The sequence below is a fragment of the Mercurialis annua genome, linkage group LG5, assembly GCF_937616625.2.
Source record: "Mercurialis annua linkage group LG5, ddMerAnnu1.2, whole genome shotgun sequence".
Classification (NCBI taxonomy): domain Eukaryota; kingdom Viridiplantae; phylum Streptophyta; class Magnoliopsida; order Malpighiales; family Euphorbiaceae; genus Mercurialis; species Mercurialis annua.
This window is the reverse complement of record NC_065574.1, coordinates 4,824,839-4,896,927: the sequence shown is the minus strand read 5'-3', so window position 1 is coordinate 4,896,927 and position 72,089 is coordinate 4,824,839. Positions and strand designations below refer to the sequence as shown.

Sequence of the window (72,089 nt, the reverse complement as noted above, 5' to 3'; positions counted from 1 at the left end):
CTTCTTACAACGGCTGAGGGACCTTATGAAATCAAGCTCAGATGGGCAACATCTACTCCTCAATGCTTCAAACCTCTTCGAATAGTAACAAGTCACAGAATATTTTACCTTACCAAGTGGACTTTCATCTCCAAAAGAAACTCTGGCATGCATAGTTTTTGTGTAAGAGAGTGGATCCAGACTTAGAGAGCTAAAAGATCCCGACATAGGTAAGATACTCTCATCTGTGTATCCAAAGCTTCTATGAGAATCACTGATAACTTCATCAGCTGAGTGGAACGACTGAGAGGTCAGAGCATCAGAAAAACTCGAGGAATAATTAAAATCCCCGCCTTCTTTCATTCTTTCCCCATCATTAATCAGTTGGTCTTCATATTCTGGAGATTGGAGTGCATAAGCTATAATGCTTGTAGGTTCATCGTCATATACAGGAATGACAACATCACGAGATCCCACAGGCAGGAGAAGCCTAGCTCCGCTCTGGAGCTCCAACTCCCTGAAGGATGAAACATAGACCGGACTGTACTCACCCATTGTCTCAAGCTTGTCGGGGCTTGCAGAAGAAGTCCTGTTCAAAGACCGATAAAAGCTTAAGAGAGGCATTTTTAAGTGGCCCCCAGAATCTTCCATATTATCTGAACCCTTAGTGGACATTGCGGGTGAAAGTCCACTGCTGACCTTGGACCCATTGAAGTCTTGTGCTCCACTGTTTGAAACTAATCTCTCCATTTCTGCAGACATGGTCGACAAATCTGCCACAGCTGAATCAGAAAGTACGCTGGAGTCATCCTTAAACGGTCCAACTCCCGACTGACTCTCACCGGTCCATGCAGCATCAAGGGTATCGGTCAAGTTTGACATAACAGGAACCTGTCCATCAGATTGTGTCCTACGAACCGTTCCACTGAATTTCAGACTTCGCGGTTGATCACTGATGGGAAAGGTATTAGAAAGGTCAGCATTTTTTCCATGAGTAGGCTCCTGACCCATGTCTAACTGGTCAGGACTGCTGCCTAATCCTCCATGCTGGTCAATGATTTTAAGCAGTTTTTCCTCGGTAAGAAAAGAATCAGAACTAGTAAAACCTTTTCCTGGCTTCTCATTTAAATTCATATCAGCAAGCTGTTCAGTATTGGCTAGACGCTTTTCCTCATTTCCTGTATTTGAGCAATTCAAACCATCCTGAGAACTATTATTGTTTACACTGGCTGCATAAATTAGGCAGTGGTCCCACATGTAAGATTGGAAAAGTAACTGCCTTCGCAGTCTATTTATCTCAAGGATGTCAATAACAGGCTGACCCTTCTTCACTTCCTTGTTCAAAGCTCTTTGGAGTGATACCTAAAACATTATTAAAATTTGTAAGTAAAAAAAAACGAAAAATAGTTAAGTGCAAGCCGACTTCTTGAATGATTGTATTAACACAAACTCAAAAAAAAAAAAGATTCATTCAAAGTATGATTCTGCGAGGGGGTCGATTGTTGAGATACTAACGGATCAACTTGAAAAATCGTGAAGAATTTCATGATTAATGGGAGGATACCACTGTTACTTAAAGACATCAGTGTACTTGCTGCTGTTAACAAATTATGGACCAGCGAATTAAAAGATAATACTTTGGCTAGGAATTCCAAATTTATCAACAGAAATATCTGCAATTTGAGTGGTCAATTTAAATGCAGTGGCCGTGATTGCCTTCAGGATTTGATATTATCAAGGGTTGAAAGATTCTAGTTTATAGAAGAAACCTACCTCAAATTCTGCCTTCTCAATTTGTAACATTGATTCAAGTTCTCCAATCAGACGTCTGGCTTCAGGTAGTTTCGTGCCACTCTTCGGTGGTCCTGAACTACATTTTTTCTCTGCAATTTGACTCAGAGCATTGAGCACATCAGAAAATAGAAGCTCTGCCCGGTTAACAACCTGTTATAATCAGATAATCAAATCATCTGCATGTGTATCAATTATAAACAAAAAAATCAATTTGTTTTTAACTATTGCACCTCATTTGTTTCTTTCTGTAACCATTCCTGGTTCTCACAATTGAAATCAAGTTTTAGAGGTGGAAGGTACACGGAGAGAACAGCAATTGATGCATACCGAAAGCAAGCAACCATATTCCCAAATCTGCACATGTAAAATCTATGAGAAACATCTACACAAACACACACTGAGGAATGAGCATTCATTAAAATAAATGGAAAGACTAAGAAGGTTTTATTTACTCTTGCTTGTTTAATTTAGCAATTCATGTTAAATGGACTCAACTACACAAATAAGTTTAATAATCACTTTAATGGATCTTATAAGATTTGCTGGAAGTACATGAGTGTCCAAAAAGGTACTTTAGATGATGCCGTCCAAGTTCCAACAAAGTTTCAATCAAAATCTCAGTCTACAATGTGCCACAAATCAATTTCAAGCTATAGGTACCATAGTTGTAATGATTGTGATGTTTTCAGCATCAGGAAGCACACCGTAGGGGACTTAAAAAAGCACTTCATTTGTGCAGCGTACAAAATGATTGAGAAAAATACCCATAAAAACGAAGACAATCCCTGTGCAGAGAATGACCGCAGCTAGCCACTCTGCTTGCTGCTGCATGATTTGAAAAACTGAGCTCCAAAAATTTCCCAAAAGACAATCCCCAAGCAGCATCAGACATCACTACTCTTCGAGTAGCTGGAGGAAAACCGTTAGTCCGGGGACACCTTAAACATCTGTGCCACATCCAGATCTTCCCATCCTTTTCACCTGGTAGGAGTATTTCTGACAGCTTCTTAACAGATATAGTGAGGGTGCCTTGTCGATGAGTATAACAATGAACATGCGCTTCTGACGGCATCTCACAGGATCGACACGAGTAACTCTAAGAAACAATTGAGATTTTCAGTTTTAAAATGCAGTCCCATCTTCTATAAATTGAGATACAAACACAGATAAGATAAAAGGACTTACTTGATCGAATAAATGGTCTCTCAAAAATCGACCCAGAGGTTTATCAAAACTACCATAGTATTTGATTCGGAAAAGATGAGATCTTTCACAAACTGTCCCTTTCCACACGCATCGGGAAGATAAGGAAACCAAAATACTCTGATGATCTGAAGGTGATGGGGGAAATTCTTCTTTTAATGGTCCTGGCTCCTCCAAATTATTTTTACGATCTTCCTTTGCAGATGGTAACTCTGGAAGTTGCGACTGATTAGGTACCATTTCACTAATTTTATTTTGAGAATGGTGTTCCATAACACTTTCTTGACACCCAAAGCCATTAGCTTTAAAATGATCATTCATGCTAGCGATATCGTTGTTAACCACAGTTCTTTCTGGTATCAGTCCAGATTCCATTTTAGTTTTCTGCTCAAAAGTACGGTAAGAATCTGAAACAGCTTTTACAGTGGAAGGAACAGTAGAAAGAATTGCAGTTGAACTGATGCGAGATGATATAGGTACACTAGAATCAGAGATGGAACCATCAGTCAGTCGTTGCCTTTCAACATGACCAATAGCAGAACTAATTGTTGAGTCAAGATATGTAACAGGGACACTGTTAGATCTTTGTGGTTCACTGTTAGTTTGCGATCCCTGAGCAGGGACGGTGAAACCAGGTACAGTTGATATAGATCTCCCAATGCTTGAGTGTTTATCTGGGAATGCCACCGTTATTGGAGATTTAAGTGGGAGTTCTGGTAGAGAAGCTCCTTCGTCAGCAAGAAAAGAAGTCTCTAGAGCCAAGTGATATGCTGCAAATATTCCATACTGGACCACATGTTTCACTTTTTTCAACTCATCCCCATTAGCACCTCTAAGTAAAATCTGAAACAGATGGAATTACAAGACATAAGTAGTCAGCAAGACAAATAAGATGATATAAGAAAGGAACAGCGAAAAAGTTTGTAGACAAATATGTTTTTAAGTTGATATATAGCGGCAGTTGTTGTGATCTCAAAAAAGAGTGAAGGGATAATTGACATTTAACCAAACAATTGACAAAGTTGATCAAATCTCTGCCAATAGCAACCTTGTCTATTTGTTACAATATGAAACTGAAAATCTTATCATCCTCAATAATCACCATTATTATTTCTAACTTTGGAAGTTTCAGTGGACTTACAGTAAAACCCAATGGCTTTGGACAGCCTTCAAAATACATCAATGTCTTCACCAGTTTTTTTCCATCCTGCCCAGCAGTACCGAGATCTTCTAAACACCTTTCCACATGAAACATATCACAGTACCCCAACTGGGGAGAAGAAAGATGATCGATGGAAGAAACTATCGGAGCACCTGTGCAACGTGCTATGCGCTCTAAAAGTGGCCTCTTGACATTTAGAACCAGTGATATATCTTTAGCAAGAAGGTACTCCTGGGCAAATCGAGAAACCGATTTCTCTACTAAAAGAACATCAGGTTGGTGGGCATCTATCTTTGCTACTGCCATCTTTAGGTGATCCATTTCCTGCAGAAGAAAGGAAACAAATGAAAAAGAAGAAGAGAAAGGTGAAAAGTTCAATGAAATGAAAATAATTGCTCTTGATCATAGAGAAATAATCAATGGCTAACAGGCTAGAGGAAGAAGGCTGATTCCTAAAAGATCACAACCTGCTGCAATAAAGTATCAAAACTTGACAGGTGGTTAGAAACTCGTTGGTACTCGAGAGCCCCTCCAAGGATCAGCAGTCGAGGTTTCTCTATTTTGGATGTCATTCGACGATGAGCCACATTTTTCTTACAAACAACTCCTTTAACAACCATGCTGGACAAGAAGCAATCAAATCCAAGTAAGCAAAAAGAAATCAGAGACTGCAACAAGAACAGCAGTTGAAAACAAAAATCTCTATGATAAGTAAACACATCCCACGTGTCAAGTTTAATAAATGCAGCCTCAACCAGAGAGATCAACCTGCGCTTTTTTTTCTAACTTTCATTTTTGATTTTTTTTTTGAATTTACTTTAATAATTTTAATAATTTAATAAAAAGTTATTCTCTATGATATGCATTCGCTTCATATACATAACTTATTTTACATTATGACAATATTTATCTTAGCTCTTTCTATACTATTTACTGTAAGAGAAAAAAGGAAGATGGTTCGACATGAGCTATAGCTAATTAAAGTTTCCAGTAGAGGAATGGTTGCAGTTTATTTCTTAGTTTCAACTTGTAAAGCAGTTTTTTTTTTAGAAAATGTGGCACATGGGACGAACCAATTAGCTGCAACTACTGCTATCATATATAGCCTCTATGTATAAGTGTTTACTTGTATGAGAAGCATATCAATTCTAGCACAAAATTCTGAGATTACTCAACTGCCTATGAACCAATTTATTACTTCATGAACGCCTGCTTTCCAGATGAAAATCAAAATTCATACACCAAAACAAATTCCGTAGGCAACCTCATAGTCTTCTTAATTATTATTGATATATAAAAAAATCTACACTGAAGAGTTTCTCTAAGCATGTGGAATGAGACAGCGTACGAATAATATGCACGGATGGAAATGATTGCAGAAACTACCTCTCATAACGTCGTCCAGAAGCAATGCATTTTACTTTCACATATCCACCTGGGTCCATTCCTCCACCCTTGCTCATATCTGGCTTTAGTAATGTTGCAGCCTCCCATGATAGAGATGTGATGATTTCCAACCAGCTCTCTTTATCATCTTCGTCACCAACAGGAATATTCTCAACCTGTAATAGCTGAGATACTAAAGCCCTGAAATGCCCATCGACAACATTCTTTATGACTTTTTTGTGCTCCTCAGTTGATCTATCTCTATTACGAAATTCCCCACTTCCAAAACTGCTTGAGGAACGTAAACGCCCCCATTCTCCAGCTGCATGCCCTTCATCGTCGTCGTCATCATCAAACAAACCAGCTTCCCTCTCATCTTCTTCATCTTCTGGCTCTGGGGGGAGCCAGAGCACTCCATTATTCTCAAAATCTACAGGTTCTGAATCCCTATTTTCCTCAGGATACATAGAGGAAGTTGCCTCGGATTCATCATACATTTCATGCTCTATTTTTTTCCCAAGATGCTGCATTCCTTCCAAACCATGTGAATTAAAACTATGGTTTAATGGAGAGCTGCTTAAACTTTTTGAATCAGTATTTTCTCCATCAATATGAGCTTTATGCGATCCTTCGTCATTGCTCATGTCATCAAACTCAGCTTGATGATGATGGAAGTACTCATTAACTTGAGGAAAATGCCTTGCTTCAGAATCAGACTGAAAACCCCCATACTCATCATCATCATCATCACTCCTAATGCCAAATGAAAACCAAAAATCATAAATGTAACAGTTTTATATCCACAATAATATTTTACATTCCTATCAATTGATGTTGTCTTGTATTCTATGATACCAACTACATATAATAATCTATGTAAAAGAATTTGCTTGATAATAAAGAAAACCAGTTATCCTATAATAAATGCATAATCAGTTATCATTTAGCAGCTGATATATGCTTGTCAGATTTTGGAACCTACGTGCATAAACAAAAGTGCATTTCATTGTTATATTGCTGAATGTTTCTGAAGCCTACATAAGATATAATGACAAAGGAATATTGAACATGAGATGATTTTCGAACCTGTTCATAGAAAATGCATACTGGTTCGGATATTGATCACTCATTTCTGCAACATGGCCATTGTTCCTATCCAATGTGACATCTCTCTGTTTTTCTAAATTCGTATCCATTTCAGATGTTTGATGTGGAAAGGGACCCTCACTTTGTTGACCTCGTTGATAGGGCCCAGCTGTGTAAGGCATCGAGCCAAGAGTGCAGCTACTACTGTTGGCAGTGCAAGTGGACTTAGAGCTGGCCAAACTAGCAGCTGACGGTGAAGTACTAAGATCCAGACTAGGAATCGGATTTCCATTATCAAAATTAGTAATCCCCAACTGCCATTGTTTGAAACAAAAATTGCATACACGAATCTTCTCCCATTCTTCCTGTGAAGTACTCGGATCAGTAGACGCGGCAGGAACTGAGTTGGCTGTACACTTGGCACAGAAAACACGGCCACAAAGTCGACAATGATGCCTACGATTAATCAAAGTGAACTGAGAATCACATTCATAGCATACCCTACAACTCTGATCGGGCATCCAAAAATCCCTCGACACACTAGGTGGCTCAGACCGCCAAGGGATCCACGATTTGAATAAGCCCGCTAGCTCGGAGAACGTCTTGTCAGGTGAATCCATCTACAAGCAATCCTCACAGATCCCTTCATCATACTAAGTTCATTTATACCTCTCAATAACAATCTTATCCGAAAAGTCTATACACAGCTCCTAAAATTTCCAATCTCAATCTAAATTCCAATCCTTATTCTACAGTTTCAACTTCAGATTGTAAACACTTGACTGTATAAAACCTTATCAAATCCCTAAAATTACAAGAACCCTAATCAATAACCCTAATTAAATCTTGTAATATAAATTTCCAATACAAATATTCAATACTGAAAAAATTAAAAAGTACGAGATTACAATCCTGGTAAAATAAACGTTACCTTATAAAGAAAATCAAGAACCACAATAACAATTAAAAATCACAATCCAAGATCTTGTTCTTGTCCAAAAAGACTGGCGCCACGTGGTCAATGAATCCGTGACAAAAAGGTAGGTGGTGTGTGGGAGAGATTTTGCTATTAAAAAATCGCGGTTACCCAGATACAGATTCTTTTTAAAATCGAAATTTGAAGATCGAATTGAATTCTTGATCACAGTTTATAGCAGCAATTTCATAATCTATGAAAATAGAAAAATAAGCCCAATTTTTTCAAGAAATGGAGAAGATAATGTTTATATATAAAAAAATGAATTAGAATCCATCATACAAATGATGCCTGATAATTGATAATTAAATTAATTATCAGATATTTCTCTGCTAGATTAATCTATAAAATTATTAATATAACTGGATATTAAAAAGTCCTTTTTTTCTTTCTTTATGGTGTCCACCATTTTTTTCTACTATTATCATTTAAGAAAAGGGTCATTTTGGTCCTCGAATTTATATCTTAAGATTAAATAAATTACTTTTAACATTTTTAATGACTTATGTTTTAAAATTTATGTGTTGTAGTCAGATAAGTCACTTATTAAATAAATTAATTTTAACCAATTGGATCTTGAAATTTGTGTGTCGTAATCAGATAAATCATTTTTTATATTTTTAATTAATTAGATCCTAAAACTGATGTCTCGGGTCAAATAAGTCACACGAATAAGTATACAGATTCGAGATTATTGACTATAAAATATAAATTTTGAAATCTAAAAATTAAAAATGACTTAGTTGATCGAAATATAAGTTTTAGGATATAATTAATTTTAAAAAATAAAATTTTGTTAAATTTTTAAATATAAATTTGAATGCCGAAATGACATTTTACTCATTATTATTAATACAATTTCAATTGATTAAATTAAAGGCCTAATGTCTTAAAAAAATCCCGACCTTTTAGCCCCTTTTCAATTATACCCTGACGTTGAAAATTTGTCAATTTTACTCTATTTTGCATTTTTGTGTTTCAATTGTACCCTGAAAAATTAAATTAACGTCTTTTGCGTTTGGAAATTTGTTTAAAACATTCTCCATGTCTCGCATATATTAATTGTATATTTTTAAAATTTATTTAAACTTAGATAAATTAATTACGAATTTAAATTAGTGTTAATTTGATTATGGTTTTTAGTTAGTTTTTAAAAATAAAGGACTTATTTGTACTTTTTTGAATAAAAAAGAATTTAATTTCATGTTTAGACTTAATTAATTGAATGATTTCATCATTTAAGTAAAAAAATTAACAAAAATTAAAATATTGGGGTACAATTGAAAACGGAAAATTCAAAAGTGGGTAAAATTGACAAATTTTCAACGTCGGGGTGGAATTGAAAAAAAAATTAAAGGTGAGGGATTTTTGAGTGATTAGACCTAAATTAAACTATATTGTTAATTTTTGGGTTCTTCTGTTCTTACATAGATAGAGACACATTTTGATAACGTGGGTACATGTTCACGGTAACGATAAAATAGTATGAATAAAAACCATGAGTAGAAAAATAAAAAACAGAAAACAAAACGACGTCACTTAATAGCCAAGCACCGCAAGATACACACCGGCAGTTTTCTTTACTCCCTAAAATACCCTCTAATTTAATGAAAAAAAATATAGGATAATAGATGTATAATATTTTTCCTATTAGTTTGAATGTTTGACCATTGATGTTAATGACAACTGTATGTCCAATCATTTTTAGTTTTAATATTTAATAATTTGTAAAATAAAATAAAAACGCGTATGTTACTAATATTTTAGCAATTCAATTTCTGTATAAATAATGTTGATGGCTATGCTAGTTTTAAGGGCAAGCAAGGAAGGAAATAAAAAATAAATTAATTAAAATCTGTTTTATGTGAAAGAAACATAAATATACTATGATTTGGTTTTACTAGTATTATAGTATATCCAAAAGTCTAACGACAAACCTTGCTTGTGTTTGGAGGAAAAGTAATTTTTTTAATTAGTATTCGTCAAATGTAATTAGAAGTTTAATTAATAAATGCATATACAAATTTGGTTAAGATTTTTTTTAAAAAAAAGTGATTGGATGATTACTTATTTAAATGATGATGACGATTATATGAATGATAATTGTGGCTTAGTGTTTGCCTAAATAGTATGAAAACATAAAACAGAAATGATATGCAACGAACACGCGAAAACGGTATTTAAAAAAATTAAAGGACATGAAACGTAGCAAAAAAATATGAATAACAAAAATATAAAGACACATTTATAATATTCAAAATTATAAAATACTATATATGTTAAATTTTACTAATACATTTAATACAACAAATCAATCAATAATTGAATCCAATAAAAATATAAATTGTAAATAATGTGAAAAATAATAATTATGGGTGATTGGTTAAAAAAATATTTGTTGAGAATTTTTTAGATCTTCTTACTACTGTCTAATTCTTTTTATTTACGCTTAAATGCACCAAAAATCATAAACTTTCGCGTGTTTTTGGTATTTAACATAATTTTTTAATTTTGGCATATTAAACATGAACTTTCCAATTTTTTGCAATTAAGACCGCGTGTGTGTTTCCTTTGAAAAATAGTGTCATTTTACATCCAAAACGGCGTCGTTCCAATCTAAAACGACATCGTTTTACATCCAAAACGGTGATGGTGTCTTTAATTGTAAAATTTTGAAAGTTCATGTACTTTTTTGCCAAAATTAAAAGATTATGTTAAATACCAAAAACACGCGAAAGTTGGTGATTTTTGATGTATTTAAGCCTTGTATTTACCAAAACGGTTTGAGACGTTTCGTATAAGTTATCCAAGAGTTTCTGACTTTTAGAACGTGTTCAAAATGGGACATCAAACTTTATCGAAGTTTTCGTGCTTTTTAGGTGTTTGCCAATTTACAATAATGACAAATATAGAGTGTGTATTCTATTTTTATAAGTATATAATTCGGCTCAATTCGATTTAATTTAATAAACTTTAGAAATATATTATCTTTTAAAGCATAAAACAAGAATCAAATTAAACCAAATATTTAAATAAACTTTCATTTTCAATAACTATATTTGTTATTAGGGTAAATTACTTAAACCCCCCTATATTTTAATGAAATACACTAACTCACCCCTTAATTTTTGTAATTCAACTATGACACCCCTCATATTTAAATATATTATATGATTACACCAAATTGTTAATTATTTTCATTAGTCAACTTGGTTAAATGATGACACTTTATTTCAGTAATTGTTTTCGACCAAAACGACGCCGACTTGGCAAAAAAAGAATTAAATATCAAAGGGCTAAAACGACGCCGTTTTGACCCTTTGTTTTCTTAAAAAAAATAGGAATGCAACCCTTTGAAGCAACAGACGGAGTCTGCTGCTTTAATTAAAAACGTCGGCCTGGAACCGGTTCCCATCGGGCGGCCGCTCGACTCCGCCCTCCCCTGATTCCACCCTTGTCTATGGTTTCAAAACCGCATATAACGATAGCATGTTCTAAAGCAAAACGAACCTGTAGCTTCCTAATATATATCCTGAAAATAGAATAATTAGCTATCACATAAAAATCAACTTATGAAATGAAAACAAGAAACATCACAAATAACATGTACATCTTTTTTTTAGTGAATCAAGCGCTATAGAGGTGCGAATTATCTCCCATAATTGGACCTTTGTCTACCGACATTAAAACTTCTTCTTTCGAGATGGGTTCCCCTTTAACAACTAGATCAAGGATTACAGTCTTGACTTTAGACTGTTTAAAGCACACAAAAATATCAGCAGCTATCACATAATATTATTAAATTATAGTCACTTAAAATAATAAAACTAATTATATCTCCTTCTTCCATGGATCTTTAAATTGGCAAAATTCTTCAGTGCATATTCCATTTTTTGCCAGCTATGCAATCATTTTTTTTAGAGAAAGAAGCACTCCATTCGGTCCACTGAAATTGTTGATTAAAAGTTAGGCAGATAGATGGATGACATGTTCTCCCTTTGAAGCTCTCTTCATGTTAAACCAAGCTTCAATAACTGCAAAACCTTCAAATGTCATTCGATAATACAAATTCTTATTATATCTTGCTCTATTGAACCAGCTATTTTCATCCCTGGGGTTGTGTCTCGATCTCCTACGTGCGAAAGATCTAACCATACGATGGCGACTCCCGCTTTTTCTAAAACCTATAACTTGCAAGTCGTAACTCGAAAGTTTGATTCAGAACTATTATATGTCCCAAGGTTCAATCGTGAAATAATTTCAGAGGTTTTTCTTAACTTTATTCGTGTCATCAAACAATTCAAAAGTAACAGATAATGTGAAAGCCCAACAGACAACTACAATAAATTTGATTTTAAAAACTAGTATTACTTTAATATGATAGAACAAATATATATTTTTCTTAATAAAAAATCCATCAACCCATAAAGTTTATATATCTTGTAACCTAACTCATATTGGAATTTTATACACATTTAAGACTTTAAACAAATACATACGGGTGACTTGTGCTCGAATCAGAGATTCAAAGAAACTGCTCCAGCAGGGGTGGAACCAGGATTATAGATGAGGAGGAGGAGGGGGAGGGGCGACATTTCAAAATTTAATTATGTGTCATTTGATTTTAGGATTTTAATTTGTCTTTTAAAAAAAATTAGAGAAAAAAATTAAAAGAAATGAGGTTTGGAGAAGAGAAAAGCTACGGTAAATGATAGCACTTTGTAGCAAAAAAGACTTATATCTCTAAAAAAATTCTCTCCTTTCTCTCTAAAAAAAACTCTCAACTTCTTCATTTGTTTAAGGGTGGGAGAAGATGATCTTTCCGGCTAGCCGGAAAATCATCTTCTCTCCGCCCATAATACTTATTATTATAGATCTACTATTGCTTTCAATAAATTCTTGTTAAAATTTTAGTTTTGGTTTGGGTCTTTATTTTGTTCATCTTTGAAGAAATAATAAGGTTTTTTTATATCCTCATTTGTTTATATTTTTTAGATGTACAAGAACATTTAGTGTTTGTTTGAACTTTAGATCCAAATTCTTGTAGATCTAAAAAAAATGATGAGGTTGTGGATCTATCTCTTTAGGATCTAAATGAAGATGGAGATCGGAAATAATAGGCTTCAACGGATCAAGCGGATCGACGGGCAAATCGGAAAGAGGAATCATCTAACACCCGCTCAACGAATTGTTGTGTTTAAGTTTCGGGACTCAAGTTTAGATTTTTCTCTATTTTTTGATTTTTTTATAGCTTGTATTTGAATTGTTGTTTATTATTTATTATCTCAAAATTAGAAAGATCATATATATGACTTTTGTTATATGACTTTCATTTGTTGTAATTTAATTTTCATCAGTGATTCTAACTTTGGAAAGAAAAAAAAAATGATAGCACTTTGTTCCAGTAATTTTTTTGGCCAAAACGATGTTGTTTGGCCAAAACTAAAAAAATTAAAAAAATTGGCCCTTTAATTTTCATAAAAAAATATTAGAGTTACAATGTTTTCTGCAACCCTTTGAAGCAGCAGACTGAGTTTGTGGCTTCAATTATAAATGTCGGCTAGGGGGGAGACGGGAGCCGGTCCCCAGGGTTCCAAACGACGAGCCGGACGGACGCTCGGCTCCGTCCTCCCCCATTGCAGATTCCAATATTCTGCAACCATAAAATCAGTTTCTTAGAAATGTTCAGCAACCCATTTTTTCCACCCAAATTGATCATTAGTATTTGGGATGAAAGAGTGACAAGCGACTCTCCACTTGAAGCACGATCCCTATTCACCCAAGCTTCCACCATGGCAGAGAGGGCAACCGTCCAACATATTCTCATTACTGTAAAAAAAATTGATTTTAAATCATTCTAGGCTTATTGAACAAAAATTAACATACTCTGTAAACTACCATTTTCATTTTTGTTTTATCAGAGCTCTAAGTTAAAAACTTTATAGACATATTAGAAAGCTGAATAACACTGTACCAAAAAAAGAAAGCTTAATTCGAAGCTTATTGAACAAACATTAATATACTCTGTAAACTGCTATTTTTCCTTTTTATTTTATCAAATCTCAAGTTAGAAACTTTGAAGACATATTAAAAAGTTTAATAGCATTATACCAAAAAAAAAAGCTTAATTTGAGGCTTATTAAACAAACATTAACATACATTGTAAACTACTATTTTCATTTTTGTTTTATCAGACTCGAGTAAGAAACTTTATAGACATATTAAAAAGCTTAATAGCACTGTACCAAACGATAAAAAAACTTAATTCTAGGCTTATTGAACATACATTAATAGACTTTATAAACTACCATTTTTCTTTTTGTTTCATCAGAGCTCAAGTGAAAAACTTTAGACATATTAGAAAACTTAATAACATTGTACCAAAAAAAGAAAAGCTAGGCTTATTGAACAAACATTAATATACTGTAAACTACCATATTTTTCCTTTGTGTTTCATCAAAGCTCAAGTTAAAAACTTTATACTTACTAGCATTGTACCACAAAAAGAAAGCTTGATAGCACTTACACTTATGCTGAAAGTGAATAGGAGCTATGAACAAATGGCTCCAATCTCTGGAACTGGAATGCCTTCGGGGAGATCAACGGGTCTGGGTTTGGCTGACATTTGTAACGAGCTCTAAAAATAAAATAAGGGTTTCAGAGAGACCAAGAAAGAAAGTTATACTGAGTTGTTTTCGGCCCAAGTATCCTAGGGTATTTTAGGTAGCAGCGGACATGAACCGGTTGTCATTAGGGTAATTTATAAACCGATTTATAGTATTGTTTTTATTAAAAACCTAAAATTAAATGTTAAATGGTTAACCATTAAACTTCGACCTTAAATGTTTAAGGTCGACCTCGAATGTGTTGTATTTGTTCGAGCTCGACCTCGAACGAGATTAAATTTTAAAATTCGAACTCCACTGAGTTCTATTTTTCAAATTTGAATCCGAGTCCGAAAATGTATTAACTTCAAGCTCAAGCTAACTCGAGTTTCGTAAATAGAATTTAAAGATAAAAAATATAGATAGTAAGAAAATAAATCATTATGAATTAAACTAATCATTATGAATTAAACTGTCTTTGTTTTCCAGGTTTTGTATTTCAGTAGCGAAGTATACGTGGCCAATACATAGAATATATTAAAAAAACGTATTAAATGAGTGATTGGTTTAACTATGGATAATTAAAAAAAATTATTGCAAAATGGAAAGATAATTTTTTTTTTCATTCATAGATTTATTTTCTGGATTACTAAACATCGCCCCTTTTTACTAGGTATCGCCCCTAATTTTATTATTTTACCCTTTCTCTATTAAAAAAAAATAAATCCTCTAAATTCATCCAAACCTATTAAACTGAAACCTTATTCTACGGTTAAAATGTCGAATTTCGGACGAGACGTAGGTCAGAAACCGTCGGTAAATATTTGATTTTAAGTTTTTTTAGTCATTTTAATGTTTTATATTTTTTTAAAAAAATTCGGGTTGACGTCCCCGGATCGCGTCAGCCGAGACGTCTCCGCTCTGCGTCTGTCCTCCGGGCTGACGCCAACCACGGACGTTAGCCCGGAAAGGGGACGTCAAACTGGGGAAACGTCCCAGAATGACGTCTCTTTTCTAATGACGTCTCTCCAAAAAAAAGACGTCCCAAAAGGATGTCTCTATTCTGGGAGAGACGTCCTGCTAGGACATCTCCCCAGTGGGCGGACGCCTACAGGTGGCGTCCGCCCAGATGACAAACACTTAGCTTCTATGCATAATTCAATATTCCGCAACCATGGAATTACTTTCTTAATATTAGAAAGAGACCCATCTTTTGCACCAAAAACGTTAATTAGTATTTGAGAAGACAAACTCACAAATGATACCCCCTTGAAGAATTATGAATATTCACCCACGCTTCCACCATGGCTGACAATGCGATGGCCCAACATATAACTGTAAAAGAAATCGACTTTATTCTAAGTTTATTGAACACAGACTAATATAATCTTTCTGTAAAACAACATTTTTTTTGTTTTATCAGAACTCACTTTGTACACATATTAAATAGCTTATAAACACATACATTTTTGTTGAAATCGAATTGGAGATGCGAAGTAAGTGCTCCGGTCTTTGAAATAGGAGCGCCTTCAGGTAGATCAGAAGGTCTTGCAGTTGCAGACATTTTCAACGAGCTGTAAAAATAAAGTTAGGGTTTTAGGGAGACGAAGAAAGAAAGTAAGAAAGTGAGTGGTTTTCGGGACAGGTGTACTAAGGGATTTTAGGGTACAAAAAATGGATGATATAACAGGCCGTTTACTTTAACGTGTAAATAAACAAAGTCATTGCAATAATTATGGGTTGGGTGTAAACGAGTCGAACCGAGTCCGTGTTAAACTAAATTCAAACTCGAATGTGTTGTAGAAAATCGACCTCGATTTTGAATGCGCTTAAATTTTTAAGGTTGATCTCGAGTGTGTTGTATTTGATCGAGTTCGACCGAGATTAAATTTTGAAATTTGAACTTCACTGAGTTATAAAAACTTCGAGCTGAAGCTCAACTTGAGTTCCGTAAAGAGAATATGATTATTATAATTTAGAGATTGAAATTCAAGATAGTAAGAAATCAAATCATTATCAATTGAAATGACTTTTGTTTTCCAAGCTCTTTATTTTAGTAAAGAAAAAGGTAGGCAACAAATTAATACTAGTACACGTGGCCAATTCATAGAATATATTGAAAAATGTATTAAATGAGTAATTGGTTAAACTATGGATAATTTAAAAAATTTACTATAAAAAGGGAAGATAAAGATTATTCCTTTCACCAATGGCGGTTGGTCCAAGTGGTAAGCGGCTTGGTATCGCTTAAGTAAGGTCTCGGTTTTGAATCTTGTGAATGCAGAAAATCCCCACTGGAAGACTCACCCATCATGCCAGGTGCGCGACGCGGGTCGGATCCGGATTAGTCAGGGTGAAGCCATGAAAACCGGATGAGCTTACCAGAAAAAAAAAGGTTATTCCTTTTAATCACAGATTTATTTTCATTTTTGCCCCCAAAATAATAGGTCACTCTCATTCATTTTGTAGGTTTCTACTTCTTCACCCTTATTTCTTTTAGCTTGGTATCAACCAAATATTACATATTAATCGTGGAGGGTGGTTTAATCTTAATACCTTTAAGATCTCTTATGTAATTGTAATTAGCTTTTGAATTGAATATCCTTTTAACTCTTACCTGCAGCTCTTTCCCCATTACAATAGCAAATGGAAAAAATTAAGTTCTTTTTCTAATGTAGCATTACCAACAAAACGCAAGTTATTGATGATCTCTTAAGTAAATCATCATTTACAAAAACATACATAAAATAAATTATAAATTTCATTTGCATTATACATACTCAACCATCCAAAGTAACCAATAAAATTGAGCCAAAACTACAGATGAAATAATACTTTTTACAAGTTTCACACAGTTTAACACGAAGATAATCTAAATGCTCGCACCTCACCCTGCAAGGAACGATCTCTAAGAATATATAAACTGAATTCATAAATAAGACATCCATGACTAACTCATCATTTGTTTTTGAATGAGTTTAGTTGAGATTTATCAGCAATCAAGTGGCGGTGGAAAACGCTTTTCTGGCTTGCTGAAGATTAAAGAGCACTCACTAATGCAGTATGAATGGTAGCATCTGGACGCATACATTCACCCGAAGGCAGGCAGAGAGCATAGCCGTAGCATGCAGCTCAAGAAATAAAGGTGCTGCTGATTCATACATGTGATCTACAACAGAAGTCATGGTCTTTCCCTGTAATGTTAAGCAAAGATGTCAGAACGACATAGATAATCATTAACTACTAAAAAATGGTCAAGATAGCCATATTCACTTACTTAATAACAATGATAAAGATGATCTCAATGTCTCCTTGGGTGCTGTCATGGATCGGAACCTCTGTGTTCTCCGAATCAACCCTAAGCCAGTTGTGGTATGCTGCATCACAGGAATAGTATTCGCTATAATCAACACAAGAGTATTACAATGGAGATGTAAATGTCGATACAAAAGAGAGAGAGAGAGAGTCGATAGAACTGTTGGGTTTTATTGGTTCATAACGCAGCGGAATTTCAAAAATTTATCTAAAAACCCAAACCAAGATCCATGTAATTCGAATTAAACAGAACAATTACTTACTTGTATGTCGAATTCAACAGCAATGTAGGAAGGAAGGAGGTGGTTCACTTTGGTGATACCTGGCCTCGGATCAGAAACACCTCCAAAAGAACGCGTCCTCTACGAGTATCCACACGAACAGACCTTAGCCAAAACTAGTGCTTGTGTGCTAGCACTATTGCTTCACAAGCAATTTCGAATTTTAGTGATTTAGTGAATAATGAATTTCGTGATTCTCAAACCAACTGCTTAATGAGTATTTATAGTGATAAATAACACTAGGGTTTGAGACAAATTCGAATTTCAATCTCATTGCAATTCTACAAGTTTATGTTTATCAAAAACTCCTTTTTGATAATTATCCATATATATTAATTACTATATTTATTATCTTCCAAAAATAATAAATTAAGGAAAACACTTATCCTTAAATTTCGAATTAATATATATATTAATATATATATATTACGAATTATATATATATATATAATTAATCACTTAATCACATTGGGCTTGTACAACCCATAACTGTTTTGGGCCTGTTCTTAGTGTGCGACCCTGTAGGTTCATATAACGTTGGCAGTAGGCTCGAAATCCCTATTTCAGCCCACAAGTCATAAGTGGCCTCTAGCAAGACATTATGACTACCCAAGTTATATGAATATCGATAATCCGATTTAACCATTTACAATAATATTTTAATCCCTTTGTCTCTCGATATCCAGATTGAATATAAGGCATAGTTATGTCATCCTTATAACATTCAATCATTAGTTCTTGACTCTAAGTAGACTGAAAATGATAACTTCTTATCAATTAGCATGGCCATGCATTTACTTCAGTCTATCTTCTTCAAGGGGCCCATAGATATCTTACTCAAATAAATGAGGGACAAATTCCTTCTCAGTCACTCACATTTCTCACATAGTTACTTTCATATCCAATGACAATCTATTCCATTATCCTGTTAAAGATAATGTAAGACTGTATCAAAATATGAAATAGCTATGTAGAAATCCATGATGATTTCAAGGTCAAAGGATTATACTAATAGAACTGTAATGAGAATTACTTATGACAGTGATCTATGTAGTATTCTCACAGTGGGTCATCCAGTGCCTTATTTCTCAAATAGCACCTATGATTTGACTTAATATCTCATATACATGATTAGTAAAACATAATCATCAGTCAACATCATACTAGTCTCAATGTTCTATTAAGACTAGGGATAGATGGTATATAATTCTTTTATTAAACCTAAGGGTTCTACTATCAAGTCACATACTCGATGACCTTAGAAAGAATTAACCATTCAAGTATTTTAATCATTAATATAAAATGATAAAAACTGCCAATCAATAAATAATAAAATGATAAAGTCAAAACATGGTCAAACATGATTGACCTAGTGCATATCACTAACAATCACAACATGGAGAAATTAACAAGCTACATACCCTGTCTTGAATTCTCCAAGATTCCCAGAAACATAATCTTGAAGAGTATAAGGTGTATCTGAAAGCTGCATTTTCCATATAGGCAATGCTGGCACTCTCCACATAGATATCAGAGCAAATTCTCTGAAAAGTAAGTTGCAATTGAAAGAAAAAACATTTCATTTCAGAACAAAAAATAGAAATAGTACAAAAGGGCCACAAAAGGCAAAGAGGGATCAATAATATTAGCTACACAAGAAATATGCATAGGCGCAAATAGAAAGAGCGTGTATGAAGAACCAAAAGCCTCCAATTTCATCTCAAGCACAAGCCTCAGCCAACAGTATGTTGCCCCTATTTGACTAAGAGGCCACGGGTTTGAGTCACTGAAAAATCGACAGCATAAAAACAGCAAGAAGGCTGTGCAAAACATTGCTCTCACTCAAGCTTCATAAAACGAGGAGTCTTGGGCACCCACAGCTGAATAATTTTACAACGCTTATTTATCATATTACCCAAAACAACATAGTAAAAGAAATCACAAGTCCACATCAAAAAGTTCAAAGCCATGATCACAGTCAGTTAATGTAGCATAGATATGAAAATAGACACGGGAAACAACAGTTTTAAAAAATATAGGAAACTGAAATATGAGAAAAATGCACAAATGACAAAAAAAGAGCTATTTATAAATATAATGAATATAAAGATAATATTGCTAAGCTTTTATTTTTTATTCGAGATTTAGGTATGTATAATTAAGTTCAGTTTTTTCTTTTGAACTAAACATGTTTCTTTCTATTATTATTAATTATAGACACAGCCTAAAACATCAAGCTTCATTTCCCATGAATTCAGTTTCTGAAACATTTCGGAAACTTACAAGTGCTTCATAGATCCTCATTAATAGCAAATAAAAATAAATATACGGTTTGAGGTAACATTAATTGTTTGTAAATAACTCTTATTTTCTCCTCCAAAATCAATTACCTGTGCATCAATGCCCCCCAAAGAATCTTGAAACTAACATCCTTAACATTGTTAACTGTGAAAGTTGGTGTAAAGAAGAGCCATCGGATCACCGTTGCTTTTGAATGCACTGTAAACGGTGCTGATTAGCCTCTGATGATGACTTATCATATTTTCCACTTTGATTTCCAAAGACCTTGACAGAACCCTGGTACAACATACATAATCATTAGAACACCAATAATACAATGAAATCATAATCATTCGCCTGAAGGGTTCTATTCTTCCTATTTTTCATCAGGGCTTACACATAATGAGCTAGGTCCCATCCTCCTTAAGGACACAAAGTTGCAGCTTTCCATGGCAACAACAAAAAGAGCATATCATGAAAGGGTAAGATGAAACACAAAAGAAAATATTTCACATCCAGACATACCACAGAAGAGACTCATCTTGTTTCTGCATAATTATGAGAGTTTTGATTAGGTATTAGGAGGGCCCAATCACATAATGGAGCAGCATTACACATCAGTATTGCTGTTTTTCTTTAATTCCTCCACATTCCGTTCTACATTCATGTTTCAAATGTATATTTTCCAGTGTGCCCAAAAAATGATTTAAAATGTACATCATTTTTAACCAACGTTAACCTCCATATACAGAAACTCAGGTAACAGATTGTGTAAGCAGATAAACATAAGAGATCAAAACAAGGGTGCTAAACATCCATAAGAAGTTAGACACCAATACTTTATCGTTCGGAAGCTCCATGTTGACCAGTTCCAACATGCCAATGTTTCAATGCCCAAGTTGCTTCTTTGTTACATGCTCCAATTTCCTTTCAGATATGCAAATCAGTCCGTAAATTCAAGTTCTAGTTTCACATACTTAAAGGCGTATGAAGCTAGAAATCGTTACAGATAACGGCGGAACTGTTATCTTGATGTGGCATAGCTAGGGGGAAAAGTTTCATTTCGATGTCCGTTATTGTTTTGTAGAGTCTCCTAAAATTGAACAAAAATGGCTTTTGATGGTTTTGAGCGCGCTTTTTGAACCATTTGCAGCAAGCTAGAAGAAATCAACTGGTAAAAACGCTGCGTTTTACTGCTTTCTTTTTGGTGTGTCCAACAAACTGAAATCAAATTCCCAGTTCAAATCCAACGGTCATTTACTTCACTTGCGTAATTACATGGGCCTTGTATAAAACCCGGTCAACCTGCTACCAAGGATTTTATCTTATGATTTTTAAAAAAATACCAGAAAAATGAATATATTTGAAAAAAAATCTATTATAAATCTACCATATTTTATTAAAAATAATTACAAAACTATCAGAAACCGTGCATGTGTATTAGCTAAAAATACGGAAGTCGTTCGGTACTTTTGCTGCTTAAAATGGTGAGATGATAATGATATAGCTGTAATTCCCGTTTTCTTTTTAATATTTATTTTTTATTTATATAATTTTTATTTTTCATTTTTTAACATATGTTTTTATTTGTTTTTATTCACTTTGTATACATAATGTTAGTTCCATTAATTTGAATGAGATGATTTTTCCTATTCGATAATTTTTAATATTTATATAATATTATTATCTTTATATATATATATATATATATATATATATTATTTATTTATTTTCTTCTATGATATATTTATTTATATAATATTTACTTCATGTTTATTATCATTTTTATGTTTATTTTTCATTCATATAGAATATCTTTATTAATATAATAAAATATTGTGTTGTCTAACAATTGACGATTATGTACACTGTAAACGAATGGAATTTTTTTAAATTATTTTTGTTTATTTTTAATTATTTGAATAATATATAAAAATATATTTACACTGCACACATTGTTTATTTTTATTATATTTTCTAGTTTATTTCATGCTCGTTTTATGTACATTATTATATATATACCTCAAAACTATTTTATATTACGACGGTGTTTACCTTTTCTTTTCAATTTTATTTTCATTTATTTTTTACTTACAAAACAAAACTGAAATTTTAAATTTATTTAATATTAAAGCATTTGTATTTGACTTATTGTTTTTTTGATATATGTTTTTTACATTATAAAATATAAATTTTAGAACTATTTTGATTATAATATTATATATCTTTGATTAATTTTTGCTTATTTTATGGCGAGACAGTAAAAATACAGCTTTGATCTCCATTTTAATTTAATATTTATTATATATTGTTTTTTTTTCAATTTATAATTATTTATTTATAGTACTAGTTTGTTCTATTATTTATAGGGTGCATCTCTATGAGATTGCTAATTCATTGTAGGTAGGGTGAACGATATTTATATAACTCGTTGTATGTATTATATATTAATTCAATTATTATTAGTTTTTATTAATTATATATATATGACCCGTTACTAATTTAATAATAATTCAATTTTTGGTTTGCAATATTTTAATTTTATTTATTATGTACTAATAATTTATATCATATACATTAAATATTAATTAATTGTGAAATCGTTTATGTGACAATAATAATGTAACTTTTTTTATTGAATTAAATTTTTATTTGTATATTTTTATTAGAATCTAACTTTATGTACTTGATTATTCCTATTAAGATTAAACAGTTAGCTCATTAATGTTAGAAACAAATGGAGTTGTAGAATGGGACAAAGATGTTTTAAGGGATCTGGAGAAATTCTTAGGTAGACTCAGTCCACCACGTCATCCGTAGACTAAACCTATCATATTATGACACGTCATTAAAATAATGGCACTATCGTAATATTGTTTATTACTTATTTACAATATTACGATAGTGCCATTATTTTAATGACGTGTCATAATATGATAGGTTAGTCTACGAATGACGTGGTACACTGAGTCTACCTAAGAATCTCTCAAGGGATCTGTTCAATGCGAGAGACCAGGAACTCATTTACTGTGTTCGTTTGGATCAGATAAATAGAGATAATAAGTTGATTTGGGATCCAGAATTAAAAGTTAAGAGTGCTTATCGTTGTCAATTACCAGATTATAATGATAACATTCAAGCAAATAATAATTGCTCTGGAATCTTAAAGTTCCTTCAAAATGCAAATTGTTCATGTGGAGAGTTTTTAAAAACTGGTTAGATAATTTAATCGTGCGTCATGTGGATGTAGTGAACCAGTGTCATATTTGCTTAGAGAGTCATGAGTCAATTATATATGCATGTTTTATTTGAGTGCTCTTTGGCAAGAAAATGTTGGGATTATCACACTTATTTGCAGACTGCAACTATATTATGCAGGTCCTGGAAGTTTTGGAGAGACGACGAGATAAGTCTTTATGGGAAAAGTGGCTTATGGTCTGTTGGTGCCTTTGGAAAGCAAGGAATGATGCTTTATGGAACCAGAGGATCACTAATGCCAAGTGTGTTCTAAATAAGGCTGGACAGGTTTTGCATCAATGGCAGCTGATGCAAAAAAATTTCTGCATTATCTAATTGGAATACAACTATTAAAGGAGGAGACATGGTGTGGAAAAAACCAGAGTATGGTGGCTTAAAACTCAAGTTGACGCGAGCTTTATCAAACGGGAGTATTTTTCTGGTATGGCAGCAGTATTGCAAGATTATAAAGGTTATTGGATTAATGGTTTCTTATCAGCAGATTATTTCTCTGCACACAGACAGCTCAGCAACAGCTCAGCATTGACAGCTCAGCAACAGCTCAGCATTGATGCCTGGTGATGCAACACAGTTCGTGTGTGTGTGTTTCTCTCTTTAGCTTCTGCAGCAAGTCAAGCATGCTCATTGTGTTTTCTCTAGTTAGTGTTAATCCATGTAATTGTAGCTGATTAGTTAGTTAGTTAGACCAATTAGAGATTGCCAAGTGTGCAAAGTTAGTTATTAGTTTGTTGTAATCAGCTCACTATAAAAGGTAGCTGAAGGTTTCTTTTTCAATCTAATGAGAAAATTATTCTGCTTTAGATTACAAAGCTGAAATGGTATCAAAGCTTTAATCAAAACGGTTATCGTTCTATTTTTCTCATTCTCTGTTTGTTTCTCGAGAAACAAACAAGTTTTTTCTTCTTTCTTTCTGATTCACATACAGATTAGATCATCTTGTTCTTCTTGATAAGATGAATTCTGCTGCTGCTACAACAAATCCATGGAGGCAAGAAGAGAATCCTGCTTCTCCATTTTACATTCATCCAAATGAAATCCAGCTTTAGTTCTGGTTTCTCCTGTTCTTAATGGCCTGAATTTTCATTCATGGTCAAAATCGATGAAAAGAGCTTTGTTAGCTAAGAATAAAATGAAGATCATTGATGGAACAATTACAGTTCCCTCTAAAGATAATCCGTTGTATCCAATGTGGGAAAGAAGTAACAATTTGGTGATGTCATGGATTCAAAATTCTGTTTCACCACTGATAAGCAAGAGTATTGAATGGATAGATGCTGCAATTGATGCTTGGAAAGATTTGGAATCCAGATTCTCTCAAGGAGATGTCTATAGAGTATCTGATATTCAAGAAGAATTGAATAATTACAGACAGAACAATCTCAGTGTGGTTGAGTATTTTACTCATCTCAAGGAAATGTGGGATGAACTACTGAATTTGAGACCTTTTCCAAGTTGTTGTTGTGATCCACGGTGTAAATGCGGAGCTTTTGATAAGATGAAAGCATACAAGGATAATGATTCTGTCATCAAATTTCTAAAAGGGTTAAATGATAATTTCTCTACCTTCAGATCACAGATACTGATCATGGAGCCTCTACCTAACATCAATAAAGTTTTCTCTTTAGCCAGTCAACATGAGAGGCAAGTTACTGGTTCCTCTTCAAAACTCATTGAATCTACTGTCTTTTATACTAAAGCAGCAACACAAGGAGATGATGATGTGGTAGCTGGGAATGTGCAATCCCAGTTTAAAAACTATTCTTTTTGCCGGAAAATGTTTAAAAAATTAGGGAAGAATATGATGATATAGAAAAATAAGAGTGATATCGACAATGACATGGCAAAAAGGAAGGTGTGAGTAAGCTTCCGGCAAGCCACGTAGGACAAAAGTCACCGGATTTCATTTGGTGATCGCCGGAAGTTACTAATCACAAAGTACAGTGACCATTTTGGAACAAAAAATTGTTCGGTGACCATTTTGCAATTTTGAGAAAGTACAGTGACTCTATCAATAAACAGTCATAGCTCATTTTTTTCAGTCTCTCAATGAACAATGGCAACCAAAGATGAACAGTCCAATGGCTTGTGAAAAGCATCAACTAATAACAGATATATTTTTTTTGAAAATAATCTTGTGGTCGATGCAGTATTTCAACCATGAAAGAACTTCTTTTCGACTTATAACTTTGGCAAGGAGCGGATCCAAGACTGCACAACATCCACTACAAGAAAAACGCTCATCTTTCTGCAAAGAAAAATAATTTGGTTGCAATAAGACACTAACAGCGACCAAAATTATATCCGGTTGTTTAATTTTATATGTGAATTAAACTTTAAGGACCACATTTATTTTCTTTTCCCAAAACAATTTATTCTGATTCAGTGGCGGAACCATGACTCTAATATAGGAGAATCGAAATTTTTACGTTCGGCTATTTAAAAAATCAAACGGCTATAAATATGGTATAAATCTGTTGATTTGTAAATAAAGAAAAAACCGCCCCTAACACATGTAGGGGCGGTTATAACCGCCCCTACTGGAAAAAAACTTAGAATTTTTTTTTTTAATTTTTTCTAGTGAGGAGGGTTGGCCAACCCTTTTCGACCCTTTCTAGTTCCGCCCCTGTTCTGATTGCAAATATAAATTGTTTAGAGATATCCCGAAGCAAGTATACATGTTATGCTGTTGTTATGGTTTCACACCACAAAATCCAAACTAATCTTATCCTACACCGGCAGAACATTGTTCTATATTTTCTTCCAACAGTCTAGACAATGATATCATTGCATGGTGCAGTGATTCTACGACTGCATGACATGATAAACACTACGAAGTCCAGAGAGTGGAAACTTTTTTTCAATTGTACCCTAAAATATTAAATTAACGTTTTTTTCATTTAAAAATAAAAATAAAAACGTTTTTCATATCTAACATATATTAATTGTTTATGTTTAAAATTTATTTAAATTTAGTTAAATTAATTAAGAATTTAAATTTGTTTATAATTTTTAGTTAGTTTTTAAAAATAAAGAACTTATTTGTATCCTTTTGAATAAAAATGTATCTAATTTTATCTTTAGACTTACTTAATTGAATGATTTATCCTTTAAGTAAAATAATTGTCATAAATTGAAAAATTGGGATACAATTGAAATGAGAAATACAAAATAGAGTAAAACTGACTTATTTTCAACGTCAGTGTATGATTAAAAATGGACTAAAAGGTTGATTTTTTTAACACATTAGGCCTATTAAATCAAGTCATGTTTAAGATAAAGTAAACTCTCTAATTCCAAAACTAATAAACTTTTTGATTCTATTTTAATATTCAAAAATCATTTTAAATTTTAACTAATTTATAGTCCATTTTAGTAAATTTATTAACCAAACCGAATCGAACTGAACCGACGAACTTCTTATGGTTTCTACTTTAATTTTTATCCATTGATTTGAAATGGTAACTGTAATTAATGGGAATTGAGTTCTAAAACACTATGCTCAATATTATAAAAATTTCATTACTAATGCAGCCAATTTATTTTAGGCTATTACGCCGACAGAATCACTATAATACATTTAATCAGGCTGACCAATGGACATGGAATCATTTTTTATAAACTGTAGCTATTAAACAAGTATGCAAAGTATTAAATTTTAGGGCTCTACGTTGTTCGAAGAGGCAGATAAATTTCCAAAATCGATTGAGAAATCAGAATTTATAAAATGAGGTCTTTAAAACCGTCCTATAAAGTGATAAAATCTTCAAACCAAATCGGATTTTAGTACAATTTTGATATGCGATATCGAGATTCGATTAGAACGGATTGAGATTTGAAACAGAGCAATTAAATATACTTCTAATATCTACGGCGGATCCAAACATTGGGAAAAAGGAGCAAATATACTCCTAACATCTGCCTTAGAAAACAAATAAATCCTTTTAATTTTTTTTTATTCCAAAACTGCTCTAAAAGTTCAAAAACCACTAATTTATCGAGATATGAAACAGAGGCAGCAAAACCATCAACACATAAATATATATAATTGAATCGTTCTTAATACTGTAATAATGTATTCAAAATACATTTATTTATTTTTATGATAAACATTAGGATCTCATATATGAATTTATTTTCTATCTAGTTATTTATTAGTTTTTGAAGTGTCTAAGTGCGTAATATGAAGAACATTGGAGAAGAGTTTAGAATATAAGTGTAACCTGACGAGATCTCCAGTTTGGAATAGTATAAGTGACATAGTACAAAGTGATAAGGTTCCAATTTATTCATATAATTAAGTAATTAACATAGTTTTGTATACAAAAAAAGTTGCTCATTGATGATGATAATCTCTGATCTATTCAAGAACCGCCCATTATATACAACAATAGTATTTGCCAAGTTGATATTTTTTGTTCTTTTCCATATAATACAAGAATATTTAGCCCCGTACGGACAATTAATATCCAACCAATGAAATATCGTTAATTAAAAACATCCAATCAATGAAATATCATTAAATTAAAATATCTAATTAGAAGAAAGCGAAATTGAAATATATGCTTAGGTGAGATCAATTAGTATAAATGGATAATAATTGAACTTTTCATGGGACCTAAACTTAAACATTATGTACTTTATCCTATAAATAAAATTTAACTAAAAGTATCACGTAATTAACAATTTTGGTAAAAATTGGCATTAGGCCTAATTTAAATGAAGTAAGCATTTGCCTAATTCCAACTTGTGCTATAATTTATCGTTAATTCGTCTCTATAAATATGTTTACGCATTGAATTAGTCTTAAAAGCAATTAATTTGCTATTAATTAACTGTGCAATGGCAAAAATACATCCTCAAGCACTTCTCTCTTCTTCTACTCCACCTTCATACTTCACATCTAAACAAGAAACTTTTACAATTTGGATGAAATCTCTGCTTTTAAGCGGCACGGGTTGTACTGTTTATGATTCAAACGGCGCTGTCGTTTATCGCGTCGATAACTATAATTGCAAGTGTGGCAATGAAGTATTTCTCATGGATTTAGAGGGCAATGTCTTGTTCACCATCCTAAGAAAGGTAAAAACTAAACAAATTTTGTATTTCTAAAAAAAAAAACTAAACCATTTTCAACGATACATATCGGTGAAATCCAAATATTCCCGATTTGTTTTGGGATAAGAAATATAGAATCGCGAATAATGAGAATCATTTTTTTAGACTAAACGAGACTGAATTTTTTAGGGGACAGCCTGGATATGTAGGCTAAACCCTAATGCTCGCCAAGTGATGATTAATCCAAGCGGCTTTTGTCTACGATTGACTTGCCGCTTGTTCAACCAAAATTCACATATTCGTGCCTTGTTGGTTGAGCAAGAACCATTTAGAGGGTTTCTTGCTCGAGCACTTGGTCTCGGCCGAGAATTCTTGAGTTCTTCCTCGAGTAGTATTCGAGCAAGGTTGTTCTAGGTCTATTTTTCTGTTCTTTTCGCTATTGTTCTCATCTATGCAATTTCTCGCATGAATTACCTATAAATCAAACGCTTTCATATAACCATATAGCTCAAATAACATCAAATAACACTCAGTTCCTAATCAATTTAATCCATACCTTTTCAGCACATCTCCTATATATGAAGCTTCTGGCTGGCGAAACGGGGGAGCGCCTGCCCACCCTGTCCGCCCCTACATAATATGCATACCATCATCACGTATTCATCACCTAACCCTTTTTTTTTTATCATTTTTGTTGAATAGAAATTGAAGATGTTTAGTTGCTGGGAAGGATACCGGTCCGGTGGCGATGCTGAGAAGGTCAAGCAATCTAAGCCAGGTTTTCAAGTAAGAAAAAACTTGAGCCTTGTAAAAGCAGGACTAGCATGCAGAGTAAGTGTAGGATTAGACAAAAACCAACCGTCGGCCGAGTACACGATCGAAACCTGCATCCGGAACGGCAAACCAACGTGCAGGATCGTGGATAAATCTGGACTACACATTGCAGAGGTGACGAGAAAGCAATCAACGGGAGGGATTATATTTGGAGAAGATGTTTTGACAATGGTGGTTGAGCCATCTATGGACCATTCTCTTATCATGGGGATGCTTATTGTCTATAATCTAATTAACTATAAACTTTAACCAAAACTTACATTTACAATCAAACTCTCTCTGTTTATTTTATGAAAAGTGCTTAATAGTTAATTTAATAATTACTTAGTGCAATTAGTTAGTTAGAAATTCAATTGCACTACCATTCTTTTTGAAAAATTGGATGAACCAAAAATAATTATATTTATGTAGAATACTTGAAGATAGTATTGTAATTAGTTGAATATTCTTTGTCAATTCCAAAGTGCATACAGCTGATGGATTATATTCTATATCAAAGATATTATAAAATTTATTTATATAATCCAATCATATAAAAATAATATATTTCTAAATATATTATACATATCTATTTATATAAAAATTTATGTTATTGATGTCTTAAGTTATTTAAAATATTCTACTTTAGTGTGTCTGAACTTATTTTTTTTCTTCATATAAGTGTTTTAACTTTTTACAAGTATACCAAATATGTGTTAGCCGTTTTAAGATCTCTGATATGTTTTAACACAAATATAACTCCCGTTTTTTATTTAAATTTTTATGTTAAATTAGTTAAAACAAAAAGTAACAATTGTGTATGTTACAAATTATATATATCAAATTTAAATTACAATCTTATCGGCAACTTTAAAAGTACGTAGTTTCGTGATAAAAAATTGATAAAAACACTCATTTGACCCATTACATAAGGTCTATAAAAATTGTCCCGCATTTGCAGTTTCTATATGTATTCATTTATTTATTATATATCAGTTTCATAATTTTGCCAAAATCTCTTTGTTAGTTGAGTGAATAATTCGCACGAACATTTTGGAATGGCACACACATCATGCAATTTGGTTCAAGTAAAAACTCTGAAGCAAGTATGTAGCAAAAGATGCAGACCGAAAGTGTATTGCGAAGGGGATAGACATCCAATTGCTTCGATTAATCGAAAGATATTTAAAAAAAATATTATTATTATAATTCATATTATTAAACATTATTATTAGTACTATGTTGTTGTGAGTGTATTCCATCCAACCAATAAAAGTGGAATAAAAAAACCAATATGTTATGAGTGGGACTTATTAAGCCAATTTGGTTGCTATACAACAAAGAAGAAAGACCTTTCTTTAATAATAAAGGATCATAAATCTAAAAAAAAAAATATACTACTTTCCCATTTGTTTATTTCTCTAGTTTTGCTCTGTAGTAGATGAGGAATGATCAAGAAAATGACCCGATTAAAGTTGCAAAAGAAAAAAATATTCTAAATAATACAATTGTAATCTTATAAGAAAAATGGTAAAATTTTAAATTTTAGAAAAATCATATTTCACAAATGCCTCTAAAATAAAACATCCATGTATGTAGATAGATATATAACTAGTGTTTATGGACCCAACTCGATATTTAGAGCAAACTTGACTTGATAAGCCCAAAACAACCATGATCCGAACATCAAATCCGGCCCAACTAGAGGAATTCAGGTTGCCAGGCAGGCGCTCACCGAACGACACCGTTTTACACGCTAACCAAAACAAAACTAATCTTGTAATCCTGGATCAAATTAAGAATAACAACAGAAATAAACCCGATTACTCCTTAAACATTTTCCCGAGAAAGTGACGGAGCCTCCCGTCAAAAACACAACTAATTTTCTTTCCTTCCTTACTCGACACATCAGATGTGGTGGAGATCAGCTTCTTTCATTCTCGACAACCGTCACAACAACGCCGGCGTACAACCAAACGCAGAAACCCTAACACTCTGCTCTAACTCTTCCCCTCCCCTCTCCTCCATGGCGGATACTCTTCAAAACCCCAACCCTAACAACACCAACGCGATGTCCGCTTATTATCAGACACGCGCCGCCCACCACGGCGTCGTCACGAGTGACTGGCTGGCGCAGGCGCAAGCTGCCGTTGGCAGCCAGCCGGAAGATGCTTTGGTTCCGGAAAATGACGTCAGAGCTGCGGAAAAGCCGTTTAGTGTGATTGATGAGTTTAATAATTGGCGGAAACAACCTGATTTGGCGGAGGCAGTTGCCGCGATTAGAGCGCTGGCTGCTGTTATTAGAAACAGTGAAGCTACTACTATGATGGAGCTTGAAATTGAGCTTAAAAAAGCCTCCGATTCACTTAAAGTTAGTGCAGTTATTTATTTAATTTGATTTTCTTGTATGCTAATTGCGATTTATTCTTGTTTATTTTGTTTAATTAGTTCATTTAAACCTAAAACTGTGTGTTTTATGTGTGTTGAATGCAGTCATGGGATACTACCTCTATATCTTTGACAGCCGGTTGTGATTTGTTTACGCGGTATGTAACGAGAACTTCGGCACTGGAGTATGAGGATTTCAATTCGGCTAAGTCTCGTTTGATTGAACGTGCGGAGAAGTTTGGAGAGATATCTTATAAGGTATTGTTTCTTTGGTACATGTAGAGCTTCATGAAGTGATTAATGGGTTAATGTGCTATTTAAAGAGGACGTTTGTTGTTTCACATTGCAGGCTCGTAGAATTATTGCTGTGCTTAGTCAGGATTTTATTTTTGATGGCTGTACTATTTTGGTGCATGGTTTCTCTAGAGTTGTGTTTGAAGTTCTGAAGACAGCTGCACAGAATAAGAAGCTCTTTCGAGTGTTTTGCACAGGTTTGTTTCCGAACATTCTCTCGCATTTGTTTAAATATGCATGTGCAGGGTAAAAGTTATATAATATCTTTAAACTGTTTGCGTGTGGTTGTGCTCAAGACTATGTAGCACGGATACTTCATTCAATTAACGTTTTCCGTTTCAGAAACATGTCGGAAACTTGGCGTTTTGGACACAAAACTACATTTTTAACGTAGGAAACCTTAAAATAACACTGTTTTGTGTCCGTGTCCAAGTGTCCCTTTACCCATATCTATGCTAGATTATTATCTTGATCAGTCGTTTTTCAGAGTTAGCTCACCTATTTTATCTGTGTTTTTGCTCAATGTCTTGTAGCTCGTTTGTTGGTAATGAAATTCTGGTTTCTGATTAATAGGTTCGCTCTACTATAGCTTTTAGGTCTCGAGCCAATTGGTTGATTGATTTTTTTTTTTGTATTCTTTAGTCTCTATTTGACTTCTTGATAATTTCCAAAACTACAGAGGGAAGACCTGATAGAACAGGATTAAGGTTGTCCAATGAGCTAGCCAAGCTTGATGTACCTGTGAAACTTCTTATAGACTCTGCTGTGGCCTATACTATGGATGAAGTAGACATGGTATTTGTTGGAGCAGATGGAGTTGTCGAGAGTGGCGGTATAATTAACATGATGGGAACATACCAAATTGCACTAGTGGCACACAGCATGAACAAACCTGTATATGTGGCTGCCGAAAGTTATAAGGTATGTGGAATCTTGCATCTATACCTTAAGTTGAATCTTGTCATTTTCACATTTTTTTTAATGGCACCTTGTTATGCTGTGTTTTAAAATTGACATATAATTAACTGAATCTTAGCACGGGCTATTGGAATTTGGTTCTCCGATAAATATTCTCTCAATTCACAATTAGTTACATATGGATTCTCTACTGTACAGTTTGCCCGCCTTTATCCATTGGATCAGAAAGACTTGGCTCCTGCCTTACGCCCAATTGATTTTGGTGTACCCATTCCATCAAAGGTGGAGGTCGAAACATCAGCTAGGGATTATACCCCTCCTCGGTATTTGACATTACTCTTTACGGATCTTGGTGTACTCACTCCATCTGTTGTTAGTGATGAATTGATTCAGCTATACTTATAGTTATGTAATATTTTTGGTCTTCTGTTGATAGAAACTCGTTACGTTACAGAGTTGAACATGATCGATCACATTGTATTCGGTTGACAATTTTGAACGCAATGCATAGTCTAGCGTGACTAGTGTTTGAGATATACATTCTATAAATTTGATTATGAAAAAAGGGAAAATTAACAAGCAGAGATTAAAGATAGAATATGCATAGTTTATCATGCTGTACAAGCATAGAGTTGTCTAATTTAGAATTTCTCCTTTCTCGAAAGGAATTTCTCCCTCAAATCGGCAGCATCAATCTCACCAAAATGGCTCTCGGGAATCCAGTTTCCGGTCTTTGGATCTCTCATCCAAAACGTCTTCTCTTTAGGAGCATTAGTCTTCCCTTTAATTAAATCTTCTGCCATGGACTCTTTTGCCTTTCTCATTGCTGGTAAAATTTGCTGCATGTTCAGATTTTCTGTTGCTACTGCATACGACCGTTTACTGCAATAGATGCATAAGATATTATCATAAGTTCATGACATATTTATCAACATCATCATTATTTTACATACAATAGAACACAAACTAAATTTACTAATTAAACATTAAAAAAAAGTAACCTGAGAAGAAGAAAGTTATTGAATCGAAGCTTGGCCATGTCTGGAAGGAGAAGATATAGAGGAGTTAGGAATTAGGGATTTTTGAAGATAAATTTTGCAACTAGGAAGGTTTAATTTATATGGTTTTAGAGAGTCCTAGTTGCTCTGGAAATTTTTAGAATTTGAGAAGGTTTATGATTCTCCTTAAAATAATATTTCAGAAATATCCAATTTTTGGATTCCTACGTAATTTTTGTTTTTATTATCATAAGATGCTTAATTTTACAAACATAGAATTATGTGAATATCCTAATTGGCCATGGGTGCTATAATTTTCGGATTCATACCTAAAATGTTTGTTCCAATTAATCTTTAAGAAGACAATTAAAAAATAAGATTTTTTTTATAATTAAGAAAGGAGAAACGCTTATGGAAGGAATTGAACCCACGACTTTAGCGATTTTTTTACTCAGCGCTTATATCATTTGAATTATAACTCGTTAGTAGGAGAATAAGATTTTTAAACTTTGATTCCTTAAAAAATCTGCTTTAGTCACTTGACTTTGTCTTAATCAGCAAGATGATTTGTGATTCATGCAGCTGATAATATGTACAATTCTCATATGTAGTGATCAATTTGCTTCATGTGAGGAACTAAATTTATTGGAGGAGAGGAATAATTTTTCATTTGATTAATGAAATTTTTAAATAGATTCCTGTGAGATTTTTTTACATTACATTCATACAACTAGAATAAGAATGATGCTTGATGTTTTATAAAGCAAAAATTTATCTTTATTCATATTCTCTTGATTAATTTTCATGATTACTTGTATTGATCTAAAAAAGTTGAAAAACAAAATGTTCTAAAGATTATTAGTGAGTAAACTCGCATTTAATTATGATTGTAGAAAATGATTGGGTGAGTATTGTCCTTAAATAAATAAGGGTTAATTAATATTATCCCCATAAATTTAGGTCTTAAATATTGTTTTTCCTATCAGTTTTAAAAAATCACTATTTCGCTCTGTTTCAGCTAATCGAAACCTCTTTATAAAGGGGATTTTTAGTTTTTTTTTTAAAAAAAAAAATTCAAATGCGATTGTAGAATTTGTTTTTTAATTCATGGGGAGAACTATATTGCAGACAAAATCTCGTAGGGTAATAGTAATTATTCCAATAAATAAAGATGTTCTCATCAACATTCAAGAATTTAGAAACTGTATAGAGCTACAGCATGAATTGGTCCTTGCTTGCTGATTATTTTCTAATTTTTGATGCAAATTGTATAAAGCCGAAAACTATTCTCTTATGTATTGTTTGATTATAACACTAAATTATTTCATTCCATTTTTTAATTAAAACTTTAGATTATAGTTTATTTATAAATACGTGATGTTACTAATTCCGCATAAGTCGTTATGCAGTGCGAATTAACTCATCTGGCTTTGTGCTCACAAAAGTTAGTAGTATATGCATCGATGAAAGTTGTGTATTACAGCCTACGATATGCAACTCTATGATTCTTCAATCTAGAGAATAGAAACATATAATGTTTGAGCAGAATCAGGTTATAATCATATATCATACTAGTACGACACCCTCGCGGTGCTTCGGAAAAAAATTATTTAACTAAAGAATAACCAATAACACAGACATAAATTAAAATTAATTTAATTATACATAAAATACTCCAAACGGTAAATATTTTATTCCAGCCCTTGCATTCGCTTCGGAATTAAACATATTTTATTTAAAGTAGAACTTATTTTAAATTTCAGAATACGATTAACTGTTCACTGTAATGTCATAACTTCCAAAACATAAAAAAGATCAAATCATTTTAAATATTTTTGGAAGGACACATGATTAATCATACATTAATTCTATAGCAGATTAAAAATTACATTTAATTCAAACCTAAAGTACTCTTATGATGTTTCGAATAGCAAAATGTTGATAATTTATGTTCTATTTTTGCTAAAAACGAAAGCTCGTATTAAAATTATAAATTATAAATTTTTTTAATTTAATTTGGTTGATTAATTCAGTGCATTTGAATACTACACACCCCTAGTTGTGGACGTTGGTGGTGGGAATAACACTTTTAAGTATAGTTTTGTATATACAAAAATTCTAGCAAAATATTTATTTCATGAAATCTTTTTACTTACGATTTTGTATATAGAAAAATTGATACTCCTTAATTTCTATTAAAATAGAAAAATAGTCATTTTTCACGCTATAAAAAACATTAGCTAAATACAAAAAAATATTATGATGTCATTAAAATCTTATTATATCAATATTAAATGTATGTCTTGAATCTTTATAAATAATTAGTTTCTTGGTTTATTTAAAAAGAAAAACTGAAATGGAGTAATGTAATAATGTTCTATAATTAACCACTTTTTTAATTTTTATTAAAATGTGTATTTTTTTATAAGACGGAAGAAGTACTGTTTTTTCTCTTAAATTCTAAGAAGTTTAGAATGTGCTATTAGTACTTAATAGCTTTTGTATATTGAAAAATAAGTTTGATCTATTCTAAAGTTAATGTACGTTTTATTTTATTTTTAAGCATTTTTATTTATTTTATTTCTAAGTGTTTTTATTTCTTTACTTGGTCTTTGTATGTACTTTTGTTACTTAGTCCTTATATTTCTAAAACAATTATACCGGATCCCTCCAAGTGCACCATACTTACATATTTTTATTAACAAAAGAACTTCATAAAACTATTTTCGAAAATATAATAACCAAATAAAAAATAATAATTTAATTAAAGATGAAAAAAATACAGAAACCTTAAAATAAATTTTGTCTTAAAAAAAAACATAAATCTTATTTTACATTGTAGTTTGGATTCAATTCCGGTTCAACATTTAACTTGAATTCTCCAATTTGTGCTGATTGTATGGTTAGATGAAGTTTGGAAATCATGATTAATTAATCTTAAAAGGGTCACTCGACGTCAAGATATGCATCGTTGTTGTCTGTCTCAATTCACCCCAATATATAGTTAATCAACCGACAAAATGTAAAACGTTTATGTAATATTCCACATGCAGCTCAAATTTAAAATGTTGGAAAGTGAATTAAAGTTAGTGATTTTTAATTAGGCTATATAAATTTTACAGAAACTAAATTAAAGAATTAAAACATTTGATTTGATGTTAAGAAACATAAAAGTAGGATGAAGAAACGAAAAAAAAAATTAGAATTTTCAAAATCACTCATATTTAATGATTTTTCCGCTTAAACAATGTGCTTTTGCAAATAATAAAGGGTTGTTGATTATGCAATTTGATTATCGGATTTTAAACATTATAAATTGGTTATCGTATTATATTTTTATTTTCCGACCTATTTTTAATAATATCCGACTAATTTATACCAACGTGACAGTTAATTTGTGTTTTAATTTATTCTCATCTCCATATCAGCTACAAATAAAGGACATCTTCCGATTTTTTATCATGTCGCCCTTTTTTTCTTTTAAATATAAACTTTCAAAAAAAAGAAACTCATCAATGATAAAAAAAAAAGGCCAAATGTTATAAAAAGGCAAAATCTTTTATAAAAGTTTCGCAAAAGTCCTGATCTTTTAATTTTGTCGATTTTGGCCAAAAACTGATTATTTGGTTTCACAAAAGTCCTGGTCTTTCAATTTTGTCAATTTTGGCCAAAAATGGATTATTTGGTTTCACAAAAGTCCTGAACTTTCAATATTTGTCATGCCACATAGGCGTCACATAGGCGCCACATAGGCAAATTGAAATCAAATTGAGTGTTGGACACAACTGAAACCAAATAATTTGTTTTTGGCCAAAATCGACAAAATTGAAAGGTCAGGAGTTTTGTGAAATTTTTATAAAAGTTTTGGCCTTTTTACGACATTTGGCCTAAAAAAATTAGAACTTCCCATAAGTGTAAAGCAATCTAACTAATCAATGATAAAAAAAAAAAAAAAAAACTCAAAGATGTTACCGAAGGAAATTTTAGGGGTTTACTATTCGCCGCCCCAAATTACTGGCCACCGCCCCAAAAATTATCATTTTACCCTTATTGTAAAAAAAAAAAAAATTCTGAACCAAAAAAAAAAATTTGTTCTCTCAAATGATAGTAATCCGCATTTACTATTTCGATTAAAATGACGGATAACGCTCGTAATTCGTCCGGAAACGAATATCCACCATCCGAAACTAGCGTATCCGGATTTGCCGAGGTATTTTATCTATTTTACGTTCGTTTAAATTTTTTTTAATTTTTTTTAAATATTTTTAAATGGTCCATCGCCGACAGATGGCGATGGACCATATGGGCCATCGCCCAACGATGGCCCATGGCCGCATGGTCCATCGCCATCTGTGGGCGATGGACCATATGGTCCATCGCCCACTGTGGACGATGGACCATATGGGCCATCGCCCAAAGATGGCGATGGCCCATGCGTATGGGTCCCTCAGGGACGATTCCGTCCCTGAGGGACAATATTTTTCTTTTTTTTTTTAATTTAAATAAATAAATAAAAAATTTAATTAATGAAATAAATAATTAAATGTCTTTAAATTAATTAATTTTTATTAGTTAGAGATCAATTAAATTCTATTAGTTATAATATAAGACTTACATAATCAATGTTGGAGCGAGAAGGACGGCCTCGTGAAGCTGTAACGTCAGAGCTAAGGACCTGCGGGTGGGAAAATCGTGCGTACCACTCCAAGTACGCGGGATGGCAAGCTCCAGCAAGAACAGTGGCTGGCTCGAGCAACGTCAAAGGAAGCATGCAAGTCATAGGAAAACCCTGCCACCCGTCGACCGCACCAATCTGAGCCATCTCCACATTGTACAACTTTGAATTCCACGCCCTAACGGCCTTTTCCGGCCGAAGAATAGGCGACGGTATGCTCTGCACATACCCCAGCTGACGTACAAATCTGGCGGACATGTACGGCTCAACAATGTCCCTGTACACTATCCAACCCATGTAAGCAGTCCGCTGAAGGACTGCAGCAGGGCCACCACCAAAGGGAAGCCACGACACCTGCCCAAAATATATAAAATTATTAAAAAATAACATGTTAATTTAATTCAACTAAATATAGAAAATTGAACTATACAATTACATTCAACGTACCTCGTCGGCAGTCAAACTGTCTATGCGGGCACGCAATGACTGAAGCCGGATCTCTGTGCACTCTGTCCCGGATACACTCCAACTGAGTGCTCGAGGAGTGCCAATCTCTGTAATCAGCCTATCTCGCTGGGGTCTGAAACATGGAAAATACTCGTATATCCAAGCCTGGAGAAGTGTCAGACACCCAGACAAACCGTGACAGTCGCCTCTGGAGGCGATTCCTAACTGACGAAATAAATAGGCCAGTGTAGCAGAACCCCAAGAATAATCCTTCGCGTCTGCGACTCCATCCCTAACCTCCCAAAGACAGGCTGGTTTAACCCGGTGGCCAGTCTTATCGACGAAAAGAGTGCAACCTAGCGTCAGCCACATCCACGCTATTGCCTCAACCTCAGCACTCAAACCCCGTCCACAATTCCTAAAAATGGACTCAATCAGAACCCCTCCATTTTCATAATGCTTCGTCGAATTAGCTAACAAGTCATTCATAGAGATCCCTAAAATCTCTACACAGGAGGCAAGCAACAACTGTTTCCCGGGCTTATCTGAAAACATATTGCAGTCATGTATTATTTTAAGGAATACAAAAAAAATTATTAAAATGAATATGTAATTTAAACAAAAATATAGTAAAATTTACCTGAAACCACTTTCCCGTCCACAGGAATACGGAGAATAATCCACACGTCATGCAGTGTAATGGTCATCTCCCCGAATGGCAGGTGAAAAGAGTTAGTATCAGGCTGCCATCGCTCCACAAATGCAGAAAGGAGCGGAATATCCAAGTGACTGAACATAATATCAGGGAGATGCCCCAAACCACTCTCGGCTATCAGGTGTTTGACCTCGTCTGAGGCGTCATGATGCCATGCTGACAGCCTCTTACAAACTGCATGTCTACTCTGACACTTCAGAGTGCCTCGCTCCTCCTTCCCTGTCCATATTCCATAAGCGACATGTCCAAGGAAACTGGGAATAATACTCCCGTCCTCAGGTCCACCTGGCACTGGATCACTAACAGTCCAAGCAGGTATTTCAGTCCTGGCTCTTCTACTCGTCACTGAAATTACAATTACAACAATTAACATAAATTTAATATCTTTTAACTATTATTATTAAATTAATGAAATAATTAAATTTTATTTACCTGATGACGTTTCAGCAATAAACCGTCCATCTTTCCCCTTTTTCCGTCGAATGTTCACGATTGGTCCTAAACTCTCGTCCTCAGAAGTCTCAAAATCAGCATCGTCTATCCGACGGTCTTCCATGTCATCATCCTCCATCCGATCATCATGTATCTGATCATCGACTGGCGTCTCACTAGCTCCCTCAATAGCAGGAGTCCCCTTCTTGTGTCGTCGGACTGAGGCACTCACACCACGCTTTCGAACATTTCGTTGTCCCGACTCCTCAAAATCAGATTCAGCTATAATAGGCTTACTCTTTCCCCTGCCACCATTACCGGGTCCTTCTTTCTGCAATTATCAATTTTACAATCAATAATATTAATTAAATTATACTATTAAACTTAAGCAAATAAAAATATATTAATAAAATTCTAAATTGTAAATATCTAAATTTATTTAGTCCGTAAAATTAAAGATTATTTCTTAAAATCTAAAATAATATCACTATCAAAATTAAATTTAATCTATATAATAAAATTTAATTAAATAAAAAATTATATTATACAACCTAAAATTATACTACTAAAATTTAATTTAACTACACCTATAACTAATAAAATTTAATTTAATTACACCTATAACTAATAAAATTTAATTGTATTTTTCAATTATTTTTAGGTTATTTTATTATTTATTAAATCCATTAATTTTAATTTTTTAAATTAAAAAATATATATAAAAAAAATTTAAATCGGTTTACGGCCCTCGGACGGAGGCGGCGGCCAGGCTGTCGCCGGCGGGTCCTGGCCATCGCCGGCGGGTCCTGGCCATCGCCGGCGGGTCCTGGCCATCGCCGGCGACGGCCTGCACCATCGCCGGCGACGGCCTGGCCGTCGCCAGGCGATGGTCCAGCAGACCATCGCCGTCGCCAGGCGATGGTCCAGCAGACCATCGCCATCAGGCGATGCCGATGCGCCATCGCCTGGCGATGGCGATGGTCTGCTGGACCATCGCCTGGCGACGGCGATGGTCTGCTGGACCATCGCCATCGCCCGGCGATGGTCCAGCAGACCATCGCCTTCGGCCGGCGATGGTCCACCCGGTCATCGCCAACGCCGGACGATGACCGGTTTCCGTAAAAAAAAAATTAAAAAAATTAAAAACTTAAATTAAATTACTTACCGGAGGTCCCCGTCTTTTATCTTTCGCCAATTCCGACATAAATCGGCTTCGATTATTGCTTGAGATTTTGTAATGGATTTTGGTTTGAGAGAAAGTTGAGAGGATGAGTTTTTTGTTTTTTGAGTTGAAAAAGGATTAGGGGTAGTTTGGTCAAAATTGGGGCGGTGGGTGGTTATTTGGGGCGGTAAATAATAGTCCACAAATTTTAACATTTGTGAGCAGTCAATTTTGTTATTGAAGCAGGTGAAAGTGTAACAGTACAGTCAGCTCTTTCATAATTTACACGTTTCTCATATTGGACAATACAAAAAGGTCAAAAGAAATAAATTACTATAATTATCATTTGTGGGTCATAAACAAACGAAATTAAGGCTGGAACTTTTCCACCAAGTTTTATCTTATCAGATGTTCCACGTGGTTATGTTTATGGAGTATCAAATGAAAGGAGTGTAATATTTTTTCATATTATATAAACTTTCAAGTTTCATCACACAGTAGATCTAATAATTTTAAATAGAATGCAATTACATAAAATGACATGAGATAAAATTAAATAAATTCTGAATTGAAAATAAATAACATTCATTTTATATTGAAAGGGATAAAGTAATACTCTCTTCTTCCTTTTAATTATCCATCTAAATAAAAAATTTAATATAAAACAATATTTTTATATTTTAACTCTTTAAAAATTAAAATAACACTATTTATGAAATTATTAATTAATTAATATTTTAATTTATTTCATGAAATATATAATTTTAAAGGCATGAGGTTTGCTTTGTACGATCAAGCTACATATTTAATAGATAGTTCAATACAAAAAAATAGATTTAAAAATAAATATTAAAATTGTCTAAAAAACATATAAGAATTTTTGTTTTCTTCTTTTTTTGTCGAAAATAAAAATTATAAAAATATATGTATTCATCTAAATGAAAAATTAAAAATAACATAAGGAATATATTTATTAGTATTAGAAGCCAAAGTTGTAGCATGTGAGTAGCACTAAAAACAACACATATTGCCAAATAAAACCTTGGGATATCCTCCAAACTTATTGCTCTATGTGGCCAATAGGGGTGAGCAAAAACCGAACCAAACTATTAATCCGATCTAAACCAATTCGAAATTAATTTTGGTTTGGTTAAAATAGTTAAAATGGATTGATTTGGTTTCAAATTATAAAAAAGTATGGTTTTTGGTTTTGGTTTGGTTTTAACTAGTGGTTAACCGAACCGACCAAAAAACCAAAGTTTACAATAATATTATTTTTATTAATATTTATATATGTATAAATAAATATAAAATTTATTTATTGAAATATTTATATATAAATATAATATGTGTGTATAGATATATATATGAAAATAAAACATATTAACTAATACACACATATAAGTAAAACTTATTACGTATAATTTTAATTATTACGTATAATTATATATAATTTTTATCTAAATTTATATTAACCAAACCAAACCAAACCGAACCGAAACCGATGCTAAAGTTTGGTTAACCGAACCGAAATTTTACATAAATATTTGGCGTGATTTGCTTTTTATATTTACTTTTAAAATATGGTTTGGTTTTAGAGTTTACTAAACCAAACTAAACCGAACCGAACCATGCTCACCCCTAGTGGCCAATATATATCCCACTACTCAACACTCCATAATTTAATATCTCTTCACTAATCTTCTCTTCTCTTACATTTTCTTTGTTCTCCTTCTTATTTCTTCTGCAAATGTTAGCAAAATTCAAGAATCCTTTTGAGCTGCTTATTATAAGATCTCAAGCTTCAAAAATGGGTCTTGTTGGGTTGCAAACACTTATGGAAATATCATCACAATCAAACCCAAAATCAAATATTGTCATAAAATCTTCAATTAGAAAACCAAATCATCAGCATCATCAACCCGGGATTAAATCTTGCTATCTCAAAACTTGTTACTTGTGTAACAAGATTCTGAGTCCAGACAAAGATATCTACATGTATAGGTAATAATTATCCCTTTGATACTATATTTTTCATTTCTTTGATGTAAAACACAAACTTAATTAACTAACTTAATTTTGTATTAATTTTGCAGAGGTGATGAAGGATATTGCAGCATAGAGTGCAGAAATAGGCAAATTGCATTGGATGAAATGAGAGAATTAGAGGAATCAGTCAAGAAAATGAGAAAATCTTATAATTCTAGTGGGCACTGCACTAATTCTGCTGGCAGAAATGAAACTCGGCTACTCCTCGAAGATCTTGTCCGAAGACATAACCCAGTAGTTGCTCATGATCATCATCAAAATCATTGGGCAATAGTTTCATAGTTATAATTAATAAATATAACTTACATTATTGCCCACACGGGTTTGGTACTCTAGTGGTTGCTGATTCAAATTCCGGCTGCTCCTTTTCTAAAATGTGGAATGGTTAAGACTAAGTTGCTGGCCAGTATAGCTTGAATTTATCAGATATGTGGGATTGCGGGCAGTTCATATTCCTAATTTAACAGTGATCTCAAACTTCGGTTTGGAGAAGTGAATCCTTGTTAAAAATACATATAACCTATGTTATTAATTTTCTTTAATTTGCTTAGTTAGTTCCTTTTCTGACTGGTACTACAGACAGAAATTGTATGAGATAATGCAAACCACAAAGGAAATTGACTAGTGGGGATATTTTATTTTGCTATAAATGACAAGATAAAGAGAAGATATTTGATCTAATTTTCTGTTTTGTATTTTTGTTTATTTTCATTTAATAAGATAAGTATCTTGTCATGGAGACTGGAGAGTGAGTAGTGTCTTAGTTGGAGAACAGCAGTGACAATCTTTAATGGCCTACCCAAAAGATATTTTGCTTCCATAATTTTGTATCTTTGTTTTGACATTATAGTTAGCTAGTTTGCAATTTTTTTAGTGGAATCAACTAGTCAAGTTAAGATATTTTTATTTTTCTTTGTGCCAACAAAAAAAACAATGTTAAGCGAATTCAAGTTGATCCAGGTTGGGTATAAAAGTTTAGAAATATGAATTTGTCTATCCATAATTATAGTTTGTCAGTCAAATATATTATAATTTTAAAATTTTAACAATTGAGTTTATTATTTTTTAATTTTTTACCAAATATACTCACAAGTACTCTTTAAAATTGATATGACGCAATAATATATATGTAGCTAATGTGTGAAAAACTTATTCTAATTGGCATATACAATATTATGTCAGGCAAACTACATATTAAATATGAATATATACGACGACACTCGAAAATATAATGGATCAAACTAACAAAATTTTAAAATTATAATATATTTAACAAACGAAATATATTTGTTAGTAGATAAATACATTTATTTTTAGAGTTTTTAGATATCGATTTGAAGATAGTCCGATGGCACTATAAGTTGTTTCCCTCAAATTTAGACCGTCGAACCACCTTTGGTAAATCTATTTAGACCTAAGGATGTATGTTTCATATTGGGAGCCTTAATATTGTTAATTGCATTTAATGAAAACTGCATGCACTTTCACAATCATATGATGAAATCTAACAAGGAAAATTAATGAAAACTGAAATGAAATAAAATAAAAGGAATTGGAATTAATCTTTTGATTTTTTTTGATTTGATTTCTTATCACAAAAATATATATATATATATACCTGCCAATTATTTTACCACAACTATGCTGTGTGGTCTGGTTGAGGCTTTTCTAAAAAAAGTGTACTACTGATATATTGTTGAATCAGAGACTCTAGTAGTCGATTTCTACTAATGAGAAGAATAATAAAATAGTGGTACTATCGTAATATTATTATCCCAAATGTGTAAAAAAAATAAAAAAAATTATGATAGTACTATTATTTTAATGACGTGTCATAATTAATGTGATAGCCTAGTTCACGGATGACGTGGTAGACTGAATCTGCATAAAACTATGAGATTTCCAAACACGACAATTAATTAAATAAACTAGCTTAACACTCAGTTAAATAAACTGAATCCATCTGTTAATTCAAGTTCAACAAAAGTTTCCGCACATCATAAACTAGTGGTAAGGACGTTATAATTCGACCTATGTATGTATCCCAAAATTCAATATGAGAGTTCAAGATTCGATTCTCATTCTCTATTATAATCAAAAGGCCTAACAAAATTTCTACTCTAGTAATTAGAATACCAACTAGCAAGAAATTAAACCCTTAATTCTAACTATAGTCATGATCATTAAGACCTAATTACATACTTTTCACATGAACATTCCGCTCCCAACTCCATTAATATTAGAATTAAAGAAATCACTACTCCAACCTCCGTTCTGATCAATAAAATGGCTGATAATCCTCGACTCACTCGCCGCATTATCCGCCGCCATCACATCGGTCCTCGCAACTACATTCTTTTTCAACTCCTCCAACGATGATTTAAACCCTTCAAGCTCATCTTTATTCATATTATCAATCGGATCGTCCCACCAAAATTCCTCATTATTATCATCATTATTATTCCCGATCATAATCGACTTTGCAACTCTTTGAACCTCTTCCAAGCGATCAAGTGATCGCTTGAATTCATGTTCTTCCACCGTAGCCTGAGTAACAACACCATGTTGTTCAAGTAAACAAGATTCGTCAATATTAATATCATTCCCGTCTTTAAACTCGGCGAGATATCGATCAAGAACCGTATCCACGTCGGGATTTCCGCAAGAAAATATTTTCCCGTGCTCGGAAAATAGTAGAACGGCTACTTCGGCACCGGTTAGGGTAGAAAGTTCGGTGGCTTTCTTGAAAATTCCGTTCTTGCGTTTGGAAAAAGTAACGTAACGGCTGTTTTCTTTTTCGACTTTCTTGATTTCGATCTTTTGTCGGCCTCTGCTTGTTTTTCGCTGCGGTGTTTGGTTCGTTGGTGTTTGAGTTGAGTCCATTGTTGAGGTTAAGAACTGTTATGCAAGAGAATTAGGGCAAGAATTGATGAATATTTATAGAAAGGTATTGTGAATATTTGGTACCGTTGATTATGAAGATCCAAAGGCTGGGATAATTCTAATCAAGAATTTTTTGGGGTATTAGTTAAAAAGGAAGGAATCAGATTTTTGCATTGTTAGTCCTGATTATGGAAGGAAAGTATAAGAGTGGCTAAAATTGTGGAGAGGGAACATAGACAAAAAAAATGATTGCAATTATTTGAAAGAAAATCTTGGTAAAAGATTTTAATTTTGCCTTTCTTTTTTTACCAGTTAAAGATTCTTTAAAAGTTATTTTTCTTGGAGTTAAAGATTCTCTAAAACTAATTTGTCCATTTCATATGAGAAAAATAAAATTGATGAAAAATTAAATAAATCTGAATAATTTGAATCTCACGAGAGAATAAATTGTTATGTGGACTTTATCCAGTTACGATATGGAAAACAAAAAAAAAGTTACAGCACAAAATTAGACCTTTTAAGTTTTTACCTTTTACTTTTAGCTAAATCGTTAGCTTTATGTAATTTTCCTTAAAAAAATTGATAGCCGACAAAAACAGGCAATTAAACAAAAACGCATTCGATGAACACACATTTGGTGTTCAAGATTAAAATTGCTCACATAGTATCCAATTAATGGGTACTTATCAATGTTGCAACAAATGCAAACCGTATCAGTATATTTAAAATTTATTTTAAGTTTTATTGGGGACGGTGGCGCGTGCGAAAGACTTGACAGAAATCAGTGACGGAGCTAGGATTTTAACATAGGAGGGCCAAATTGCAATATATAATATATGAAGTAGGCAACCTTAAAAATTAGAGGGGTTAAATTGTAAAAAAAAAAATTGGTGCTAATTTTAACAATTCTGAAATATTAGAGAGAATTATGATACTTCCATGCCTCCCCCTCTGTCAGTGATAGAGGTGAAAGCGGGTTCGAGTATAGTTGTTGTGATGATGGCCGGAAAAAAAAATTGCAGCAAGGAAGATATATGAGAGATCTGTGAAGGTTGCGGCAGATATTAGTTTCTTAGGATTAATTTAGGTTAGTTTAGGTTAGGTGTACGTAGTTTAGGCTAATTATGATTGATTTAGGATTTTTAATTATTATTATAATTTGTTATTTATTGGTGATGATGTGTCAAATTAATTTAAAGTTTCTGCATGTAAATATATTGCCACATCACACACTTAATGTTAAAATAAACTTTTCTTAATTCGTTGTGTTTTTTTTTTTGATATTTTTTTACAACATTAGAGTTATATTTAACATTCAAAATACATGAGGTGTCAACAAAACATACGAGATATATTAGGGGTCATTTTTGCACCTTTTCCCTATCTCACGCCTACGTGCTATACTTACACGTTTTTTTTTTCTACGTACTATTAATTGATTTTATTTCCATAGTTTCAAGATTCACACGTAAAAAATTGTTAAGACACTCTAAAATTTAGGGATTTAATTAATTAATTAACTATGATTTACATGTAAACATGTCATCAGCTCTATGAATTATAAATTTACAACACACGTGTTTCCAAGTCATTTCTCATATGTTCCTTTTATATCCAAAACCCTCCTTACACATCATCTCTATAAATAAAATCCTTCACTGTTCCATTGAATTTCACACAGAAATCTCAATTTATCTTTGCTAATGTCGCTAATCAATATTTCTACTATTATTTTTTTCATTTTAAGAGAGAAAAAAACAGTACTTTTTACTCAAAATGGCTGTTAATATCATTAATTCATTTTTCATTGCTTCTATGCTTTTGCTCCTGGTAATATTTTCTGATATTGGAGAAGCAACTCATCGTCATGGTGTTACGCCTGAACCAGCACCAGCACCAGCACCGGGTTCGAATCAAGTTCCCGATGAGGCTGCCAACGGTCCGGTCCCTGCACACGCGGCTAGGCCAAAGAAATCATCAGGACCCTTAGTCATGCCATCGATCAGTACAACTTGTGTGGCAACCGTTGTTACTCTTTCACTTCTTGGTTACAAACTCAAGTTGTGAATTAATAATAGTCTAGGTTGAACTGAAGGGCCTAGCTAGTAGTTTATTTTAATTTTTTTTACTTGAATAAAATGATAGATATGTGTTATTTTAATTGTGATTGTATGCCATGAAATTAATAGTTTTCCATTATCATCACTGCCATTCTTTCAATATTAATAAAAGGGTTAATTCCATATAAAATTACCATTTTTATATGTTTTTTCATTTTAATCACGTTCTTTAAAAAGTGTCAAATAAAATCACCACCTTTCATTTTTTTTGCAAATTTATCACATGTGAAAATTCGGTGTATCTTTGTTGACTTGACAACCGGAATCAACAAAAAAAAATAAGAAAAATGTATTTTATGTGTTAATAGGATATTAGTCAAATTAAAATATTTATTTGGGAAAAAAATATATCAAATTTTACTCATCGGTGATAGATTTGCAAAAAAATGAAAAGTGGTGATTTTATTTGACACTTTTTAAAGGACGTGATTAAAATGAAAAAACGTATAAAGGTGGTTATTTTATATGAAATTAACCCTTAATAAAATATTTTCATTTTAAAACTGTAGTTATATTGTTTTTAAAGCAGCTATGAGAATGAAATTATGATATATATAGTCGTTTACTCTTTATTTGATTGGCCTAATCACTCAAAAAACCCTCACTTTTAAACTTTTTTTCAATTCCACCCCGACGTTGAAAATTTATCAATTTTACCCACTTTTGAATTTTCCGTTTTCAATTGTACCCCAATATTTTAATTTAAGTTAATTTTTTTACTTAAATGATGAAATCATTCAATTAATTAAGTCTAAACATGAAATTGAATTCTTTTTTACTCAAAAAAAGTACAAATAAGTCATTTATTTTTAAAAACTAACTAAAAACCATAATCAAATTAACACTAATTTAAATTCTTAATTAATTTAACTAAATTTAAATAAATTTTAAAAATATACAATCAATATATGCGAGACATGGGGAATGTTTTAAACAAATTTTCAAACGCAAAAGACGTAAATTTAATTTTTCAGGGTACAATTGAAACACAAAAATGCAAAATAGGGTAAAATTGACAAATTTTCAACGTCAGGGTATGATTGAAAATGGGCTAAAAGGTCGGGGTTTTTTTAAGACATTAGGCCTATTTGATTCATCTGCTTCTCATTCTTGTTCAAACCAGTGCAATAGCATTCAGGTTGGCTAATAATGTAGCTACACTATGTCTCTCTGTTATATATTCGGGTCAAATATTTTTAAGGTTACCGAACTATAAGTTATTATAAAATAATTACCGAATTATAAAAAGTTATAAAATAATTACCGAATTATAAAAAGTTATAAAATAATTACAAAAATATAGCTTTTTTATAAAACGGTTACCAACTATAAAAAATTACAAAATGATTACCGAATTATTATTACTTTACAAAAGTGTTACCATCTTAATGATGTGGATAAGGAAAAAATGCATATTAAGGAAACTTTTTTGGAAATAGATGATAGTTCAGTAATCATTTTGTAACTTTTGATAGTTCGGTAACCATTTAGTAAAAAAGATATAGTTCGTTAACTATTTTATAACTTTTTATAATTCGCTAACCGTTTTGTAAAAAGATCATAGTTCGGTGATCTCAAAAATATTTAACCCAAACGAAAACAAAACTAAAAAAAAGGCAAAATATTGTCTTTTTTAATTTTTCAAATATAAAAAAATTTATATTATAAATGTTATTAATGAATGTGTCAATTTAAAACCAAAATAAAAGAATTATTAATATATTAATATAGAATATTTTTAGAAATTTATTTGTATTTGTAATTTTTTAAAGTTATGTGAAAACAAATAATTTCAGAAAGTAAAATGAGTTGAGTTTTTAATTTGATCCTTAAGAGAAATTTTGTTAAGGGATTTTAATAAATTTTGTTCGAACTTTAGGAGATTTTTTTTTTATTGTTAAAAATAAAGTGGTACTTAGTTGGTAGGTCTTACCTTAGAGAATTTGTCAGGAGCATAGTTATGGTGGACTGGACAATAAATCTGATCATGGGCTTTGATATCCTTTATTCGTGTTTGGACATTTAATTTTGGGAAAAATTGACAACTACCCTACTTATGTGAAAATATTATAAATTTTACTAGAGGAAAAATAAAAGTTGAATAATACAATTATCAAATTTCAAATTGCAAAAATAACAAATTTGATATAGGAAATACGGTTAGAATAAATAAGGATATAAGATGTTATGATTTTGAATATCTCCTATAAATGGGTAAACTAACATATTGGGAATATATTTTCAAGAATCTTCAAGATTCATAAAGAGAAATTACTTGCATTTAACAAACTTTCCATATATAATGGAATTGCAATGACTTTTTAAAAACGTACCAATATTTGAAATTAGCAAATCAGAAACTCATTAAAAAACAAAAAATTCAGCAAATAAGACAATCAAGAAATCATCAAACAGTTTTGTAAACAAGAAATGCATTAACTCATCATAAACAATCAACAAATATGAATATACAATATAAATTTATTTATTTGTAAAAAAATAATAATATACTGTCAGTTTACATGTAATTAACCATTAATAAATTAAATTTAATAAAAAAAATTATTAACATCATAAAATCATTTTTAGATAAATCTAACTATAATATGTCATAAAATTAACAGTACACCAAATTAGTTAACTGTCAGTTAACCAGTAGTCACTTATTAGTTAACTTTAACAAATAAAAAAAAAAGATAATTAACATTATGTATTCATGTTTTAGATAACCAACACAAGTATAGTTAACTAATAGTTAACAATTAGAAAACATATAATTACCCCCTAATTATTTTTAAAATTATTCAAATATAACAAAAAAACAACTGAACATCAAATTCAATTATTTTAAAAATAATCATACGTATAAAAATAACTATTAGTCACATATTAGTTAACCGTAATTAAAAAAAAGTAATTATCAATATATATTCATGTTTTATATAAAAAATCATATAAAGTTAGTTAACTATTAATTAACCATTAGAAACATATAGTTAACCTTAATTATTTTTACATCATTGTTAAAATCCCAATTACAATAAAAAAGACAATGGTTGCCAGCCACCGCGCCTTCGTTCATTGTTCGCTTTCGTTCATCGTTCGCCTATCTTCGTCTCACTCCAACGACTGCTTTCTTCGTTCAACTCAAACTGCCTTCGTTCATCGTTTTTTTCATCAGTTTGACAGAAAAAAACTGCAATATAAAAAATAACAAAGACGATTCAAAAACTTTAGAAATACTTGTAGAATTAAAGTTCCTGTTATAAGTTAACTAATAATGTACTAATAGTTATCTAATGGTTAATTAGCATGGATACTGACAGTAATTATTTTTTAAAAAAACATACTACTCTCAGTTCACCTATAGTTAACCATCTAGTAACTCCATAATAACACTTACACAATTAACAAACAAATAAAATGCATAAAAAAAATAAAAATTAATATAACTAACACAATACGGAGTTCATAAAAAGAGTCTAACACATAAATACATTCTAATCTCAGTTCACCCATAGGTAACCAACTGACAATTAAATATTAACCATAAACAGATTAAAAACATTAAACATGCATTAAAAAAATTGAAAAATTAAGACAACAAATACATAATTTAAACACATGTAAACAAAACAATCAAATAGACAACATTTAGTTACACACCCTAAAATACATTATTGAATCACAGGAAACAAAATACAAAAATCAATTAAAGGTAAAAAAAATAAAGAATTTTAATAAAAATTACCTTAACAGAAGTATGAGGAGAAGGAATATTTTTTTTTCTTCTTTTGATTATCAGTGACAGTGAACTCTAGGGTTCTTACTCGTAATTTGAACATCATCAAAATCAACCTTCCGTTTGCTAGATACCCTCTTCGATTTTGTCATTGCGGGTGTCTTTGATGGGGATGATTTCATATCAGAATTATTTGTTGAAAAAGCTCTAGTTTTCGCCATTCCATAATTCCTGTCAACCTAAAATCAAAAAAAAGGGAAAGATTTGGAAAGTGGGATTGGGGAGTTGTTTGAGGAGTTATTTGTGGAGAAATTTTCGGAGATATTCTTGGAAGAATCTAATTGAAAATTAAATAGGGAGGTTACTATTTCTGATAAGGGCTACTTTCAAATTAGAAAACATATAATTGCTAATAAAAATTCTAAAATTCAAAAAAATTAAAAGGCCACCGTATTTCTCTAAAGCCATTTTTGGGCCCGTAAAATTCTAATAAAAATGTCCAAACCCAGTAACTACTCTAATTTTCTCTTTAATTTTTATCTCAAATTTCGATCCCAATCGGAGCCCACAATAAATTTAATTTTTATGGACGGATTTAGACTTTCATTATTATATAATTTCTCACCTAGACCCGTACTAGCTAGGGTTGAACCCGTATAAATTTAATACACGGGTCGGACATAGATAATAAATATGAGACCCGAATTGGATTTGAATTTGCATTAAAAATAATCAAAGCCTGATTAGAACAGGTCCGAGCCCTCGCAAATTAGGCCCACGAGCAAGTTTAAGTAGATATTGATATACCTGAGAGAAAATTGGGCTCCTTACAAATTTACCTCAAAAACAAAAATAATAGGATAATATACCTCAACACATAAAAGTTAAAAAGAATACATCGCAACTTTTTAGATATTATATTTTTACTTTACATGACAAAAGGTTAATGATTTTACTCAAACATAAAAAATGCATGACCTGACGATTTCTTTCTTTTCTATCTTTCTTTCTCTTTCCACTTCTTTTCTTTTTCTCTCTCTCTTCTTCCACTTTTCTTCTTTTTCTTTCTTCCTTTTTTTCCCTGCATTTTTCACTTATCTTGTAATTTTATTTCAAATTTTTTAATTATTTACGTATCGTTATTTTTTATCTCGCAATTTGATCTTTCAGATCTAGATCTAAAAAAGCAGCAGTGACATTATCATATCGGTATCACAAATTTTTTCATAATATTATCATAAAAGCAGCAGTGACATTATCATTTTGGTATCATAATGTTTCTGTAAAAAAATTAATTTCGTATGTTATCATACTATTATCGTTAACTTGTCATACTATTATCATCTATTTTTATAAAAATTATCATAACATTATCATAATATACTTTATCATAACAGTATCATAAATATATTATCATAATATTATCATGACGTACTTTATCATAGCTGTATCGTAACCTTTTATTATTAACCTTATCATACTACTATCATAACATTATCATAATAAACTTTATCATAAGAATATCATAAAATATTATCATAACATTATCATAACGTATTTTATCATAACTATATCATAAACCTTATCATACTATTATCATAAACCTTATCATACTATTATCATAATCGTATAATATTATGATACTGATATGATAATATTATGATACAGACATGCTAACGTTAATGATACCGATATGATAATCAAATACTTTTCTTGACAGAAAATCGTTTTTCTCTACGGTGTTATGATAATGATATGATAACGTCATAGTGATAACGATATGATAATCAGGCGTTGTTTTCTGCAAAAAAAAAAACCGTTTTTCTACAGAAAATCGTTTTTTTCATCAGAAAATCGTTTTTAATGTAGATTTTCAGATCTCAAACTGAAAAAAATTCAAGAACAATTTTTTTAGATCTGAGAGTTAAAATAAATCGTAATAATCACCACGAGTTAAGAAAAAATCGCTAAAATATGGAAGAACGATGAATCGACGGCGAAGCGAAGGCGGAGCAACGACGGAGTGACGGCGGAGTGATGGCGGATCGTTGAAGGAACGATGACGGCGTGATAAAGAAAGAAAAAAATGAAGAAGAAGAAAACAATGAAAAAGACAAAAAATGGAGAAGAAGAAGATGAAGAAGAAACAGAGAGAGGAAGAGAGAAAAGTATATCTGAGAAAAAAAAGAGATATATATTAAAGTAAAAATAAAATATTTAGAGTAAAAAACAATAAGAAATAAGTATTATTATAATAAAAAAAGATTATAAAGTAAAAAAATAAAAGTGCTAAAAAGGTGAGGTATTTTCTCTATGTTTTCCTTATTGAGGTATAATTTACTATTACTTTAGAAAATAGAGTGTTTTACCTAATTTTCTCGAGAAAATTAGACCATATACGGGTTTCACCAAATTTATTCTCAATAGTACAGACACATCTTTCATTTTATAAAATTACGGTGTCATTTTTTTTAATTATATTTTTGACCTTTCATTTTTTGATAAATATATTTACTGTGTTTCATTTTTCTTTCTTGTATTAACACAACCCTATCCACCATTCATAAGAAATCAGAGCATTTCCCCTTTATTTTTAATGTCAAGAATGACAGCGCCTTCATCAATAACCGGATCCAAATTTTTATGTGTAACGGTAAATTCAGAGCACGGGAAAGAAGGAAGGCCAATCTGATGTTGTTTTTGTAGTCCGAGTCGTAGCATCTCTGCTCCTAAAGTTCTAAAATCCTTGCCTTTTGTTGACCGCTCGTCTTGTCACCGATGACCATGATTGTTGCAGCATCTTCCACATACCGATTCGTTATACCTAGTGGTGCCTCCATTGAAATCTATGAAGATTTGAAGTTTAAAGATGAATCTATGAAGATTTGGGTTACTAATTTAAATTCTTTTGTTCTGCGGAAAATTATAATGAGAGAAAAAGGAAGAACATCCTATCCTTTTAAGTTTTTGTTGTGTTTATAAAGGTGTCATTAATTAGGTTTTTATTCTTGGTTGGATGTTGCCCTTACAATAACACTGTGATCTCCATATCTTGAGAAATAAACCTCCGACAAGGTGAAATTGGCAGAAACACAAGTCTCACTCATATTCTATTTTTTGATGATGCTTGTATTTTTTTTCTTCACCCGATGTATCTCTAATGGTTTTTATGTTGATTAACCAAAGGTTAACCTTGGATAAACCATTGGCTATTTTGTAATGATGTTTTTGAGTATAATTTTTTACTTGTGTATTTGTAATGGTTTGCGTGTTGGTTAACAAATGGTTAACGTTTATTAGACAATTGGTTAATCTGTAATAAATTTTATTTTGAATATATTGTTAATAAATCATTATTTTATTGTTGGTAAACGTGAATTGTGTATTTTAAACAAATTGTTCCTTATAATAAGATTATTAATTTTATTTAGTGCACCGTTTGTGAACTGTGAGTAAACCGATGATAACTACATAGTAATTAATTTTATAGTATAATGTTAATAATTTTTTAGTAAATTAAATTTGAGCATTTAAAAATAAATTATTTTTTAGTAACAATTAGTAACCAGTTAGTATACCGTTGATTAACCAAAATCGGATTTTTGATATTAAAAAAGTTATTTTTATAAAAAAAAATACAAATTGTATTTTACTGTTACTTTAAATCTACCGTGAGTAACCTGTTAGTATGTCGATGGTTAACCAAATCATACTTTTTCGAATATTGAATCTAATCAGCTTTAATTATATATTAAGATAAATTTTTACTAAGTATTACCCTTGATTTTATTTAAATTTAATTTTAGAAAAAATTTAATTGATTTTATTTGAAAAGGTTTTCAATTGGTTTTATTTTGAAAAAATATTAATTGATTTCATTTAGAAAGATCTTAATTGAAAAGACCTTATTTGTAAGAGAGTCTTAACTTTCATCTAACTACATTTTTTATATAATGGTTATTGTATTTTATAATTAACAAAGTATAATTTTGCACAAACAAAAGTGGATATTGTATTTTTCAATTTTGAAAGTGTAACTAGTATTCTTAAGGCTGAAAAGGAATATTTTACTTTTATAAGAAAGCGATTTTTTAATTAATACTTGAGTAATTATATAGCTGATCTCTTAATAAAATGTATCATTTTTTTTCTCAAAGGCTAAAACTTATATTAATAATAATGAAAATTACAAAAAGAGAACGATTCCTCAACACATTGAGTGAACTATTCTAAAAGAGATGATAAGAACTGTAAATATACAGTCTTCGACTAGGGCTTTTCTAAGCACCAAACGGGTTACCCAAGTAAGATTAGGCTTGATATTATTAACATGCAGCACAATTTCGGAACGTTCTAATAGAGTCTAATCACTTAACGTTTCAAACAAACATGATCATTCATCTCGGTGGACCTGCATCGCAGGATCCACCATTGATAAATCATTCAAAGAAACACCTTCCTCAGTCGTCCACTCTAAAGATCGAATTGCAGTATTAATAATTCAATTTTTTAAACATAACACAGTATTAATAGCTTCTTTTTCATATTTTTGTCAATTCCTTAGTCAGGATGCAATATAAACATGGTGCTCTTTCTAGTGATTCAATTTGGGTAATAAATTAACAATATGTATTTTAATATAAAAAAATTTGAGTATTAAGCTTACCAGATTCATGATTACAGCCCTAATCTAGAAAAGCTTAATCATTTAAAATTTTGCTCATTAAAGTTCCATCATTTACAGTCTACAATATTAGGTTTAGGCACTCACAGGCCAGAAATTGAGGTAAGCTTTAATTAGTTTTATGGTTCTTTAAATTTAAAGTAGCTAAATCTAAAATCTAAGTCGTCCTTAAAGTTGATAGTAAGTAGCTGTTGACAAAATTTCAAGTAGTTCGGATGAGCCGCAATTCTCAAACGTAGTAGCTGCTATTCGAACCTTGATCAATAGATTGGATGGTCCAAGTTTGCCATGTTTATAGAGAAGCTAATTTTGCAGCAGATCATCTAGCATCTCTCATCGATGATTATTTGATTGGGTTTATATCTCATGATTATCCGCCTCTCAGTTTAGTCAATTAATCATGATTTGTATGGTGTTTCGTACGATTGAAATGTTCAGGATTAATTGTGCTTAGACTTTTGTCTCTTTCCCTTATAACAAAAAAAAAATCTAATTTTACATAATGATTTGTGTTTTTTTTTTTTAGCTCATCCGGTTTTCAGGACTTTGTCTGATTTAGGCTTTTAACACCATACTTTTGATTTTTAAATTACCGCTAGTCGGCTTTATAGAAGAATAAAAAGAGAATCATTATGCATGGGATATAACTCTATATCCCAAAATCAAAAAAAAAATTGTTGAGGGTAAGTATACTAAAAAAGTTAAATTTCACAGAAAATAATAGTCTAATTTTTTATTTGGGTACTGCTTAAATTAAAGATTTTGGGAAGATAAGATCCATAGATTTTACCAAAATTCAACGTTTGACAAGATAATAAATTGTAAGAATTTATAGATTTTTGAAATTATTCACCTTTTAAAATCCCTCATTTGATTTCTAACATAAGAGATAGAAAAATTGAAATCCATCATTTAAAAAAAATGACATTGTTGTAAATTTTATTAATAAAAAAAAATCTTTATAAATCTATAGACTTATGATCAATTCAAACGGTGTCCAGCTAACATATATCAATTCAAACGGAGTATATCAAATAGAACCATTAATTAATAAATGTATTATTTTCTGAAAATTAAAACTTTTACATTCAAGTAAAAAGTTGATTGAGAAGTCTATTGTAAATCATAAAAAGGAACAAAGTGATGCAGCTACCCATTCCTTTCATATGTTACTTTTGCCATCGCCATTTAATTAAATTCTCGTGTTTAGCAATGCTATTAACTAAAGATTAGAAGACAATAATTGAAGTGGGGAAAGAACCTTCTAAGAGCATCTTCAATGCACTTTCTAAATATATCAAACTCTTTAATTTAAAGAGTTTCATGCAAAATTTAAAGTCCAATGAACTCTCCATGATTTAAATTTAAAGAAGAGAGGGAGTTTGGCTCTCCACATATGGAGAGTCAAATTCACTCTCTACTTCTTATCTTTTTAATAAAATTTCAAATTCAAAATATATAGACTATCTTTTTGTTTTTAAAAATATGTGTTTTGATTTTATTTTAATATAAAATATTATAGAAATGAAAATTATAATAGAAAAAGTAAATATAATAATTAAATAAACTAATACTTATTGAATAAAACGTTATATTTAGAGAGTTTATTGGAGTAAAATTAAAAAATATGCTCTTTATATGCAAGATGCTTTCTATCTTATAAAATATGCTCTCTTAGATATAGAGAGTAACATTGAATATGCTTTAAACATCAAAACCCTAATTCACTTGTTTTCTTAATGGAGACAAGATCAAATGTAGCGAAAATGGATACTGTGAGAAGAAAGTTGGGTCTGAAATGGTGTTACAGTGTAGCTTGCGAAGGAAAAAGCGGTGGTTTATCTCTTATGTGGGACGAATCAGTGAATGTTACTATCAAAAGCCACTCAAAGTTTCACATTGATTCTTTAGTGGAGTCGAATAATAAGATTTGGAGGTTTACAAGTATCTATGGAAACCCAATAACCTCTCAAAGAGTTCATACTTGGACTCTGATGAAGCGTTTGAACAACATGTTTCACATCCCGTGGCTGTGTGGGGGGGATTTCAATGAGATAGTTGTCCAAGAGGAGAAGAGTGGAGGAGCTGAACGACCCCAATATCTTATGAAGAATTTCAAAGAGGCTGTGGAGGATTGTTGCTTACAAGATGCGGGGTCGGTGCAGTTGGGGTTCACATGGTGGAGCAAAAAGAATAGTGGAGTTATCAGAGAAAGACTTGATAGATTTTTCCATAATCTTGAATGGAAGAATTTATTTCATAACTCTAAATGTGAGCATCTTCAGTTTAGTGGATCAGATCATTGCCCAATTGTGATGTATTGGTGGGTGAACAAAAGGGTGGAAAGGGCTAAGAGAAGGAGATTCACTCGTTTTCACTTCGAAGAGGTCTGGTGTAAGGATGTGGGTTTTCATGAAGTTGTGAAGGAAGCATGAGAAGATAATGTTAGAGGGCAAGTCAGTTCTAATATTCTCCCTCAACAATTGAAAATGTGTGCTCAGAGCTTCCAAAGCTGGGGTAGAAAGAATGTTGGAAGCTTGAAGATAGAAATTAAGAAGAAGAAGGAGATTTTGAACACCCTTCTGAAGAGCACCGTCCAAATGAATTTGGTTGGTCAGATCAAGAATGTAGAGGATGAGCTGAATACTCTTTTAGAGAAGGAAGAGATCATGTGGAAACAGAGGTCCAGAGTTGATTGGCTAGCTTATGGGGATTGCAATTCCAGATTTTTCACAAAAAGGCCTCGGATAGAAGAGCCAAAAATTCCATTGATGGTCTGTTTGACAGAAATGGAGTGTGGAAGACTGAAGATAAAGAGATTGAGCAGATTATTGAGGAGTACTTTTCCTCTATTTTTGTCTCTTCGAAGCCTCAAGTTCAGGATATGGAAAGAGTGACTAGATGGGTGGTGCCGATGGTTTCTGATGCTAAGAATTTGATGCTAAGTGCAGTCTTCACATAAGGGGAAATTGTCTCTGCTCTGAAAGAGATGAGTCCTACAAAAGCTCCTGGAGTGGACGGATTCCCAGCTTTATTTTACCAATCGTATTGGCACATCATTGGGAGGGACATCACTAAGGTCTGTTTGCAATTTCTCAATAATAATGATTCCATTAGTCCTGTGAATGCTACTGTGATTGCGATGATTCCTAAAGTTAAAAAAGCTAATAAAATGTCAGATTTTAGACCCATCAGTCTTTGTAATGTTATTTATAAGATTGTTTTTAAGACTTTATCTAATAGGCTTAGGAAGGTCCTGGATGATGTTATTGATTTATCTCAAAGTGCTTTTGTGCCTGATAGACAAATTGTGGATAATGCACTGCTTGGCTTTGAATGCATTCATTTCATTAAGAATTCTAGGAAGAAAAGGAGGGGTCCTGTTGCCATTAAACTTGATATGTCAAAGGCGTATGATAGAGTTGAATGGTGCTTTGTAGAGTCTATGATGCGTAGTTTGGGGTTCTGTGAAGTTTGGATTCGGAAAGTTATGGCATGTGTTTCATCTGTGAGCTTTTCTTTCTTGTTGAATGGGAATGTGAAAGGCAACTTCAATCCTAGTAGGGGCCTTCGACAAGGAGACCCTTTATCTCCTTATCTCTTCTTACTTTGTGCACAGGGTTTGTCTGCCTTGATGAATAATGCTGTGGAGAGGAAGCTTATCAATGGCATTGAGTTTGGTGGTGGTTGCCCTCAGATTTCACACCTCTTTTTTGCGGATGACAACCTTCTCTTTATAAGAGCTGATAGAGAGGAATGTGAAACACTGAAACAGATCCTGAAGGAATACGAAAAAGCCTTTGGCCAGACAATTAACTTTGAAAAATCTGCAATGTCTTTTGGAAAAGGGACTTCTGCGGCAGTTCAGAACGATTTACAGGCTGTCCTCCAAATACCGATTGTTTTCTGTCACGAGCGGTATCTAGGGCTACCTTCAGCAGTGGGGAGAAACAAAAAGGAGAGTTTCAAATCTATTAGGGAGAGGATTTGGAATAAATTACAGCTATGGAAGGATAAGCTTTTCTCATGTGGTGGCAAAGAAATTTTGTTGAAAGCAGTAATCCAATCAATTCCAGCTTACTCGATGAATTGTTTCCGGCTTCCTAAAGCTTTGATTATTGAGCTGGAAAGAATCTGTAACAGATTCTGGTGGGGCAGTAGTCAAGGTAGCAACAGAATGCATTGGGCAAAGTGGAGCAGATTATGTAAACCTAAGTGCTTGGGTGGAATGGGTTTCAGAGACTTTGAAGCTTTCAACCAAAGTATGTTGGCTAAGCAGGCCTGGCGAATTTGGAGAGACCCTCAGAGCCTTCTGGCTCAAGTTTATAAGCAAAAGTATTTCAGAGATGTTTCCTTTATGCAGGCAAAAGTACCCAGATCAGCGTCGTTCACATGGAGAAGTATTATTTGGGGAAGAGATATAGTTGAGGCTGGCAGCAGATGGAGAATAGGAGATGGAAACTCAGTTCATATTTTTACAGACCGTTGGCTCCCTCGAGAGAAAACTTTCAAAATGCTGAGTGTGGCTAAAGAAGACTCCCCATCCAAAGTAGTTGAGCTTATTGGGAATGATGGCAAATGGATTGAATCTGTTATCAGAGCTCAATTCATACCTGATGATGCTGATTCTAATCTGTTATCAGAGCTCAATTCATACCTGATGATGCTGATTCTATCTTAGAGATCCCTCTCCCAACTACAAAGCAGGAGGATAAGGTGCGTTGGCACTATGAGAAAACGGGGAAATATACGGTACGCAGCGGCTATAGAGTAGCTATGGATCTCAGAAACAATCCGTCTTCTTCGAATTCAGGAGAATATGTTAAATGGTGGAAGTTTTTGTGGAGTTTAAGTCTGCCAAACAAAATCAAAATTTTCATGATGAAATGTTACAATGGCTGGATTCCAGTCGGATCTGTGCTTATTAGGAGAGGACTGAAGATAGATGAGTCTTGCCCTTTATGCTCCAACGCACCTGAGTCCATTATGCACACTTTATGGCAGTGCTCTTAAGCTAAGAAAGTGTGGAAGACTTGGGATCTTTATCATAGAATCAAACCTCTGAACCTGCATAATACACAGGGGTGGATTCTGCAATTAAAAGGTAACTTAAATAGAGATGAGTTTTCTGTTTTTGTGGTAATTCTTTGGCTTGTTTGGAACCAAAGGAATTGCGTGGTCTTTGAGAGCCCTAGTAAGCCTGTGAGCATGTTGGTGGAGTGGGCTATTGCGTATGTTACTGAGTTTATGCAGGCTAAACAGGCTCTTATGCCCAGGAGGAACAATGTTCAGAATGAAGGGAGTGAAGCAGTAGCTGATGGAAGATGGATTCCTCTAAGAGTTGGTACTTATTGTATCAACGTGGATGCAAGATTTGCTAAAGGAGGTAGGTCTTTTGGGACAGGGGTGATTATTCGTGACTGGCTTGGGAATGTGAAAGCTTCCGCAGTTAAGAGACACGAACTGAAGGCGTCAGTGAGCCTTGGGGAAGCTATTGCTGTTCGGGATGGCATTATGCTGGCAAAAGAAGCTAATCTTACTCCCTTTGTAATTAGATCGGATGCAAAGGTGGTAGTGGATATCTTCAACAGTTCTGAATTGCCTTGCAATGATGTTAGTCTGGTTGTTCAAGATTGTTTAGCGTTGTTATCTGATATGAGCTGTAAGGGGATTGTGTTTACAAGTAGAAACTTTAACTTTGCAGCACATTTTTTAGCTAAACAGGCGTTGATAAATTCTAATGTTTATCATGTCTGGTGGGAGTCTGTTCCCCCAGAAATCAATCAATATGTAATGGCTGATTTACAGCTTTGATTTATAAGATGTTACTTTGCTTCAAAAAAAAACCCTAATTCACTTTTAATAAAGGCAACTCGCCTATATCCTCAATCCTAACTTTTGATAATTGAACATATGGAAAATATATATTTAAATAATGTGAAAATCTTTCATTTTGATAAAAAAAACATTAAATTCAAACCTCCCACATCCAGGTTCACCAAACGGTCGGTTCCTTATAAAAAACGATCAATTTAGTTAAGCCCGAATTAATAAAATTATTTTCTTTCTTTAATCGAACCAATCAAATTAATTACTTTAACCAAATTAATCAAAATTTTATAAGTATAAAACCAAGTCGGCCAAGTTAGTCGGTCAATTTGATAAAATCGATATAAAAATATAAATATATAAAATATAAAATATTTGGTTAGTTTAGTTAATTTGATTAACTAATTGCGTCTAACATCTCGGTCCTCGGTCACTCATCCGCTTGACTTAGCAATAGTCTTTTTCAGTGAGGTTGTTTCGTCTCTAAAAGACGTTATCACTACATTATCAATAAATATATAAAATATTCAGTTAATTTAGTTAATTCGATTAACTCATTCTTTTTAAAAAATAAACTGTAACTGAGCCACAGTGACCGAATTAACTAACTTAACTAAGATGTTTAACCGAACATAACCAAAATATATTGAGTAACCGAATGGTTTGCTAACCGTACCAGCCACATCAAAAGACCTCCCTCTCGTTTATTGCTACTAATGGAAATCTCAATAATCGCCTGTGAACTGGACCAACCCCACACTCTCCTTCTTAGTCATTGGGTGTTTGTTTACTGTTCCATCTTGTTCTTATCTGTTCTATTTAAGCTATATTAATATAGCACGATGATCACTGATAATAGGATTAGAGCTTGGAAATAAATTAATTAAGTGAAGGGTGGAGAATCTTTGATGCTGGGGATGTCGCAACAAAAAATAAGATAATGTTTAATGATGTTGATTATAAAATAAAATAATATCAGCAATTAACTTTTAAAATCTATTGATTCAAATAAAAAAATACTAAACAATTAAATATCAAATAATGGTTGATTTAAAAAATATCGAAATTTAGAAAATAATAAATTATGTCTCAAAACATCAAAACTACTATTCAACAACTCATAAGGTTGTTTAAATATTAAGACAAAATAAAAAATTTAAACTGGATGTAAAACGAAATAAACAAAAAAACCTTAAAAACTGCCGAAATCACAAAAACGTCATTTTCAGGACCTAGATGATGGAAATCAGCTCAAAAGCAATGTAGGCCATGAGCATAGATGATGGGTATCGATCGTTGCCCTGTTTTCAATAAAGTTAGACTTGGAAACAGCCTAAATCGCACACTTTCAACTTCCGCAACTGTATCACTTTTGCACTCTATTTTAAGTGAGAATAGACACTCGAGGTATCTAAAGTATCGCTATATTTTATTTTAATACTGACCAAAATTTAAATATATAAAAAAAAAGAATTGTGATTTGAAAGAAAAATCTGGTAAAAGATTTTACTAAATTAGTAAATTTTGTCTTTCTCTCCTTTTACCATATATTTTCTTGGAGTTAAAAATTCCCTAATATTAATTGTCCATGAATTTAGAACAAGAATAATTAACTCGATAAAAAAAATTAAATATCAAAATAGGAAAAAATAAACAAATGTATTTATTCATATACATGATTCGCCAAATACATGATAATATTAAAAAAATTATCAGTTTGATCTATCATTTTTTGACCATCTAACAAATATACCCACAGTTTGTTTAAAAAATGACATGACACAATATTACATATTTATGTGGATAAAATTTATTCTATTTTGTATATGTAATATCGTGTCATGTCAGCTACAAAATAATCATAAATTTAAAAAGATAATAGATTAAACTTGAATGATTTTAAAATCATGATATAGTTGGCAAAAGACTTCAGTGTTTGCCAAAAATTATTAGGCTTAATCAACCAAATTATTACTTCTTCTTTTTGGACTTTATTTTTATGGCCAAAATTTTTGAAATCGTCAATTTTACATCATTTTTCAATTTTTAGTTTAGCCATTTATTAAAATTAAAATAAAAAATAAATTAAAATTATATCTTAAATCGCTTTATATTATTTCAATTCGTCTTTTTCCTGTCAAGAATTCCAAAGGCAACAAAGGAATAAAATATCATGCTATCACTATCTTCAAATTTAGGTATATGGACTTGCTTTTCTGGTTAATTAATTCTATACTGAATTCTTCTTCAACCTCAAGAATGTTTGTCTTCTACTATTTATATAAGTTCGTTTCTTATGGAATCAATTATTACACGATTTCCTATTTAAATGCCATTTGTGTTAAAACTGTTTTTTTTTTATATAATTGGGGACGCTTGTGAAAAATTTGAACTCACGATCTAACAGTTTTGCGTTATTGGTTTCGAGAAACTGTTAGAGCAATGTTAGAATTAGAGAGGTGGGCAGTTGAGATATCAAACGAGCTCGAGAAGACGGAAGCAGATACAAAAACGGAGACGGAGCGGTGGAGAAAAAGCTCAATATACAAAGTTCCGGCGAGCATCGCCGACGTGAATACGAAACTATATACGCCACAAATGGTCTCATTTGGTCCTTATCACCACGGCAGGCCACATTTGATTCCGATGGAGGAGCACAAAAGGAGAGCGCTGCTCCAGTTTCTTAAGAGGGCAAAAAAGCCATTGAAGGTGTTTGTGGAAGCTGTAGCTGAAGAATTGCAGTGTTTAAAAGACTGTTATTATGAGATTTCTGAACGTTGGAAGCAAGATGATGATGGTTTTGTGCAGCTGATGATTCTTGATGGATGTTTTATGCTGGAAATTCTTCGAGTTGGTAATGACTTGATCGATGATTATGCTCCTGATGATCCAATATTTGGGAATCGTGGGAGATATTGTGTTCTGCCATATATCAGGGTTGACATGTTGATGCTTGAAAATCAACTGCCACTTCTGGTTCTTTACAAAATGCTTGCGGTTGAATCTGGAGAAATGGTAAGTATAAACCAAACCTTGGATCTGCTTAATAATGTGTTTTAAAATGATCTTGTTTTGTATAATACAGTTGCAATAATCAAATTTCGACTTCCCTTCATTAGCGCAAGGCATAGAGGGAGATGTCGTAACCGTCTATACCGTAAAATCGATTTTCGACACGGTTTTGTCCCTGTTGCAAGATGTGGACATGGTCTACCTGAACGTTTTTATCTAAATCATTAATGAAAATAAATTTTAACCATTCAAAATTAATTTACTTTTTCCACCATTTTTTGTTTATTCCTCAAACTTTCAATATTGTTTACCCTATTTATTAATTTTCAATTTTAATTGTATCCACTTTTTTTTTGCCAAAATATTTACTGTTAATTGTATCCAGTTTTTAAATTGAAGGTTTTTCATTCTAAAAAAAATTAATATGTCTTTCATATTTAGCACGTAGTCTAAATAAATTTTTAATATTTTTAATTTATTGAAATTGAAACTGTGTCATGTGTGTCAAAAATGAAAGATATATTTAAATTTTTTTTAAGTGAAAAATTTCAATTTGAGAGAAAAATGCATTTTACCAACGGAATTTTCCGTCGCTAAAGGCTGAAATCCGTCGGTAAATTAAATTTTCTGTTGGTAAAAGGTTAAAATCCGTTGTTAAATCAAAAAAATTATGTCGGTAATTCTCTATTTTCTAGTAGTGAAAATTGAATATCTTTGAATGATTAGAGCATTAAAAATAAGTAATTGGACCTTAAGATATGCTAACAATAGACTGTATTGCTTATTAGAATGACAAAACACGGATATTAAACAATCTAGGTCACTGAGTTATTTCAATGTTACAGAAAGGATACTAAATTTCAAATCGTTAAAAAATGGTCACTAAGTTATCAAATTATTTTACGGGATGTCACTCAAGACAAAACGCACCAAACTTTTTGCGTTTTATCCTACGTGGCATGCCATAATTAACAAAAGGTGTATAATTCAGTATCAATTTTGAACAAAATAGTATAACTCAGTACTCGTTTTGTAATTTGCGATAAACTTAATGACCTTCTTTTAAAATGATGACCTCTTTGAGAAATAATTCGATAATTTAGTGACTAATTTTTAACGATTTGAAATTTAGTACCCTTTTTGTAATACTGGAATAACTCAATGACTCAGGGAGTTTAATATCCGAGAACACCTTAATCTAATTGATCAACTTACATTCAAGACTGTATTGCTTATTAGAATGACAAATTAAGTTAATTTGATATTTTTTTTTTGATAAAAAGTTAATTTATTAGTTGAGTTATATATAATCTAGTTAAACAATTTTCATATTTTTGACATGGTATCTTATTTTAATGATTGCATCGAAATAAAACTCCGAAAATATTTTCTTCTAATTCACCTGGTATAATATTTAATTCATTCTATAGTTTCATGATGAATTTAATAGATTTCTTTTTAATTACTAATTATTAAAAAGAAAAATATTAGTAGAAAAAAAAATCCATTTGAATCAAACGAATTAGAAATTGGTGAATTAGAAATTCAAAGTACAACTTTTAAAATTTAATTAAATGTTGGAAATTTGTAATTATCAGAAAGAATATTATAAGTAGAATGACAATTCATTTGTTTTCACGCATGAAGGATGAAGAACCTATCAACAGGCTCATACTTAAATTTTGCTTTCTGGTATCTCCGGGGGTACCTATTGGCAACTGCTTGCACGCATTAGACATCTACAGAAAAATGCAAATTTTTGAATTCAAAACGAGGAAAACAGATATAGTTGGACGATCAAGTAGACTGCAGTTTGAATATACTGATATAGACCTATCTGCAACAGATCTGTATGATTCAGGAATTCGATTCCGGAAGAGTAAAAATGTAAGCATAAGTAGCATTTCATTTCGCTCTGGAGTGTTGAAGCTTCCGGCCATGGTATATGATTTGCAAACAGAGCGGTTAATGCTTAATCTCATGGCGTTCGAGTGGTGTCATTCGGGCATATCAATCGAAGTTACTGAATACATTTGCTTTATGTACTATTTGATCCGGAGTGATAGAGATGTCGCGCTCCTACGTTCCTATGGTATCATCCAAAATTATCTAGACAGCGATAGAGATGTCGTTCTATTACTCAGTTCTCTATCCAGGAACAGCGTAACGGAGGTGGATAGCAAACTGAATCGTGTACGCCTTATGGTAAACGGCTACTGCACAAGGCCTTGGAATAAGTGTCGTGCCTATTTGGTTCGTAACTATTTTAAAAGTCCTTGGACTGCTGTTAATCTTATTGCAGCAATTATTCTATTTCTCCTCACGTTTGCTCAGACTGTATATACAGTCTATCCTTACTACCACCGAAATGAACCTCGTCCACGCACTCCTTAGTTGAATCTTCATTGTACTTATATTATTCGGAATTAGAAAAAACATGTCGGAGTTTGAAGAAGTATAAAATAGAGTTTTTTTGACAATAGTAAAAAATTGCTTATGCTCTTGTATTTTGGCTAGTTTCTTTGCTAAAATAAGTAGTTGATATACTTTCGGTAAATAGTGATCTTGTTGATATTTTTATTTTGTAAGAATATTTGGAGGTTTACTTTCTGAGTCTGAAAGCAATTAAGTTCATCTATTTAGATGATAATTTAATATTTTTATCGTAAATGTAAGAGAATAAATTATTTTTTATTATACATCTCACATGTCCCAATGAAATCTCCAATTAATTGAAAAACTTTAATCCATTTGATATACTATTTTCATAACTCTATATTACTAGGACATAATCCACTAATCTCACATTGGAAAAACATGAGTATATTAAAAAAAAAATTGAATTTAAAATTGTACTTCCTTCATTATTGATTGTTAGACGTTTTAAAATGTCAATAAAAACAAATTAAAATACTTGAAACGTCACACATTTGTCCACATGAGAAAGTGTTAATTTACCGTCCAACAGCAAACACATGGGTCCATTAAATATATATCAAAGTATTAGTAGCTTTTTTTTTCATGTTTTTGTCAATTCCTTAGTAAGCATGCAATATAAACATGGTGCTCTTTCTAGTGATTCAATTAGGGGAAATAAATTAACAATATGTATTTTTATATAAAAAAATTGAGTGCCAAGCTTACCAAGTTCATGATTACAGCCCTAATATAGAAAAGCTTAATCATTTAGAATTTTGCTCATTAAAGTTGCATCATTTACAGTCTACAATATTAGGTTTAGGCTCTCGCAGGCGAGAAATTGAGGTAAGCTTTACTTAGTGTTATGGTTCATTAAACTTAAAGTAGCTAAATCTCAAACCTAATTTTTTTTTTTGAGAAATCTCAAACCTAATTTTACATAATGATTAAGGCTTTTAATATAATACTTTTGATGTTCAAATTACGGCTAGTCGGCTTTAAAAGAGAATGGGAAGAGAATCATTATGGAACATAAATTTATATCCCGAAATTAAAGCCTCTCTTTCTTGAGAATAAATTATGTTTTTTTATTTGGACAAGTTTGAATTGAGAAATTTTGGAGGAACAAAATTTATAGTTTGACAATGATAACGAAATTGTAAGAAATCATGGATTCTAAAAATTACTCACCCTCTAATCCTCATTTGATTTTCCACGTAAGAGATAAAATTAAAATCCATCATTTTTAAAAAAAATGATGAATTGTTGTAAATTTTTATTTTTTTTCCAAAAAAATCCTATAACTATGGATTTTTTGTTCACTCCAAACATTAAATTTTTTAAATCTATAATTTTAAAAATTCTTAATCCAAACAGTTTCTCGATGTCTTGTATATCCAATTTTTCGGAAAGTTGATAGTCCAATGTTTCTTTGATTAAAAACTAACTTTCTTACAACAATCTAGATAAGTTGTATTTTTTAAATTAAATGAAAATTAAAAATAATAAACCTCTAAAATTAATTAATGAAAAATATTATTATATCTTGAACATTTAATGACTTAAAAATAAATAAAGTATCATGAAAAGTTAATATTAATTATTTTTTGAATAATAACGTATGGGATAATTAATTTTCCATAAAGTACATAATGTGGAATCATGTGAGGGCCAAACAGATTTAATTGATTAACAATGACATGGGCAATAGATCAGCACTGGACACATATTATTTTTGAAGGAGATGCCATTCAAATTCCTCAAATCCTAAACCAGAAACAGCAATGTCCATCATTGATTTGGGGTGTTTGTTTGGATATTATGCATCTTCAGAATTTCTTTACTGATATGCAAGTTAATTATGTTTCTAGAAAATATAATGTTGTAGCTCATAATTTAGCTCAATCCTGCAAGACAATGGTTCTTCAGTCATTGATGTTGTGATTGAGTTTTTAACTATCTTGTTTGTAACCAGTTATTTATCAATAATAGTGACATTCAGATAAAAAAAATATATATTTAATTTTATTATAAATATTTTTAGTTTATTTGACGTTATTAAATACAATTGGGCCTAGCTAATTGATCTGAGAGATTTACATATTTACCTCAAATAGAGAAATATTTATAAATATTACCTCAATGCGTAAAAGTTAAGAAAAATACTTCATATTTTCATCAATATAATATTTTTACTCCACGTGTATAAAAATTTATGATTTTACTCTACATGAATAACACATGCACATGACATGACAATCTCTCTCTTTTCGGGAGCACATATACACTGATACACACTCTCTAAAACCACACAGCCTTTCTTCACTTTTTTTTGTCTTTCTTAAACAACCATACACCTGTACCCAAATGAGGAAATTTATTCACTAAATTATTATTGACAAAATAAATCTAGCATTAAAAATTATGTGCTTTTACCTTTTTTGTACGTATATTTTATAATATGTTTTGGTTTTATTTGATGCTTAAATATAGTTATGCCATTTTTTTCTTCTCTCTCAACATTAAAATATATTATTGAATTAAAAAAATAAAAATAAAAAGAAAATTAAACGTAAACTATTAAAAAAAATATATATAAAAGAATGTATAAGTAAATATGGAATTAATTATTGAAGTTATTTTTTTATTTTACGAATTAATCATATGCATTATAATCGTATTTTCTTTTTAAAAGAGATATTTTTAAAAAAATTATTTTCAATTATAAACTTATATATCGTAAGAATAAATTAAAAAAAATATTTTAATAAAAAAACATGGTATCATTTATAATTATTTTATATATTTTGTCATGATAGCATCATGACATTATCATTAATTGTATCATAATTTTTTGCATAGTTTATTTTGTGTAACTTATGTAAAATTTAATAACATTTTCATAATAGTATCATACTATTATTATAAACTTATCATAATATTAACATACTCTTATTATTATTATTATTATAATATTATCATATCCTTATTATTGTCACAATATTATCATAATTTTATAATAAAAAGTTGTTTTACGTGCTTTATCATCACTTTATCAAATTATATCATTATATTATTATAACTTTATCATAATATTATCATAATCTTGGCATAATATTATCATATTATTATCATAATCTTGGCATAATATTGCCATATTATTATCACAACCTTATAACCATTTTTTTTTTTGAAATCCTTATAACCATTTTATGAAAGGTTGTTTTACGTGCTTTATCACCACTTTATCATAATATTATCATAACATTATCATAATATTATCATATTATCATATTATTATCATAATCTTAGCATAATATTATCATAATCTTAGCATAATATTGTCATATTATTATCACAACCTTATAACCATTTTTTTTTGAAAATCCTTATAACCATTTTATAAAAGGTTGTTTTACATGTTTTGTCACCACTTTATCATAATATCATCATATTATTATTATAATATTATCATATTATTATCATAACCTTGGCATAATATTATCATATTATTATCATAATCTTAGCATAATATTGTCATATTATTATCACAACCTTATAACCATTTTTTTTGAAATCCCTATAACAATTTTATGAAAGGTTGTTTTACGTGCTTTATCACCATTTTATCATAATATTATTATAACATTATCATAATATTATAATATTATCATATTATTATCATAACCTTAGCATAATATTATCATAATCTTAGCATAATATTGTCATATTATTATCACAACCTTATAACCATTTTTTTTTTAAATCTTTATAACCATTTTATGAAAGGTTGTTATACATGCTTTGTCACCACTTTATCATAATATTATCATATTTTTATCATAACCTTGGCATAATATTATCATATTATTATCATAATCTTAGCATAATTTTGTCATATTATTATCACAGCCTTATAACCATTTTTTTTTTAAATCCTTATAACCATTTTATGAAAGGTTTTACGTGTTTTATCACCACTTTATCATAACATTATCATAATATTATAATATTATCCATAATATTATCATATTATTATCATAACCTTAGCATAATATTATCATATTATTATCATAATCTTAGCATAATATTGTCATATTATTATAACAACCTTATAACCATTTTTTTTG

The 72,089-nt window shown here is 31.7% G+C and overlaps 8 protein-coding genes across 8 annotated transcripts in view; 4 read left to right on the top strand and 4 right to left on the bottom strand.

Annotated features, from left to right (window-relative positions):
* The window catches only part of LOC126682552 (1-phosphatidylinositol-3-phosphate 5-kinase FAB1B), a 9,643-nt gene extending 1,759 nt beyond the window's left edge, over positions 1–7,884 (bottom strand). The window contains exons 1-10 of the mRNA XM_050378270.2: positions 7,542–7,884; positions 6,611–7,415; positions 5,525–6,277; positions 4,606–4,759; positions 4,118–4,462; positions 2,959–3,819; positions 2,538–2,869; positions 2,004–2,127; positions 1,753–1,923; positions 1–1,341 (exon numbers count right to left, since the gene is read on the bottom strand). The exon at positions 1–1,341 is cut by the window's left edge and continues 192 nt beyond it. Coding sequence (XP_050234227.1) covers positions 1–1,341; positions 1,753–1,923; positions 2,004–2,127; positions 2,538–2,869; positions 2,959–3,819; positions 4,118–4,462; positions 4,606–4,759; positions 5,525–6,277; positions 6,611–7,230 — 4,701 coding nt within the window. The 5' untranslated portion in view covers positions 7,231–7,415; positions 7,542–7,884. The remainder of the gene's footprint in view (positions 1,342–1,752; positions 1,924–2,003; positions 2,128–2,537; positions 2,870–2,958; positions 3,820–4,117; positions 4,463–4,605; positions 4,760–5,524; positions 6,278–6,610; positions 7,416–7,541) is intronic.
* A 20,233-nt stretch (positions 7,885–28,117) lies between these two features.
* LOC126682621 (protein LURP-one-related 11-like) lies at positions 28,118–29,534 on the top strand. The gene is made up of 2 exons (XM_050378357.2): positions 28,118–28,404; positions 29,083–29,534. Exons 1-2 carry the CDS (start codon positions 28,165–28,167, stop codon positions 29,461–29,463), a joined length of 621 nt encoding a protein of 206 aa, XP_050234314.1. The 5' UTR covers positions 28,118–28,164; the 3' UTR covers positions 29,464–29,534.
* Positions 29,535–30,992: 1,458 nt separating this feature from the next.
* Positions 30,993–33,327, top strand: LOC126682620 (uncharacterized). Its single transcript, XM_050378356.2, has 5 exons — positions 30,993–31,564; positions 31,687–31,839; positions 31,931–32,072; positions 32,555–32,796; positions 32,992–33,327. The coding sequence occupies exons 1-5, from the start codon at positions 31,106–31,108 to the stop codon at positions 33,196–33,198; spliced, it is 1,203 nt and encodes a 400-aa protein (XP_050234313.1). The 5' UTR covers positions 30,993–31,105; the 3' UTR covers positions 33,199–33,327.
* On the bottom strand, positions 33,321–33,913 carry LOC126682622 (uncharacterized). The gene is made up of 2 exons (XM_050378358.2): positions 33,795–33,913; positions 33,321–33,675 (listed from the first exon to the last, which is right to left on the bottom strand). The coding sequence occupies exons 1-2, from the start codon at positions 33,830–33,832 to the stop codon at positions 33,435–33,437; spliced, it is 279 nt and encodes a 92-aa protein (XP_050234315.1). The 5' UTR covers positions 33,833–33,913; the 3' UTR covers positions 33,321–33,434.
* Positions 33,914–38,388: 4,475 nt separating this feature from the next.
* Positions 38,389–41,319, bottom strand: LOC126681346 (protein MAIN-LIKE 1-like). The gene is made up of 5 exons (XM_050376891.2): positions 41,226–41,319; positions 40,061–40,391; positions 39,554–39,973; positions 38,914–39,458; positions 38,389–38,820 (listed from the first exon to the last, which is right to left on the bottom strand). Exons 1-5 carry the CDS (start codon positions 41,262–41,264, stop codon positions 38,389–38,391), a joined length of 1,767 nt encoding a protein of 588 aa, XP_050232848.2. The 5' UTR covers positions 41,265–41,319.
* A 1,553-nt stretch (positions 41,320–42,872) lies between these two features.
* LOC126682314 (FCS-Like Zinc finger 17-like) lies at positions 42,873–43,952 on the top strand. Its single transcript, XM_050377955.1, has 2 exons — positions 42,873–43,226; positions 43,319–43,952. Exons 1-2 carry the CDS (start codon positions 42,973–42,975, stop codon positions 43,551–43,553), a joined length of 489 nt encoding a protein of 162 aa, XP_050233912.1. The 5' UTR covers positions 42,873–42,972; the 3' UTR covers positions 43,554–43,952.
* Positions 43,953–45,242: 1,290 nt separating this feature from the next.
* On the bottom strand, positions 45,243–46,364 carry LOC126683019 (agamous-like MADS-box protein AGL62). Its single transcript, XM_050378837.2, has one exon. It carries the CDS (start codon positions 46,152–46,154, stop codon positions 45,477–45,479), a length of 678 nt encoding a protein of 225 aa, XP_050234794.1. The 5' UTR covers positions 46,155–46,364; the 3' UTR covers positions 45,243–45,476.
* An 18,562-nt stretch (positions 46,365–64,926) lies between these two features.
* Positions 64,927–68,046, top strand: LOC126680204 (UPF0481 protein At3g47200-like). Its single transcript, XM_050375261.2, has 2 exons — positions 64,927–65,544; positions 67,189–68,046. The coding sequence occupies exons 1-2, from the start codon at positions 64,972–64,974 to the stop codon at positions 67,933–67,935; spliced, it is 1,320 nt and encodes a 439-aa protein (XP_050231218.1). The 5' UTR covers positions 64,927–64,971; the 3' UTR covers positions 67,936–68,046.
* Positions 68,047–72,089: the final 4,043 nt, after the last annotated feature.

Coding starts and splice junctions, on each gene's coding strand:
- LOC126682621 (XM_050378357.2), top strand. CDS start 28,165: ATGGCAAAAATACATCCTCAAGCACTTCTCTCTTCTTCTACTCCACCT. Junction 28,405..29,082: donor TGTTCACCATCCTAAGAAAG/GTAAAAACTAAA, acceptor TTTGTTGAATAG/AAATTGAAGATGTTTAGTTG.
- LOC126682620 (XM_050378356.2), top strand. CDS start 31,106: ATGTGGTGGAGATCAGCTTCTTTCATTCTCGACAACCGTCACAACAAC. Junction 31,840..31,930: donor TTGGAGAGATATCTTATAAG/GTATTGTTTCTT, acceptor TTCACATTGCAG/GCTCGTAGAATTATTGCTGT. Junction 32,797..32,991: donor TGGCTGCCGAAAGTTATAAG/GTATGTGGAATC, acceptor TCTACTGTACAG/TTTGCCCGCCTTTATCCATT.
- LOC126682622 (XM_050378358.2), bottom strand. CDS start 33,832: ATGGCCAAGCTTCGATTCAATAACTTTCTTCTTCTCAG. Junction 33,676..33,794: donor AATAACTTTCTTCTTCTCAG/GTTACTTTTTTT, acceptor CATCTATTGCAG/TAAACGGTCGTATGCAGTAG.
- LOC126681346 (XM_050376891.2), bottom strand. CDS start 41,264: ATGTCGGAATTGGCGAAAGATAAAAGACGGGGACCTCCG. Junction 39,974..40,060: donor TATTGCTGAAACGTCATCAG/GTAAATAAAATT, acceptor TTGTAATTTCAG/TGACGAGTAGAAGAGCCAGG. Junction 38,821..38,913: donor ACAGTTTGACTGCCGACGAG/GTACGTTGAATG, acceptor TATTTTGGGCAG/GTGTCGTGGCTTCCCTTTGG.
- LOC126682314 (XM_050377955.1), top strand. CDS start 42,973: ATGTTAGCAAAATTCAAGAATCCTTTTGAGCTGCTTATTATAAGATCT. Junction 43,227..43,318: donor AAAGATATCTACATGTATAG/GTAATAATTATC, acceptor TTAATTTTGCAG/AGGTGATGAAGGATATTGCA.
- LOC126683019 (XM_050378837.2), bottom strand. CDS start 46,154: ATGGACTCAACTCAAACACCAACGAACCAAACACCGCAGCGAAAAACA.
- LOC126680204 (XM_050375261.2), top strand. CDS start 64,972: ATGTTAGAATTAGAGAGGTGGGCAGTTGAGATATCAAACGAGCTCGAG. Junction 65,545..67,188: donor CGGTTGAATCTGGAGAAATG/GTAAGTATAAAC, acceptor TCACGCATGAAG/GATGAAGAACCTATCAACAG.